This window comes from Drosophila albomicans, chromosome 2L (assembly GCF_009650485.2).
Source record: "Drosophila albomicans strain 15112-1751.03 chromosome 2L, ASM965048v2, whole genome shotgun sequence".
In the NCBI taxonomy this organism is placed as follows: domain Eukaryota; kingdom Metazoa; phylum Arthropoda; class Insecta; order Diptera; family Drosophilidae; genus Drosophila; species Drosophila albomicans.
The window spans coordinates 15,790,668-15,858,256 of NC_047628.2; the positions used below are offsets into that span (position 1 = coordinate 15,790,668).

General features: G+C 33.8%; 6 protein-coding genes across 6 annotated transcripts; 4 read left to right on the forward strand and 2 right to left on the reverse strand.

Annotated features, from left to right (window-relative positions):
* Window positions 1-14,523: 14,523 nt before the first annotated feature.
* Window positions 14,524-15,699, reverse strand: LOC117565124 (fibrinogen C domain-containing protein 1-like). Its single transcript, XM_034244091.2, has 2 exons — window positions 14,850-15,699; window positions 14,524-14,775 (listed from the first exon to the last, which is right to left on the reverse strand). The coding sequence occupies exons 1-2, from the start codon at window positions 15,608-15,610 to the stop codon at window positions 14,607-14,609; spliced, it is 930 nt and encodes a 309-aa protein (XP_034099982.1). The 5' UTR covers window positions 15,611-15,699; the 3' UTR covers window positions 14,524-14,606.
* A 1,058-nt stretch (window positions 15,700-16,757) lies between these two features.
* Window positions 16,758-17,794, reverse strand: LOC117565123 (ficolin-1-like). The gene is made up of 2 exons (XM_034244090.2): window positions 17,023-17,794; window positions 16,758-16,953 (listed from the first exon to the last, which is right to left on the reverse strand). The coding sequence occupies exons 1-2, from the start codon at window positions 17,733-17,735 to the stop codon at window positions 16,842-16,844; spliced, it is 825 nt and encodes a 274-aa protein (XP_034099981.2). The 5' UTR covers window positions 17,736-17,794; the 3' UTR covers window positions 16,758-16,841.
* Window positions 17,795-37,453: 19,659 nt separating this feature from the next.
* On the forward strand, window positions 37,454-38,640 carry LOC117564921 (ficolin-1-A-like). The gene is made up of 4 exons (XM_034243875.2): window positions 37,454-37,541; window positions 37,656-37,697; window positions 37,799-38,465; window positions 38,521-38,640. The coding sequence occupies exons 3-4, from the start codon at window positions 37,930-37,932 to the stop codon at window positions 38,603-38,605; spliced, it is 621 nt and encodes a 206-aa protein (XP_034099766.1). The 5' UTR covers window positions 37,454-37,541; window positions 37,656-37,697; window positions 37,799-37,929; the 3' UTR covers window positions 38,606-38,640.
* Window positions 38,641-39,777: 1,137 nt separating this feature from the next.
* Window positions 39,778-40,914, forward strand: LOC117564922 (uncharacterized). Its single transcript, XM_034243876.2, has 3 exons — window positions 39,778-40,533; window positions 40,590-40,646; window positions 40,703-40,914. The coding sequence occupies exons 1-3, from the start codon at window positions 40,071-40,073 to the stop codon at window positions 40,912-40,914; spliced, it is 732 nt and encodes a 243-aa protein (XP_034099767.1). The 5' UTR covers window positions 39,778-40,070.
* Window positions 40,915-48,679: 7,765 nt separating this feature from the next.
* On the forward strand, window positions 48,680-49,564 carry LOC117565125 (fibrinogen-like protein 1). The gene is made up of 2 exons (XM_034244093.2): window positions 48,680-49,309; window positions 49,367-49,564. Exons 1-2 carry the CDS (start codon window positions 48,918-48,920, stop codon window positions 49,455-49,457), a joined length of 483 nt encoding a protein of 160 aa, XP_034099984.1. The 5' UTR covers window positions 48,680-48,917; the 3' UTR covers window positions 49,458-49,564.
* A 1,751-nt stretch (window positions 49,565-51,315) lies between these two features.
* LOC127565332 (ficolin-1-like) lies at window positions 51,316-52,241 on the forward strand. The gene is made up of 2 exons (XM_052003372.1): window positions 51,316-51,997; window positions 52,059-52,241. Exons 1-2 carry the CDS (start codon window positions 51,318-51,320, stop codon window positions 52,153-52,155), a joined length of 777 nt encoding a protein of 258 aa, XP_051859332.1. The 5' UTR covers window positions 51,316-51,317; the 3' UTR covers window positions 52,156-52,241.
* The last annotated feature ends 15,348 nt before the right edge of the window (window positions 52,242-67,589 follow it).

A 67,589-nucleotide genomic window follows, 5' to 3' on the forward strand; every position in this document is an offset into this window, starting at 1 on the left:
CACACATACACATACTATTGCTGTGGCTGCAAGACACATTTGCGGGGGGTAGTTGCCACAGATAATTAGCGGATGCGCCACGCGTTCCTTGGTTTGCATTTCAAAGTGAAAACGAGAACGAAAATTCAAATTCAAAATGAAAACGAAAACTGAAAACGAAAAGGAAATTCGTAGTGCGGCTACTTTGAGACTTGTTTCCAAATTGATTTATTTATTTGATGTTTTTATTTGTTTGTTTTTGCCTAATTTTATGGCGCTTACGCTTAACCCCAACTGAGGGGGCTCCCCTCGAGTCTCTCGCTCAATCGTCACCTGGCGAATTTGAGATTGATTCAATGTCCAAATGTTTCTATAACAAATGAAGCTCCACCAACGCGATGAAAGATGCGTTTAGGCCGCATCTAACTACAACCAACTATTTTCAGTTGGCCAGGTGAACAGGAATAACATAAAAAAACATGCAATAGCGCTAAAGTTAATTCTGCTCGACTGTGAGATACCCGCTAGTCCTTTTAAATTCAAATTTAGCAGTGCGGAATTATTCTTAAGATATACCAAATTAATATACTGAAAAAAATAGAATATACCGAATACTACATTTGGTATATTAGTGCAAAATATGCCAGATTGTTATAATATACTGTTGCATTCAAAATATACCATAAATACTTTTGCATTCAAAATATACCACATATATCAGTAAATATGTCTGAATTTTATAATATACTATTACGTTCAATATACACCATATATGTATATCAATATATTACTACAATAAAATGATACCATATAGTGAAAAATATATGAGATTGCTTAATACCCTTCTACTCTATAGGTAGCAGGTATAAACAGAGAAAAAACATAGAGAGTTGTGGCAGCTCATGCCAAACAAGTTAAGACGCCCACAACTTGCATCATGCTCCAGACACCTGGCACCTCAGTTTATCTTGTTCCTTTTGGCAAATCCTCAGCTTCCTACATGTCTCCACGACAACCCAACTAATGCCCTGACATGGCCCAAGACTTGGGCTCAAAAAGAAAATATGAAAAACTTGCCAGGATAAATAGCTAAGGGTAAACTATTAAATACCCTGTAAGGCGCTAGTAATTATTTTCTATTAAGATGTTTCATTTGCTTCACGTTTTAAGCAAAAATAGAATAGATATTTCAACACTATAACATGGCAAATAGAACACGAAGCATGGCAATAAGAACTATATATCGTCGACGAATACATGATAAAATACTTAATGATATAATTGGAATAAAAGTACTTTTGTTAAACTAAAAATATTTAGTAATCAAAACTTTAAAGCATGTTAAACTTAAAAATTAAATGGAATGGAACCGTATACAATTTTATATTATTTATTAATAAAAACAACTTTTGTTAATTTAAAATTATATAATAAAATCTTTAAAGTTAAAGACTGTATACAAATTATTAATGAGTTAGAAAAACTATTTAAAAATTCTCGAAGTATTCATTCAATATGAATCTCATTCAATAATAAGTTTCAACTGGCAAACTTTATGCATCCCACTTTCCTATTTCTCCCTAGAGGGTATCAAATGTAGTAAATCCTCATCATCATTATCAGCATCATTATTATTTACTCCCCCGCCAATGGAAGCTGAAAGGAAGCTGCTCACTTTGCAGCTGCTGCTGTGCATTTGATTTGAAGCGTTTCTCGTTCACGTTTAATTGAGTTTATTGATGCATATTTGAAGTCAACCAACAAGCGAATAAACGAGAGAGAGAGAGACAGGGGGAGAGCGGTTGAGAGTCATCTGCATCGATTGTAGGCAGGCAGCTTTTTTTTACAGGGGATTGGTTCGGCACTCGAAAGTGCAAAATTGCAATTAATTAAGCGCATTTATTTGCACACTCAATGGCCCGTGAGGGAATCGAACGCGTGCCATGCAATTCAAGAGTATCTCATGGATACATTTCATAGCTAAACTGAGTGCGTACTGAATTCTTTAATCTCTAGCATATTTCTTGCAAATTTATGTCAGTTATTTATACAATTCTGAGCTCCAATTTGGTTTAATTCATCGTTAATCATTCGTTCGGCACATCTCAACTGTCGCTGAATGGCCATAAAACAATTTCGAAACCAGTTTTGGTTCTTAAGCGTGGCTTAATCGACATCAATAAAATACTACACAACCCGTTTAATGAAAAGAGGCGAACAACTCGTATTTTAGGCTTATAAATGAAGTCAAATGTCATAATTTCAACTTAATTACACGGATTTCGATGCTATCTTTCGCAAAATACATAAAAATAACTATTTAAGTTTTAATTACTGCGAAAAGAAATCGACAGAGTATTTAATGCTTTATCCATCAATTTTACAACTGATGCGAGTTGAGTGCTCAGTTAAGAAACTTGCTTTAAGAGCATAAATTATTTGCTTTAATTGACTATTTTAATTAAAAGAGAAGTGTTTAGTTATTGCAAAGCTTTTGGCTTTATTATTAATGAAATCATGAGATATTTAAGAGAGATTGTAAAAGTTGATTGCACATTTTGATAAAAGATTTTGCCTTATTGGTTCAATTTTCAAATTTTTCCATCCTGAAACTAGAATTTTTGTAGAATTCTGATCATGATTTAGGAATAAACTTCCTTGGTTGACGTCATATAATATTGATGGAAGATTATATTCATGATTTCGGCATAATTTTTACCTACTTTATACTTTATAAAATTTTTGCGCTAATAACATAATTTCATAGTTTATATTTTCGACACATGTTTTATTTGATTTTAAAACCTATTTAATTCAATTTGTAGTAGTAAATATTTTATCCGCCATGCCATAGCTCTGTCAATATAACAAATATTAACAGATAATATACCATTTTTTACTCTTTTAACATTCTTTCAACATTTTCAACAGCTTATGTTATGGTTCTTGAATATCCAAAACTTAATTATGCATATGATGAACGGCTTCAGTGAATGACACCATGTAATCATTCAACTGACCTCATGACTGCTGTCGAGTTGATGACCAACTGGTCAGCCTAAAAACTGTAAAAAAAAAACCGAGAAGAAAAATCTCCGCCTACACACAGACATTGAATACGGCAAACACACACAAACACACACAGAGACTGTTCTTATGGGATGCTGGCTGGGTCACAAAGAGTTCATTAAACGCAGCGCGTCTAATTAACGCGCAATCGAGTTAATTTCTCTTCTAACCGAAGCGGTTAATTAAGAGCGCAGACGGAGAATGTTGCTGAGTATGGGAATTTTGTGGGGAAGCTCTACACTTTGCTTGCTATGCTGGATTGGCAAATTATGCGCTAATGTGTCAGCAATTGGATGACTTTTCAAACTATTTTTCCACATGCAGCTCTTCTCATATTGGCATTCGATGGACGGATGCCATCGAGTCGTGGTCACGGCTGCATTCTCTGGTCAATGGTAATTCAATTAAGTGACGCCAGCGGTTGGTCCATTGTTTAGTTTGTTGAACCCATCGAAGCTGAGCTGAGCTGAGGTCGGCTTATCGCCGATTCATTTGTGAGAGCTGCAGTCGCGGCTGCAGCTATAAACTTGCCGACGACTGACTGATCCGCTTTAATGCTAATGCCCAGTTCTCAGCAGTTGGTGTGAGAGTGAGCGAGACTGAGCATTGGTTAGAGCGAGAGCGAGTTGGAGAGCTTAACCCGCATCTGGAAGTCCAAATGGAGCGCCCGCAGTTTCATCGCGCCATAAACCAGGTGACTTTAGTAGCTCACTAGCGCAGCGGCAGCTACAACGGCAGGTGTGCGGCTGTCCAATTGGTCAGCGGTTCAGCGAGGGGAGCAACAAAAGTTACACAATGTATTGTACAAATGCAATGGGAAATAGTCAAGTTTTTTATAAATTTATATTCCCATTGTATAAAAGGTATACTTTTAAATTTGTTGTAAGCCAATAAAAGATTAAAAAGTTGTGGATAAGAATTTCAACAAATTTGAAAAATTAACGCTGAGTAAGTTTTGGGCGATTGTTAAGTTGTTCTCCACAATATTGTTTTCGAAAAAAAAGGAAATATAATACGAGCTAATAATATTAAATACATTCTAAAATGAATCACTAAATTAAAACTTCGAAAATAACAACTAAGCCCAGAATGAAAACCCAAAATTATATGACATGATGGTCTAATTAGTATTTCATTGTAATCCCAAATTGGCGTAAATTAGACTCTAAATATACACGCTAAATTTCGAGTTACAATATCGTTAGCAAAAGATGTATGCTTGAACAGCGTTTAGACATCAACTTGATAAAAACCGCAACTATTAATATTTTAAATATTTTATAAAAATTCTAAAAATATGTTAGAAAATATTAGATTGCTTACTTAAGTAAACGAATTTTAGGCAGCTTATGGATAAAGTATTTTGAAATGTTTTCAAAATATAAAAAAATATTTGAAAGAAAAGTTAATACATTTTTATTTTTTATGAAATAAATGTATGATGAAATATAATTTAAATACTTCGAAAAAAGTAAAAATATTGATATTTAGTAGGAAATAAATAAAGTATCAAAATATAATTAAATTTTTTTTATTTTTTATTTTAAATTTACTAATTTAACTTTCTAATTAAATAGTTTTCAAATGACCCCCAAAAGCAATTTCACTAGCAACCCTCGCTTGCCACTCAGCCAGTGGCTTAATGTCAACGCCTTCCAGTGCGTCCTGCTTATCAATGGAGCACCATAAAAACGACAAATATGACCAAATGCATTTGCATGCAAAGCGAAAACACTTGAAAAACTTGAAATCAAACTCAAAAACCTCAAAGCACAACTCAAAGCAAAAGTGTGAAAATTATAATAGAATACAATAAAATTGTCGGATCTGTGGCTTTCCTTCTTGACTTGATTGCAGCCTCTTGAGTTGTGTGCATAAAGTAGCAAATCTAACGATTTCAATTAAAGCGTAAAATGTTGTGTGACTTAGACACTCACCACTCGACTATGAGGAACGGCAATCATTCCGTTTCATGCAGCATTAAATTACGTTTTTATTTCGTTTGCCGTAAACCGGAAATTGCGACATACGCACGGAAGTCAAGTCAATAAATGGCCGCCGCCGCTCCACAACATTGCTTCACCCACCATCTACCATCACCACCGCCTCATCACTTCCCCTTACTTCCTGCAACTTACAGAAACTAGTTATACGAATCAACAGAGGAAAAAAGGGGAAAAGAAACATATATCTCAACACATTTATGAAACTTGAAATGTCCGAAAAAGCGCAAGGCAAGTCAAAATGAATTGCCTTTCCCGCTTCCCCGCTGCAATCCCCTCTTCCCTACCATTCACCTGCAGAATAACCCAAAAAAAAAATTGAGCAAGAAATTGCAAAAAATTGTTTTTCAATTAAAAAGTTTTTTGCTGCTGTTGCTGCTGTGTGCAGACAAATTTGCCATTCAATTTGCCCACAGGACAGTTCAGATTGTGTGTGCGTATGCGTGAGTATGTGTGTGTGTGGGTGGGTGCGTGTGTATATGACAGACGAAAAAGAATTTTGAAGCAACAGACAGCGATAACAATTATGTAGCAGTATATTTTTGATAGAGTAGAAGGCTTTCCACATTTTCATTTTTCGTTTTTTAAATACAATTTGCAGTATTTGATTTTATTGCCATCGATAAATTAAAAAATATGAAAAAACATGTTTCAATAATTCTCATATACTCAATTTTTTTTTCTAAAAAAATGATTATTACTTTTAATAATGTGATATGTAATATGTGATAACTTCATCTATTTTTTTATTGGTATTCATTTGAAAATAATATAAGCTTTTCATTATTATTGCAACCGCTGCCCTAAAATATAACAAAGCCCATCTTTTGTATATCGATATAGTAGTACTACATTTTAAATATACAATAGAGTAGAAAATATATCAGATTGACAGACAATTATCTATTTATTCGAGTCACCTTAAACAATTTTCTTTCTTTCTTTATTTTATTTATATCCACTAATAATTCTTTTCAAAAAGGTACAATTGCAAAAGCCTACATATATAATAAAAATTTTAAATTCATATTATAAAATTTGTAAAAGAAAGATATAACTTTAACAGAAATTATATTAATAGCACTGAAAAGACGAAAGTATGACAAAGGTAAAGGTTAATTGTAAACTATAAAATAAAAAATATCTATACATAAAAAAAAGTGATTTACTTTAATAATCTTATCTGTTTGCCATTATTCTCTAACGACCATAAAACGCAATGAAATGTCCCGAACCAATTGTGAGCTCATTCTTAAGCGCTCTTGCACGATCAAAGTAAATCTCCGTTTACCGATTAGCTCGTACAGTTTTATCTACCCAATTCTTGTATTGATGGCCACACGCAACGTTTTTTCAAGGTGTTAAATGCTCTATGCCCAAGAAAAGGAACCTACGATAAGGTTGTCTTGAAGTTTGTATAGCATTTAGCGCTATGCACAAACACACACACGCACACAGCTATAAATTAGGCATAGTGTGAGCATATTTGATGGCCAACAGCACCTGCGCTTGATACCCTCCCCCCACCCACACACGCACACTTCCTGGGCGGGGTCATTAGGCAGTCAAGGAGCATAGCAGCAGCAGAGGAAAACAGGAGTAGAAAATATTTCGGGCATGTCGCTAACCCGCATGCCACACACATTTTGTTGTCATGCCACTCACGTAGTTGCATGATACAAAAACCGCAACCCCAAAAAAAATAAGAAAGCTAAAGTTAATTTTGCTCGACTGAGACATATCCGCTACTAATGAATTAAAGTAATACAATGCGGTGTAAAATATACCAAAATAATATACTGCAAAAATATCAAAATCTGTATTTAGAATATTGATGTAGACATACATTCCAAATATACAAGGTTCTCACAAATAAAAGCAAAAAAATGTAGTATTAAGTATACAAAAAAATATACGGCAAAAATACTGACATTTATATTTAGTATATTGATATAGCCGCTACCCATGAATAAAAGCAACACAGTGCGGTATTAAAACTATATCAAAATAATATACGCAAAAATACTAAAATGTATATGTAATATATTGATATACTACTACATTTAAAATATACCAGCTATCCATGATTAAAACAAACACAGTGCGGTATTAAAAGTATACAAAAATAATCAACCTCAAAAATACTAAAATGTATTAAAAGCATTATTTGGTATATTAAAAAATATACAATAGAGCATTGCTTGGCAAAGCAGCTAAGACCCGATTGCAGTAGACATTTTTTTTTACAATATGAAAGTGTTTCTTAAATTATTTCTACAAATTTGATATACCCTACTACCCTATGTGTAGAGGGTATAATAAAACTCCAAACTTCGAACCCTTGCCAGGTCGATAAGCCGCTTTTGTGGCGGCGTTTTTGGCTATTGCTAATCTTAACACAACATTTAACTTCGATGGTTGGTGGTTTGGCTTGGCCAGTTTTGCTTTTTCGCCCCGGCTATCTTGGTGGAGCAACACCCACCACCACCCACCACCAAAAAAAAGCACAACTCAATGGGATAGTTGCAGGCCACGTGTGCAACATTAGATTCGTCTCATTGCAGCGTCGTGTTGTTGCACGCGCCACTCGGAAAAAGGCAGCAAAAGTGTGGAGCGTCTTGCCAAAATGCAATTGACTTGAACTAATCCAAATATTATCGCAACCGTGCAACAACTACAGCAACAATTCGATGTCATGCGGCAACATCATTAAAAAATTGTGTGCTTTTGATTAATAACAAGAACTTGGCACGCGTTTGCCTCTTCTCCCTTCTCTCTGTTTCCCTTGCATTTTCTCTGGGGACGGCTTTGGGCTTTTGATCAATTTTCCCCCTTTTTCTTCTTTTTGGTAAATATTTGCGAGAAGCGATAGGAAATTTACACTGTCATCTGGCAAAGCGTAAAGAACAAAAAGGGATTTATCAAACCAAATGATATGACAATTTGTAATTGCAACAACTGTAAATTGAAGACAACAAACACACACGCACACACACAAGGGTTTCTTTTTCTTTTCTAGCGTTTACTCGCAAATTGGCGTGGGCAGGTGACAAAAGTGCTGAGGAATTGGGAAATGTTTATCTTGAAAGATACGACGGGCGGAACAAACGAGCCACGAACTGCAACGGCAACAACAATATTCTAATGAACAGCTGAAAGTGGGACACGACGATAAGCAAATAGAATTGTTTATCCAAGCGCATAAATACACATCATCATCATTGTAGGTGCAGCACGGAAAAATTATATTTCTTCTTTAAAGTTGTCGCTTAGGTTAAATTGAATTTTGTTATTTACCATTTTGCTTTTTACTACATATTATGAATTATTTACTATTTGTGTTAATAGCATTTAAGTTCATATTTAATAATTCATTTGAATTTATTGAAATGAATCATTTATAATATTTCTTGCATTTAAATTTATATTAAATTATTAATTTGAATTTTTTGGTACCTTGATTTATTTAAATTTAATGTTGAAAGAATTTAGATTCCCATTTTACTATTCATTTGAATTTGTTTTGTTTTAATGTTTAATATAAATTATGATATATTTTTAAAGTGAAAAGCTAAAAAAAATCGCTTCGATTAAAATTGCATATGTTGGATTAAAGTAAGTTTGAATATTACCGATTTTGCAACATTAATTAATTAACTGTGTTTTGTAAACACTCTCATATACATAGGTAAGTTAAGCTATTATGTTAATATCTGTCATTCCGTTATGTAATCTCGAATTAAAACAAAATTTTGATTTTACTTATAATAATTTTATTCATAATTTATCAACAATTTTTTAATTGAATTCTTTTTTAATATTTCTGATGATTTTCTACAGAATTTAGAAACATAATAAAACAGAAACATTTTAAAATATTTAATTTTTTTAATTTTAAATTTTAATCTTTAATAAAATTCAATGCAAATATCTTATATAAAAATTAAAACTAAAATAAATTTATATAATTGTATAATTGCATACTATGTTTTTAAATTTACTGATTTTGTAATAATATTTGTTCTTTTAATTTTATTAATTTTCCATTTAAATCTTATTATTATTATTATTTTTTTTAAATTTTCCATTTAAATTTTATTCATATGTTTTATTTTTTAATTTTTTGTTTTCTAATTTCTTGTATTCATTACTCACATTTTACTAGAATCATTTCTATTTCAAGCAGTTGAATTAGACAAATCTATTGTTAGATGTTGTAATGTCAATTTCCAGTTGATAAATTGCAGTTTTAGGTTTTGCATTAGAGCTACGCCTCATTGCACATTCCATTCCAATTATAATTTCATACCACGGCCAAAGTTTAGTAGAAGCTCTCTGTTTAGCTGCTTTTGGGTTGTGGCAATGAACGTTGTTGCCAACGCGTTGGCTCATTAGGTATAATTTATGAATGCGACGTCAATAAAATGCAGAGTGCCTTGGTACTGTATTTATTGTCTGTTGTCTGTTCTCTCGATGACGACAACTTTCTAAATATTTGTCAAAAAAAAAAAAAAAAATCGTAGCTACTTAGGCATGCGCACAATTTATAATGCAATAAATCAGATGCAAATGGCTTTTACACAAAAGACGAACAAAACGTCGCGAGCCAATTATTTTAATCGTTTTTCGTCAAGGCAAAAGAATGTGAATGGAACAGAGAAAGAAATAGATAAAGAGAGAGAGAGAGAGAGAGAGAGAGAGAGAGAATGAGAGGGAATTGAGCAATTCGGTGTGAAGTGCTGTGGTTGCGATGCTCTTTAGAGCCAAAGAGCTTTCAACACCCAGTCAAAAAAGAAAAGAAAATGTTTGACAAGCAGCGCACTAAGAGGAATGCAGTCTTAATGGCATCTCTCTAACTGCCTCTCTTTCTTTCTACTTCCTTCCCGCTCTCTTCTTTATACAGCACCGCCTTTCCCTCTCACTCACTCTCCATAAAAATACCAAAAATTACTTTCACTCCACAAAGTGTGGCCCCAAACCATCAGCAACAAAAACAAAATCAAATCGAGTAGCGCGTTTCATTGAGGGGAAGATGGAGAAGGGGGGGAGAGGAGCTCGGGTGGAGGCGCCGCTCGTAACATTCGACCCAGCGATACAAACAAATTATAAAATCCATCTATTTAATGTACCACAACGCCAAACATACAACAGGTGAGCATATCGAGGCGCCGCTTAATCATCAAGTGTTAGATTGGGGCTCCCAAAAGAAATGAACCTTTATAGTTGTGCGATTGAAAGCTGGTTAGCAGAAGGTTAGGTTATACAAAAGGTTGAAATCTATTTCTGGACATGTGAAAAACAACCGTTGAATTTGAAAAGATCGTCATGAAAAATAAAAATCCCAAACAAACTTGGCGCCAGCAATAATCGAAGCATTGTTCAGTGCAAACTGTGATGGTGGGAGGAAAGTTAAAGAGACCTTTTAACGGGTCAATTGGGTGTTAATCATGGGCAAAAAGCGGTGAAATGTATGAAAGAAAAGTAAATAGCTTTAATCAAGGTAAAGTCAATAAATTTATGTGGGAGTTCGTTGAATGCTGAATACTTAAAAATTGAGATGCTTGAGAAGGTAGGAATTAAGATACGAAATATAGAAATTAATAAGTGTAGATTGATAAAACATTAACATTTGCACCGCAGAAATAAAGTAAACTACATTATATTTACATTATATGTAGTCGCGATTAAACAGTCAAAGCAGATAGACATGTTTTATTTACTCTTCCGCCAAGATCTTTCCTCACGTTCCACTTTGTTCAATACTAAAAATACTAATACTAATAAAAGACAAGACTAAAAGGAATTTCAAGATATACTCAGACCAACTTTACAACCGAGCAAAAGAAATTTTCATGTATTTAAACACTCTCTATGTTGAATAGAATGTTAAAGAGAAAGAATGTTAATGTTGAGCTTAATAAATAACAAAAGACATTTGAAAGGAAAAAAGATGAAACTGTAGTATTATAATTTCAGTTAAAGGAAATTAGTTTATGTGAAGTTAAAGCGGTGTAATTTTAATTCAGAATCTAATGCATAAATTTGTGCGGAATACAAGTTAGACTGCTCTTAAAGAAATGTGATTTTCATCTAGAATTTTGAAAATAAATTCTTTATTAAAAATCACATTTATTTCAGAGCAGTTTCAGTTGTATTTGAGCATTTTAACATTAAACATTAAAGGTAAAAAAATATATTGAATAATTGTAATATGAGTTGTAATCTAAATTCAACGAGTTCTTCTTCAAATACACTTCTCTCCCGCCCTTCCATTTCCGTATTTCCCATCACTCTACTCCACATTCCAATGCTGTTAATCTTGCTAACTGCTGCCCTTACTCTTGCTCTCATTATCAATTCATCTACATAGTCGGCTGCTTATCAGAGTCCACATGACAGAGCATCGTTAGATCATTTTGGGTTGAGAGACAAATTGTGAGTGCTCCGGCTTTAATTCTGGCTAAAAGGGCACAGCCTAAAACCCTTTGGCCAACTGTTGATGGCCATTTGAGGGTCGTTGTTGTTACTGTTGTTGTTGTTGTTGTTGGATGGCGACAACAATAATTCAAATGAGCGCCACATTATTCAAAGTCTTGTGACAGTCAGGCGGCGTTAACGAATCGAGTCAGTCACACACAATTCTCTCCCTCTATCTCCGTCTTTCTCTCTCTTTCTCTCTCTCTGCTCAGCTTCTGGTAAACTAAGTTTTGATTCATGGTGGGCACTCATTGAAGTAGTTTTGTGTTGTTACTGTTGCTGCTGATGTTGCTGCCTCTGATGATGGCTGTTGGTTGCCTAATCGCCAAGGCGACACCTATGCTCGCTCGTAGGCCCACGTTATCCACATCATCAAGCGGTGGCAAGGTAAAGCAAGGCGAGAGACTCGACTGTTGCCCACAGTTGCCAGACCGTAACTAAAATGAGATGCCAAACAAAATGCAATTACGTCTTTTGCCTGGCTCGTCGTCATCGTCTACCCTTTTTGGAGAGTAGCTTGGACTTCGAGTCTTTGGGTCGTTGGAGGCCAGCGAATAAAATTCCTTATCGCGCCGATAGTCGAGGAGAAGGGAACGCGAGGTGCGAGGAGAGTGCGAGATAAGTGCCGGCAACAAAAGGCGCTGCTGCAATTAATCTTCGCTTCTCAGTTGCCTTCAAGGTGAATTGTGTGGCATGCGCCCTCGGGCCACAGCACACACACTCGCACACATGCGTGTGCTTCGATGCGAATGCGAGTGTGTGCGTAAGCTACACTGAGAGAAAAACTACTGAGTATATGATTTTAATACTAAATATAATTAAATCGTGCTCATTATTACGGTCACTTTTATTATTTGTATTCATTAATTTGCTTAATATTGTTGCTATAGATCAAAAATATAAAAAATTTTTATACTAAATGCAATTATTATGATCATTTTTATTATTTTTATTCTTTAGTTAACTTATTTATTTATTTAATATGGTTATATGTAATAAAAATGAATACTATCGTATTTATAAAGGCTTTCGACTTTACTTAATTAAAAATTTTTAATAAGCAAGTAAAAAAGTTGCAATTGAGTGTGCCCTACTCGGAGATACCCACTACCCATTTTAAGTAAAAGCAAGACAGAGCTGTATTATTCTTAAAATATACCAAAAATATACCACAAAATACTGAAATATAATGAATGTTACATATTGTGTATTGTTACATTTAAAATATACTTTATATGGTGTATTGATTAATTCAAAATATACTATATTTGGTATATTGATATACATTCAATATATACCATAGAGTACAAAATATAGGCGGAATTTTTTCTGATGAAATCCACCTAATCTAAATTAGACACTATATTTTTAGTTTAATATTTGTATTTGCTATAATTTGCTTGAATACATTTTTTTTCTGCAAGTGCAAGCTGTCTGAAACTCTGGCCATGTCGGACTGCATTCAACTTTAACTCATTGAATTATAAATTATTGTTGTTGTGGCTCCTTTTGGCAAGCGTGTGGTAAACGTGGCCAACAAACTTTGGCATTGGCCATTGACAGCTATTTTCTGGCTGCTAACCCCTCGCTGCCTGAATGCGTGTGTGTGTGTCTGACCCCAATGTAATTTGCCTTATGATTTTTGCCAGCCTAACTGCTGGCAACGTGTGAAAAAATCAGTCAGGCGTAAGTGCGTCCAGAGTTGAGTTTTTGGGTAGAGGAAAGGGATGCGATGGAATGAACGTATGTTCAGGATTTACCTTTTGTGCATATCAATTTTTTGGCCAACGAATGCTGTCGATCGGGTGCAGTCGAGTGTAAGACATGGACACCCAACTAATCACCTGGAAATAATTTCTATCTATGCGATTTATTGATTTCGTCTGACATTGAAAACATTGATAACTTTATTTTCTGCTACAGCTGTCGATTAGCTCTCAGATGAAGTTGTTTGCGCACAAGAAAAATATATGTATGTACATACAATACATATTTTTTTTTTTTAAGTGAAATGCAACTTGACCCACATTTTCGTTTGAATTTCATCTCTTGTGGTTTTTGGCTCCCCACTTTTATCTGAAGTGCACTCTGAAGCATTTTATTTATTGCACGACTTTTTTTCTAGCGCTCTTGTCTTGGTTCTGTTTTGGTTTTTTTCTTTGCTTTGTCGCCCCGAAAGTGTTTCATAACTCAGAGCTGAACTCCCAAGTCTCGGTGCCCGACCCAGCAGCCAATGGACCACACGTTGTCAGCGTCATTGTCAAATGTGGCCGCTTTTAGATATGATGGTACCATCTTCTTTCATCTCATCCACTGAGCAGTGGGCAGGCAGCGTGTGTGGCTTTTATTGTCTGGCCATAAAAAACAACAACAACAACAAAATCGACTACAGAATGAAATGAATTTTTTCTGTCTACTTGTTACATTTTGAGCGCTCTAATTGCATAGACTGTTGCCTCATCTAATGGAATTTGCTGACATCTCTTTGGAAGTAGTATTAGTATACACAAAATCAGTGCTTGCGATAAGAACGCAACGGCCTTGAGCTTGATTCTGTTTTGTTGATTTCCAAATAGACGTGACAAAAACAAAATTCGGCAAAAAACAAAATATTTATTATTGAATGAAAATGTCAAAAATCTAAGCTTTAGCTTGTATCAACATTTCAACAAAAACACAATAAAAACCTTTCATAGAAATGGTATCAGTATCTGGCTTAAGAACCTCTTTCAACGTATGTGGCAAATTTTTGATGTTCAGTGTTGTAAATATCTAACTTATGTTTGTGATTGAATTAACCCTATGTTTTCACATTATAATCCTCCGACTTTGTTGACAATCTCAAAAAATTCTTACGTAAAGCATTTGAGATTGTGTTAAATATTACAAGCCGTATAACCTAATGCAAACACCTCTCAAAGTCGACGTGATGATTCTAGAGCCTTTATCAGCACACACAAAAAAAATGCTTACTGCTTTACTATTGAATGACTCATCGAGGGGATATTCTGATATTTATTCAAAGTAAAAGATATTAATATCGAAACAAATGCTTTTACAATCATTCAAAAATAAAGTTTAAAGCCCAAACCAACCGCGAACTCTTGTCGCAATACTTTGAACTTTCTTTGGTTCTTCCTTCGCTTCACACGAGCGATTGGTTTGCATTATCGGACGTATCATCATCTTCACAGACTTGAAGCCGACTGGCCAAGTGTTCCATTGACTAGAAATAGCATTTAGATTGCTAACAAAACAAAGTGAAAAAGTAATCAATTAAAACTAGATTTCTTGCACTTATTTAATTCGTTAACAGCTCACCTTCCTATGCCATTCAGACCTTCGTCAATCCACCAACCGTTACTAGTTGTCTTTTCCTCTGTCCCCTTATTGGAATCGTAGGCTAAGAACTTGATGCCCAGTGAATTGTGTAATCCATTTCCAGCAGTTCCATCATAATCACCCAAAGATAACAGCTTAAATCTGACATTCTCATTGCCAATTTGAAAGTTATTGTATCTGGCATAACGCGTTCCGTTACTTAAACTTTCAAGAGCTATGAATAGTTCGTGCTGCTGAACTGATAACAATGCATACAAATTGCGAAGTCCAATGAAAAAACTGTTCTCCAAGTTGCCAAATCCATCTTTGTACTCATCCATAGATCGATCAAAATTGACATCATCGTTGATGCGTCGTTGGATTATTATCCATCCAGGTCCGGCAGTTGCCGCTTCACAGATTACTTCAATAGTTTTGTCACTTAACTGAATGCTATGAGTTCCGGCAGATTTTCCATCCGGTAAACAATAAGTTGGGTAGGTTTTCAACATTTCGGGCCTTAAAGCGGCAATCACTGCTATCATTTCTTCAAATGATTTGGTTATGTTTATTTCCTTATCTGTTATAGCGATTTCGTGTTCCAATAATCGTATCTTCGTCTCTATTTCGCTCGGATAGTCTGTGAACCCCGACTTAGAAGTTTCAAAACTTTCTAAGCTACCCTCGTTATTCGAGTTATGGGCATTAAGCTTCGTAGCACACGCCAGCAAAATAATCACAATCGTTGATAGTTGTGGCATTATAACTATAACTTTTGATCGCGCGATTATATAAATAATTTGATGTGTTTACTCCGCAAATCATTAAAAGCAACTGTTGAGACAAGCTTGTGTGACTCAGTTTTTTATGCCATGTCTTAGCATTTCACAATTCGTTCGAAAATATAGATTAACACGACTGAATTATTCGCAGCATATAGTATATGTCGGAGAGTAAGTAATGCAGATGGTTCGATGGCTGAGGCGTAGACAGTAAGACGATCGAGAGGGCAGTGTGCTCTAGAATTCGCCTGTGAAAGCATCGAAACTCGCTTCGCGATAATGAATAAACGGACTTCGGTAGAACAGACTCCGACATATACGATTTTGAACAAAGGCGAGTGATGAGATAAACCAATAGTAAGAATAAAGAGTATAATAATTACGTTAATAATAATACTAATACTAATAATAATAATAATAATAATAATAATAATAATAATAATAATAATAATAATAATAATAATAATAATAATAATAATAATAATAATAATAATAATAATAATAATAATAATAATAATAATAATAATAATAATAATAATAATAATAATAATAATAATAATAATAATAATAATAATAATAATAATAATAATAATAATATAATAATAATAATAATAATAATAATAATAATAATAATAATAATAATATATAATATAATAATAATAATAATAATAATAATAATAAATTCATAGTAATAGTTAAGATTGTATTATATTTGAGTGTCTTTCTCTTAATTTTCTAATAATAATTAACTTGAACTTTTTCAAATTATTATTACTGCTCTTGTGTGGAAAGTAAACAGTAGCAATCTTTCAACACGACATCAAAATAATCACAATATTTGCTCACAAACAGAGCTCCCTATTATATATGCACATATACATATTTGATTATTCCCAGAACTTTAAAGATTGTAAATATTCCACAACGTCTCAATCAGACAGATGCAATGAATAAGCTAATAGATTTGTATACCCTATAAAAAATCATCTCATATTCAACTCGTATCAAATTAAACAGTTTGTTTTAATAAATTCACTTTCGATTACAGGGTAGGCAGGCAGTTGAGCTACAGCTGTGATGAAACGAATAAAGAACAACATATTATAAAATATGTATATAAATTTACGTCATCGAAAGTAAAGCATTTATTAATAATTAAATATAGTGGCAGTTTTTCTTAGAATCATTCCTGAGTACAATTTTTTAATTATTAATGATGATTGTTTTTAGGACGTATCATCATTATGACAGACTTCAATGAGTACTCATAGCCACGCCATTCGTCCCAAAAGATATCCTTTGCGTATTTTCCATTCAAATTGCTAGAATCGTAGAGAAGAAATGTGGTATAATATATGATTTATAGAGATTCACAATTGCATTTTAGGCACCTGAATCCACAATTAGAATACCACCAGCCGCCAGAAAGTAGTTTGGCACAGTTAATCTCGTCGGAGTCATTGTCACGATCATAGGTGCTAAACTGTTGCTCAATGTTCTCCTGCAGACTGTTGCCAGCTGTGCCAGAGTAAGTGCCAATCGATTTCAACACATAATTCTCATCGGCGCCGCCAATTTCAAATTGATCGTAGTGAGCACAGCTTTTCTCATTCGCATAATCTTCGAGCTGAATATAGAGTTCATGTGACTCGGATTTTGTTATTTGATGCAATTTCTCTAATCCCAGAAAGAATTCCTCTTCCACGTTACCGAAACCCATTTGATAATCCGTCCAATTCCGATTGAAATCCTCGTGTCCATCGATGCGTCGCTGAAACACTAACCAACCAGGTTCAGCAATAACGTCATTGCATGACACTTTCATCGGTTCACTGTCTGGAATTCGAATTATATTTGCATTCGTGGAGTTGCCAAAAGTTTGACAACTTTCTGTCTTGCAACACGTGGAATAGAGTGAGAGTTGATTTTCTAAATTTTGCGTTTTTGCCTCAAGTTTAGCGTTCTGTTCTTCCTCAAACTCCTTTTGACTTTTTATAATTTTCAATTCGTCATACTTTTCCTTAATTTTTTGCTCTAAAACGATTTTTGCACGCTTTTCGTTTTCTATTAATTGAGTCTCTGTTTCCTTAATGACATTTTTCATCTCATTCAGTTGGTTTCTTAAATTAGCACATTCGTTTTCTTTAGCCTTTAGCTCTTTACTTTGTTGCTGCTTTTCAATGTCACCTAACTTATCAATCGAGATTTGCGACAGTTGAGAAAGTTTACTGAATTCTTGGCTGATAGTGTTGGGTTGCTTATCGAGTTTTTCGTTCAGTTTCATAAATTCTTGTTCAATTATTTCTGAAATATGAATATTAGTTGTACACTGATGCAGTTCTAACTCGATTTGTTTATTGATTATTAAAGTTCTAGAATGCAACTCTTGTATTGGTCTAATTTTCTCCTCACAATTATCACAAAACCAATTAGCGCCCGATAACGAAATACAACTTATTAAAAATGTTGTAGAAAATAACAAGGATTTTGTACCGCAATTCATTTTGCGATAGTATTGCACATGCACAATCTCAAAGCTATACTGAAAGGATTCAAATACTTCATTTCGTTTTCAATTGAATCGATACTTTCCTGTTACACTCGACAACATGTATCAAGTTTCTTATATGCAAAAAGAGTAACTGATATCTGATAAAATTATGTGATTGTATAATTTTATTTATATACATGCGATGAATATTATTATTTTTTTTCTCATAGAATTCTCGTTTTGATGTACAGTGTCTTCATTAATTCTGATAAGAAAAAATATATAGAAGTTACTACTTATAATTGTGGTTAGTTCTGATGCATGACGTCAGTTAGCTCAAAGTGTGATTAAGTATTCAAACAAGCAAGGCGAGTTGAATCAAGACTTTATTCTTGGAATCTAGTTAAACTATTTTCAATCATAACTTATTATTCAAATTAAAAAGTTTAGAACTTTATTGAAAAATTTAAAATCTCATTTTATTTATTATAATGTTGTAACCCCTTGCTCTTATTTCATGCTTTTAGTTGACCTTTAGCTTACACAATTACAATCATTTTCAACAAGCTCAAAGTAATAAAATTGCAACTTTATCTCGCATATGAAACTCATACACATAACAAGTAAAGTGGCAACAGTCGAATACCAGCAGCCCATTATCAATAAAAATAAAAAACGACGGTATTATTCTAATTGTTATACCCGCTACCCATAGGGTAGAAGGGTATTATAACTTTGTGCCGGCAGGAAATGTATGTAACAGGTAAAAGGAGGCATCTCCGACCCTATAAAGTATATATATTCTTGATCAGCGTCAACAGCCGAGACGATATAGCCATGTCCGTATGTCCGTCTGTGTTTCTATCCGTCCGTCCGTATGAAACACTGGATCTCATAGACATGGAAGATAAAGCTTTAATTTTGTTAAACAGCATTATTATTATGTTTGCACGCAGATCAAGTTTGTTTCAAATTTTTGCCACGCCCACTTCCGCCCCCGCAAATCAAAAAAATCGAATAACAAGCCTAATTTATAAGCTAGAGTTGGTATATACAATAATTTCTATAGTAGTTTTGTTTCCTGAAAATTTGGTTGCGATCAGATAAATATTGTGGAAGTTATTAAAGAAATACTTTTGTATGGGCAAAAACGCCTACTTACTAGGGGTCTTAGTTGCTTTGGATGACAATCTGGTATATTGTGCCGTTTATGGTATATTTTGAATGGTGTACTATATCGGTATACCAAACATACCATTTGGTATGTTTTCAGTATTTTTTATTATTTTCGGTATATTTTGAAAATAATACCGCAATATTTTGCCTTTATTAAAAATGGGTAGCGGGTATCTCACATTCGAGCACACTCGACTGTAACTTTCTTACTTGTATACCAAATTAATATACTGAAAACTACTTATTTGGTATATCGGTATTTACTGTTACTTTTTTCAATAAAATTTAAACAATGCCGTAATATTCTTAAATTATACCAATAATATAATAATAACATACAGAATATTACTAATTTGGTATAACAATTTACTATTATATTCTGCTCCTTTTGCCTGTCACATACATTTCATGGAGCCACAAAGTCATAATACCCTTCTACCCTATTAGTAGCGGGTATAAAAATATTTCAAAACTTTTTTTTACTTTTGTGTGGCCCTTTTTAATGGGCCACTTCAATTGAAATTTGAGCATTGATGTTGCCAGTTTCTCAGACTCTCTCAAATCTCAAGAGACAAGATGCGCTCAATGTATTTTTTTTTATTTTATATATTTTCGTATTCAACAATAAGCAGATAGTGCTTATCGGTTCTGGAAGCGTCATGTGTTGATAACCTTCACGGGTTTTTCATTTTTTTTTTTTGTTCTTAAAAATCGAAATTGAAATTACTTTTATTTAGTGCTGTAAGAAATCGAAGCTGGAATCTGTAGTTTTCAACCCTGCGTGACATTGTTCCCACAATTTGCAAAATGTGTTGAGAGTCTTTCAGATTAAAGAGGGATGAGTTCGTGCGAGGGAGGGAGAGAGGGTCGTATAGAAAGTACTACAATTGATTGATATTCGAGCTGGCCGCTTGGGCGCTTCTACTACTCGTATTTACCAAAGTGATAACGTGGCCCAGATTATGTTGTGATCCGATCACCGTTGCTTATGCTGCTGCTGCTGCTTCTCAATGATTGTGGGTTCAGCGGCGTTGCATCATTTTTCACATCACGTGCCGCACGCGACCAAAACGCAAACGCCAGCAAATTGTGACATTTTGCAACATGCGTCGCGGCCTCTTAAATTTCAACAATTGTCGCATCGAGTGGCACTCTCCCCTTGTCCTTTCTTCCCTTTGTCAGCGGGAGTTTAGAGTCTAGACTCTCTCTATATAGAGGCAACTAATCGTAATATGTTCTCGCTCTTTGGCGGCATTTCAAAGCAGCTGCCGCGTTTGGCAGCCAACAGAAATACTTTTGTCCGCGTTTTGTCTGCGGCTGCCACACTCATAATTCTCCAACTCCAACTCCACCACAAACAAGCAACATACTAAAGAAGTATTCTTCGTTTCTCTCATTTCTTTTTTGGCAACTACTCTGCGCTGTCTATGCGGCAAAAAACGAAATTAAAATTTCAAATTAGCTTGTTGCAGTTGCAAAATAGACAAAGAATAGTGAGCGAAGAGCAACCAAATTATGAATACGACTATGAGATGCCCTAATATTAAACAATTCAACTGCAGAATATAGATGAGGCTCTCTATGTGCGCTAAAAGTTTTGATAAAGATAAAGTTCTCCATCTCTCTCTCCCTCTTTCTTATAAGAAGTAGTAAAGCTACATTACTGTTAAATGCCCATAAACTATTTTTAATAAAAGCAAAACAGTGCGGTATTATTCTTAAAATATAACAAATTAAATTACCGCAAAAATACTAAAATAAATAAATATAATGTATAAAAACAAAGTCGTATTATTCTTACCACAAAAATACTAAAAATATACCAAAGGTTGTATTTGGTATATTGATATAGTACTATATTCAAAATATACCATAGGGTGCAAAATATTCCAGATTGTCAGCCAAATCAAACTAAGTAAGCATTTTTTGCCATACAAAAGTATTTCTTAAATAACTTTGACCACTTTTTCTGATTACATCCAAATCAGGAATCCTTCTTCCTGTAGGCGCAAAGTTATAATACCCTTATACATATAAAAAATATGTCCAAATTATGATGAATTTTAAGACAATAAGACAATGCTATTTATCCATTAAGCAATTATTTTCTAAATAATTGCAATTTTGCAAATTGTTGATAGCAATTGAATCCAGTTGAGAACTTTTATTAATTTTAATGTACATACATTTCTTTGTTTATTATTATAGCTCTATAATATATTTTTATACCTTCAGGGTTTCTAGGTAAATATAATAAATATATTCATACAATTGAAGCTGATGTATAAAATGTGAATAAACCAACAACCCTGAAGTCCGCACACCGCAGCTCAACAACCCTCCCCCTCTTCCCACCCCTCTCTCACTCACTCTTTGTGCAGTTGAACTAAATTTCTTGCGAGGCGGCAATCAGTGACCATTGAATGCGTTCCATTGCCGGATTTATGCGTCATTATTTTGTTTAATCTCTGGTAGCGTTGACCCATGTGAAATAGGGGCAACCCACACGCAATTCTTTTTTGTTTTCCCGAATTTGAGAGTGCGTTCAAGTGCGACAACAACTTCAAAATTGCTAATGGAAAACTGCGAAAAACTCGGAAAACTTCGAGTGGGGTGGAAAATCAAGGTTTGCAATGCGAATTGCTCACATTAGCCGGATATTCGTTATGGTGGTGACCAGCTGCTCTTCTCAAAAATTTGCAAACAATTCGACTTGAATTTGTAAATCGAATTTCGAATTTCAAGTTGTGTGTTCGAATATGCGATGAAGACATTTGACAACTTGATTGGCAAACACATAAAGTAAAACATCATACATAGTTGTTGCGGCGACCACGCCCACATACGCACTAAACGCCCACCGAGAGTGTGTACAAATCACTCAACAAGTTGGCGGCAGCGGAGCATAAATGTCTTGCAGTGAAACTGCATTTTAATTGTCCAACAACAAAGCGAGGCGCTTCGGCAAATGATGTGGCATTGCCAGCGGGCGAATAACACACTTAAAAGCTCACTTAAAGGGGGTATAATAGACAAGCAGATACCTTGCATTTATGCTTAAAGTTGAGCAGAAGTTTGAGCTTAACAAAGTGAAGCTCATAATCATAAATAATAAAAATACAAAAATAATACATTTAAGAAATTTATTTTTCGATTTGTTATAATAAATAATGCAGTTAATAATCAGTAATTGTACAAATTATAAAAACAATTCTAAATAATAAGAAATATAGTTTCAGTTAAAATGAAAATTATAAAATATTATTCACTTTTTAGCTTTATAGTTAACAAAATAAAATACTTACTTGCCAGTGACATCTCCCTCTAGTTGATCGACTAGAACTGCAAAAGAAAATCAAATTAATATAGTAATTAAATTATATATAAAATAAGAAATACTTTTAAGGAAATTATAAGATAATAATAGATTTAAAGTTTAATTATAAGATTATTTATATAAATTAGATAATATTCACGAATTTTGACCAACTTCAATTTATTTATTTTATATTATAAAATTTACACAATTTCACATGGCAATGAAATGAGACAGAGTGACTAAAGCCTTAAGGCTAAAAAAATTTTAAACAAAAATAATTACAAATTGAAAAATTTGAAATGAATTTTTATCTTTTTCATTATTTGCAGTCACAGTTATTAATATTTTCATTTTAAAATAACTTCATTCCTTATAAAAACTCTAGCAAATTATCATTCCAAAAACTTTGATTGATTTGAGTAAGAAATTTAATATTCATATTTATAACTAATAACTAATAAGATTTAAATGCAATTTGAGTAAGAAATTTAAGAAATTTATTATTTCAATTTACAACTAATAAGAATTAAATGTAATTTAAATAAGAAATTAATATTTCAATTAACAACTAATAAGAATTAAATGCAATTTAAATACCTAATGCGATTGCAAGTTTTTCTTTAACATTCTTAACAATTAGAGTGGGGCACCGAGAATTCCATATAATGAATGCAAGTGTAAGCAACTTTCCAACTTTTACTACCAATAATATTTACAGGGTATGAAAGCGGGACTTGGTGCGGCAAGGTCGTAAAACAGCGGCATAGGCCAAAAAGGTTTAGGGTCTTTTCGAAAAATTATGAGGTAAACCAAACAAAAACTTGGAACTTGTCATAGAGTTCATTCGCATAGATCTCCAGCCGCTGCTGTCCAGCAGTTGCCCCCATGTGTTCCAGGAAGAGGAAGATGAAATGGCAACGGGAAATGAGTTTGGGTACGGGTAAGGCTTATGCTTATGGTTATGGGATTGGGATCGAGAGTGGGATTGAGAATGGGAATGAGTATGAGAATGTGCCGCGTGCCGCATGCCGCGTATAACACGTGTGCCATAAATTTTATAGCATGTTGTAGCTTGTTGCATGTTTCTCTTTCCTGGCTTTCTTTTGAAGACGTCCAGTGCGGTCAAAGGTCGTTGCATCATAAAGCCCGCTGACATTAACGACAGTCGCTGTTTAAGCTAAAGATGCCACTATATCGAAGATGTTCTTGTATTCTCATTTGTTTTTGTAGTATTTGTCGCCAACATACATATTTTGTGTCGCCCCCACAAACTTGCAATTACGTTGTTTATTCTAGATGACAAGAGCCAAATGGGAAATGCATACAAACATAGCACTAAGTACTCGCACTCCCATTCATATTTGTGCTGGCACAAAAACCAAGTCACCAGCCAAGTCTGGAATTCATACAACAAACAACATCATCACAATCATCATCATCATCATCATCAGCATCAGCATCAGCAGTAGCAAAACCTGATGATGATTTTGTCCTTTGTCAGCGCATGCAAACATGTAGACATGCTTGAAAAATGGTACGAATCAAACGGCAAATAATGCAGACAACGACAATGCCAAACAATAACACAAGTCCAATGTAAATACGTGTAGAAGCAGAAGCAGAAGCTATCAACTATTGCCGCATAACGTTCAATTGATACCCTCTCTCTCTCTCTCTCTTTTAGCAAATAATTAGCCTTTATGATATGTTCGAACACATAATTAAGTGTGGTAATATAATCTTTGTGTAAGTCAAACGAAAACTAACAAATATAAACAAAAATAAAAAAAAGTGTAACTGAACTATGTGCGAATAAGATAATTTATAAAAAAAGAAAAGAATACAAAAAAAATTTATAAATATATTTGTATTTGAAGAACATACATATAATTTTTTCGTTTCCTTTCCTTTCCTTTTTTTCTTTCCTTTCCTTTACTTTCCTTTCCTTTCCTTTCATTTTTTTTTTGTTTTTCTTTTATTTCTTTCCTTTCTTTTAGTTTTCTTTTCTTTTCATCTATTTTTTTGTACTTTTTATTTTTTTCTATCAATATTTTTAGTCAGCATCTTCTCCTGTGAAAAACCAGACGAAATGTAAAATGGTAAATATAAAAAGCAGAAAAATGTTAATCTATCTGAATAAAGCAATATGTGAGAACAGGTAGATAGAAAAATCTAAATTCACGATTTTTTCAATCTCGAAAAATTTAAAATAAGATTTTTAGGTTAAAAAATCTTGAATCAAGAATATGAAATTTAATATTGAAAAGCATCTAATTAAAATCTTAATTTAAGAACGTTTTACTCTAGATTGAAAAGTAGATTGCACATCTTGACTTAAGATTTTTTCGATCTTAAAAAAAATAATTTTATTCATGTTACTTAAAATGTTGGAATTCCCTTTTCTTAAAGATAAAACCTTATTTCTTGTGTTGTTATAAATATTTTTGCACAAATAAAAAAAGTTGGGGTTTAATAATGTGCAATTTAATTGATCAATTCTTTTTCATAAGGAAATTTTTGTAAAATGTATTTTAATATTTGAACAACCGAGCGAACTTATTGCGATGACGTCAAAGTGTTTGCAGTCTCTTGTGCTAGTTTCTTGTCCTTTTTTTGTGCTCTGTTAGTTGTAAAATGAAGAAATAATTTGAACACATACTGGGACACACAGACACACACAAATAGACAAATTTTTGCAGTCGTGGTGTCAACACAATGGCCCCAAATTATTTAATACTTTTGCAAGTTGTGTCTACAATCTGTAGCTGTATCTTTGCATCTGTATCTGTAGCTGTCGCCGCTTTGACTGTGGTCCACATTCTTTTTTCTTTGCTTTCTATGTTAGCCATTGCAATTGCAAAAATTGTAAAATTCTCTGTCTGTCTGTCTGTCTGTCTGTCTGTTGTGTTGAATAAGTAGAGGATGGTAGTCCAAATACTTGTTATACTCAGTGTCGTAAGGATTGTTGTCTCAGTCCCCAATTCCTGCTGGCTTTTGGGTTTATTTTTTTATTCTGTTGCGAGTGCAATCTGCAATTGCTTTTAGTTTGAATTTCATATTTAATGAAGCTGCATTTCTATTGTTGTGGTCCGAAAAATTTGACATCAAATTGATTGTGTACGACTTGGTTTTTTGCCTATGCAACAAATGAGAAAGTTAAGCTTTTACAGAGGATACGAATTGCAAATGCTCTTTCAATTGTTTCAAAGTAACTACTTAAATTGTTTAAGTTCTTTTGTTAGAGCAACAAATTTTCGCTAAGCATTTGCAATTGTGATGTTCTCTTTATTCATATTTTCTATCTCAATTATGAGCTTGTATTGCAAGCCTTTTTGAAATTGTAATATTTATCTCATTCAGCTGGGAAAGTGCATTTTAATTAGAGAAAATGCCCGAAAATGCACACAATGCATCGTCACACTTGCATATTAAACTGAGACTAGAAACTCAGCCTAAAGCTAGCAATTTGTGCATTCAAAATGAAGCCAGGACAACCAATCTGCATTGTTGTTGTGATTGAAGCTGCTTGCTGGCAAGTCAAACTACTCGATTTTCGAATTCCCCTTTGTGTCCAGTGCAGTGCAGTTCAGTCACTTTAGAGGCGATTGCAAGTCAGCACATTCCTGGATCATTAACTCAACGTGCAACGGGCTGCACAATTCGCCTTTAACAAGCAATTAAATCGAAACAAAAAAGACCCAAAGCACTTTCCGAGGGTTGAGATTGTGCAGTTGAACAATGGCAATGCAGTTTGGGAAAAGCGCCGTGACATTGATTTATTCAACAATTACAACAAAACAAACGTAAATTTTATAATTATTGCGCATGTAAACACGCATTGTTGTTGAGAGGGATGCAAGACAGAGATAGAGACAGAGACACAGAGAGAGAGAGAGAGAGAGAGTGAGAGCAGATAAAGAGTGAGCGAGTTAATGTCTGGCAAAATGTCAAAGTGAAGTGACAGCTGCAACAAAAGCAGCATCGAGTTATTGTGCCACAAAGATACAACAAAAAAAAACCCCTGGCGCCGCGTCGTCTTTTGCTTGAAATAATTACTTTTTGAGAGCACGCAAACCCCCCCTCTCTAAGCAACACCCCTTGGCAATAACTGACGCCCCTGCTCCTCCTCCTCCTCTTGCTACTCCTTCATCTCATTCCTTCTCACCCGCTCGCATATGTCGCCGTTGCGATTTTAATTTTGAAATTTATGCTAACAGCAGTTTGAGAAACTGCAAAGGAATAACACAGCAGCAAAATGTCAGTTACATTCAATATACGGCAAGAAAATTGAGAATGCTCAACAGCTAAATACCCTGTTCTTAAACAGTTACCAACAAAACAAAAAAGTAATATTTTCATCGAATTAAAAAGTTGTCAAACTAATAACAAAATAATAATATTGTTTGAGACTTTCTATAGTTTGTAATACTTAAGTATTTAAGACAAATAGTAACAAAACTGTTTCTTTACAACTATGCCAAAATATGAAAAATCCCGCAACATAACATAGATTAATATACAAGCTTTATAATAAATAAGTTAAAAACAAGTGTTTTGCTATTTCCCTTAAACTCCTAAAATTAGCTTCTTTAAATATTGTACAAACTTCTGTTACATTTTAAACAATCATTTTCATTGCCTGATAATATTGAAAAGATAAAAAAAATTATCATTATAATTTCATATTTTTGTTTAGAGAGAAACTCACAATTTGTAGAAACTTGTGACAAATTTTTGAAAAGAATATTTATTGCTGAATAAATTTCCAAAAAAAAAAAACAATTCAAATTTCAAATTTTCAAATGCTTTATATATAAAAATTAAATATCATGCAAAATTCCTAAAATAAGAATCTTTTTTTAAAATATAAATTAGGTACAATTTGTAGAAATTTCTATTGCATATTTGACAATAATGTTTTAGGATACATAAATTTTAAATATAATAAAAATGTTTAATAATCCTATATTTAAAACTCTTCAAGTAAAAACAAAAATGTTTATGCACAACATTCTAAAATGTAAAAAGCGTAGTCTTATATGATTTATTCGACTACTTGAACTTCTTGGACCAAACAAATACTCCTTTAGCTCAGTTGTTTGCTTAAAGGGTACAATAAAAAAAATGGAACTCAGAAAGAAATGCAGTCAGCAGGTTGCCAAGGGGTTGCCAACGGGCAGCTGCAGGTTGACTGCGAGATGTGAGAGATTTGCCATGTGTAAAATGTAGAGGGCGAGATGGCAAATAAGAAGATATCATATGGGGAGGGGGAAGAGGGGCAGTTGGGGGTTAGTTGGCAAAGCAAATGAGGCAACCGTATGACATTATTTGTGCAGCACTTTTTGCGTTTTTACCCCCTTTGTGCCGAGTGGCTTCATCAATGGACACATTGCCACAAATGGCAACAACGGCAACAACGGCATCGGCAACGGCATCGTCATCGTCATCGGCTGCGACTATGACTGCGGCGTCCTGTTCATCAGCCTCATCAACGCAAAGTAAATATTTGCATAATCTGCAGCTGTGTGTGTGCGTGTCTCTCTTTCACTCAATGTCTATCTGTGTCCGTGTGTAATTTGTGGGTGGCAATGGGCGACAGCAGCACTTGGCATGTTTACTTTACAAAATGCAATAACAGCAGCAGCAGCAGCAATAGCAACAGCAACAGGAGTCTAACAGCAACAGACCATAAAAGAGTGTCTGAGAGAATGGAGGAGGGAAGAAGGGGGGGCGGAGAACGGAACTCTCTGAAAGATGCGAAACAAAACAATATTCGGGTTACCCACACAAATTAATTGAAAACTCATTCGAAAAACCATTGAACAACAGTCCAACAATACGTTCAATAATTACTTATGAAACCAAGATTTTCAAATACAACACGAAAAACACAAAAAAAAAAAAAAACAAATCCAAGACGAGGGAACAAACTCGAACACTCATCGCATGGAACTTGAGGCTATGACAGCCTAATCCTTTGAGCACCTTTGCGTACAACAAAAGTACAAATAAACAATGATGAAATGTACGTTGAGCGATGCGATGAATCATCTGCAGAAGTGAGTGAAGTGTAGACCCATAAAATTATATTTTAAATACCCTAACTTAAAGTTAAGTTTAATAAATAAATGAGTAATATTAATGAGGAAGTGAAAAAAGGAAATATAAAAAAAGAAAATAGTGAAAAACCCAATTTAAATTTGATTTTAGTTGTATTGTATTTATAGCACAATTATTTTATTAACCGCAAATGCTAAATAGCTTTAGTACAAAACTTTCTGCCAATGTCAATCTGTTTAATCAATTCGACATGCTCTCTTAGCAAGTGTAGCGAGTGAAACCCAAAGAGTTGTTGTTAACATCATCAGCCGCTTCCTGTGAGTCTTCAGTCTTTTGTATTTGAGATTCCGATTGAGAGTGTGCCTTCGTGTGCTCTTCAGTTATCGCTCAGTTCCATTGGCTTCGCATTTATCAAATGCAGTTCACAGCTGTCCCAAAAGAAACCCTTCAGGGATGGAAGAGTCACAACATCGTCAACAGATATGATAAACCATATCCATAGCTAAGTGTCTTTCACTGTCTCCAAGTGTGTGCGTGTGTGTTTGCGTGTGGCCACGCCCCAAAATGAGAAAGAGAGGCGATGAGTAAGTGAAATTGAAACTCGAATTGTGGCACTTCAGATTCGTCACATGTCATTTGGACTTATGTAAATAGCATTTTTGCTGAAGGGTGTCCAAGTGAAATTGATAGTTTGTGAATGCCATCGACACGCTGCTGCTGCTGCTGTTGCTGCTAATTAAAACAGATGATCGATGGACTTATAGAGGCTATAAAAAAGAAGCAGAAATAATAGTAACAAACAACCCTTGAGAACTAGAGGCAAGAGGGATGCAGCGGGCGTTGGGTTTGACTCGTGTTGCACTAAAGCCAGCTTAGCCACACTTCCATCTTTGAGCCAAGCTCAATCTCCAGAAACTGGTTCATAAAATACTAAAAAAAGAACAGAAAGGAAAACAAACGCAAATCTTTTGTGACAACATAAATAGAAACATGATTTAAGATCGATCCGCGGCATATTTACAGCTGGGATTACAACCCGTCGCACAGCACGATATACGTTCGAATCAAAACGAAACGAAACGAAGCGAAATGAGATGAGATGAGTGAGGAGGATGTGAAGAGTCCTCTCTCCGGGTGGTTCAGTTCATCAACGCAACTCTCGGGGTTCGAAATGTTGATTAGCCTTCTGCGCAACGGAAATGGGCTGGCATATCCCATTTGTAGTTGGGTTTCTTTTTTGTTCCTCCTTTTTTTGTGCATCTATTTTTTTTTTTGCTGCCATAAATTATAGCTAAACTTGGTGAGGACCTTTTGTTGGCTGCCATGTAATTTGGTTTGGCACGGCGGTGCCAAAAAGGTGCAAAAGGCGCGGGGATCGTTCATATAATCAAAAAATAACAAACTGCGCAGGATAATTGCAACGATGCGAGTTGTGTAAATTGTGTTTAGCTAAACAATAGAAATTGGAACACTTTCGAAAACGAACGAACATTGTGTTTTGTATGAATTTTGGTGACCTCTGCTATGCTTTGGTTGCATTATGAACTGAATTCGCTTTGGCTTCAAATATCGAAAAAATAAAAGGTATTAACAATCGAAATGAAGTTTATGAAATATGAAGTTAAACAAGTAAGAAAGCTACAGTCGAGACTGTTATGTGTGTGGTATTATTCCCAAAATATACCAAATAAATCTACCGCAATATACTAAAATTATACCAAATACGATTTTTGGTATATTAATATAGTACTAAATTCAAACTATAACATTTTATAAAAAATACCAGATTTCCAGACAAAGCTACTAAGACCCCCAAAACTGCTAACCCTTCCTTTCCATACAACAGCATTTCTGTAATTGTTTAACAAGTTTGTCTGATACGATTTTATTAGGCAAGACTTAATTAAAATTAATCATTAAATTTTTCATTTAGGTAAGGAAGTATTCAATTTGGAGGCAAAGCCATTTTAGTCTTTTACTATTGAAAATTTTTAAATAACTTCATTTTCAAAATGGTATTTTCATTTGTAATTTCATTTTATAAATTTCCATCATATTTTCCTTTTGAAAATAAGTTGCATTAAAATTCTAAAATCTCGTAAATCTAATTTGGTAACAACGTTGCCCCCAAAATGTAAAAGCTTTTCTTAGCAATTTTATTGTCATGTTCAATTGAAAACTAACACGAAAATCAAAGCAAAATGAGGAATCTACGACAAGTCTTGTTGAACTTAACCCGATGCCAAGCTTTTCGAGTAGTTTTAATGCTATTTTGTTTTCATTAACAATGTCAATGCGTGGCAACAATTTGGACGCGAAACTCGTAAATTTGAGTGCACAAACAGCTGGCAATGCAGTTGAAGTTGCATTTGGAGTTGCTGTTCGACTTTTCTCTTCCCCCATTAACTGCAGAGGGTTGTGTCAAAGGAGCGTTACATTTCGGAGGGCGAAGGCGACACAAATATGAATTATGTAAATACGGTAGAGAGAGAGAGAGAGGGAGAGTGAGAGAGTGGGACTATAAAATTAGCACGAAGTGCGCCCTAAACTAATTGCATTAATATGTCAACATGCTGCGCTGTCTCTTGGTAAATGTGAATGTAAATGTGAATATGAATATGAGTGTGCGTGTGAGTGCTGGTTGAGTGCATGGCGCACTACTTAAGATTACACAACGGCCAACAGCAATTTCGAAAAGTACTTAAAGTTTATTTATTTTGCGTCTGCTCGACACGCAAACATTAAAAGCAACAACAACGATGACGACGACGACGACGATGAAAAGAAGAAAGAAGAAAATTGATGAAACGCAGAAAGTTAGAGCCGGGGGAAGAGCGCTTTAAGAGGCCGCAAATTAATTCAGTTGCCACCCACTTGGCAAAATGTTGTCGAGTCCAAATATTTTCTTTACTTTTCGATTTCAAATTTCAAATTTTTGTATTTTTTTTCCTGTTTTTCGTGTTTGCTTTAAGTGTGCTGAGCGCGCCCCTTTTTGGTATTTATGATTTATGCTATGGGCGATCACCCAAATATCAAGCACATTAGCAAACACACAGCAGCCTTTGAAGTGCCTTCCGTTGCGTTCGTCTCAGGATAAATGAAGTGATAATTGGGCAAAATATTAAAACAACAATTAAAAATGCATTCGAGTGTCAATTGCAAATGCCTTTTTTTAAGTCAGTCCAACTCTTGGCTCTTTTTTTTTTTTGAATACCCTGCAAATATGCATGTGACTAAAGGGTGTAATAAACCAAACATCTAATATTAATACTAAGAAAAATTACCTTAAAATACTTTAAAAATAACAACCCTTAACATATATAGTTTGAGACTGAAAAATATGACTAAAAGTTTTTAAAAACAAAAACATTTTCTTTCTTTTCTATGCTTAACGTATTAAATAATCAAATATTATATAAATATATATTTTAGGTATGATCGTGAGAATGCAAATCTACTAAAAAATTTTCACGAAATAAATTGTCTGTCTGAAAACAGGGTATCAGCACGTTTGGCAGTCTAAACTTTTTGATTATTTTCTGTTTTCGGCTGGTGTCTCTGACACATAAAACAACATAAGCATGAAAAATGAAATTTATGCATTTTGTTGAAAGGGTTAATGGGGCGTATGCGTTACGCGTTTCGTTGCGCTGCATTTTTAGTTGCGCAATCGATCATGATTTTTATGTAATTCTAACTTCGGATACATTTAATTGAGAACAATTATTTATCGACAAGTTTGAAAAACAAATGAAGACAGTTTGAGGAGAAACGAATAGAAAATTTGTAATGAATTTACAACAACTTTAACTTATTGTTTATTTATTCAAATGAAACAAGTATGTTAAATAATTTATCTGCTGGGAATCTAGTACTTTTTTCTTTTTAATTTATAATGCATTTCTTCACAAGATGCAAAAGAATTATTGCTGAACCAGGCTGCAGTTTGAACTTTAACACTCTATCTGGAAGTAAATTTGTAACTTAATAAATCAGACGAGTTTACAAATTCTGTCTGCAAATCGAAATGAAAATAAACGATCTTTAGCGGCTGCCCACAATGAGGAAACTGAGCAAACTGGGCGCTGAAAGTTAATAATACAAATTGTAGCGGGAGCAACAATAAGCAAAGTGCATAAATAGGCTGGCATCGAAAAATTTGGCTAATTAAAGTTAATATTGACAAATGATGCGTTTGGACAGTGTCAAGATGATGTCGCTTCGGGTTTCCGCGTATTTTACCCCAAAACAAAACTAAAACTGATGCTCAAACTGAAACTGAAACTGAAACTCAGTGTTGACAGATCTGTGTGGAGATCCGTCTGCCGCATGTGTCGTTGTTGCCGCCTCCGCTGCCGCAGCCGCTGTTGTTGTAGCTGCCACAACGTCTGTAAATGATGCATGTTTAATTGCCGTCGCATAAATTAAATTTCGGCTGAGCGTGCTGTATCTCTGTGTGTGTGTGTGCTCGTGTTCGTATGTGTGTGTACTCATTTGCATGCACACATTGGGACCACACAGACATTGTTTTTGTTGTTGTCGCTGTTTTGATACCGATATGCCCAATAAGTCTGTCAATGCTAAAATTATCAATTGACTTGACAAGAACTTTGGCGTTTTTCGTTTGAAACAGTTTTTTTTTTTTCTTCGGCTACAAAATCTGTTTTGAATTGAAAGTTTGTTGGTGGAAAAGTGTGAAATACAAAACGACAGATGAGTAGATACAATTTGATAAGCAAATAAACATTGAAAATAGTGTCAGATAAAATTTGATGGCTTCATAAAAGGTGAAACTTGTGTTTGCAATGAAACAATCAAGTCAATTCAGAGTATAGGGAAATTCAAATTGAAATTTTTTAAAAAAATGTTAAATTTACAATCTGGTATATTTTGCACTCTACGATATATTTCTAATGTACTACTAATACAGCTTTCGGTATATTTTTACTATTTTTGTGGTATATTAATTTGGTTTCATTTATAATAAATACCACACTGTTTTGTTTTTATTGTGGTACTATATCAATATACCAAATATAGCCCTTGGTACATTTTTAGTATTTTTGATGTATATTAATTTGGTATATTCAAGTTGCTTTGGCTGACCATATGGTTTATTTTACACTCTGTAGTATATTTTGAATGTATTACTCTATTGATATACCAAATATGGAAATCGGTATACTTTAGTATTTTTGTGGTATATATAATTTAGTATATTTTAAGATACTTTGGCTTACCATCTGGTACATTCCGCACCCATTTATATAAACTTTTGTGTATTGTTAGTATTTTTGTGGTATATTAATTTGGTATATTTAAAATGGCTTTTTGGTTGTCAATCTGATATATTTCGGCCTCTATGAAACATTTTGAATATTTTTAGTATTTTCACAGAATATTAATTTGGTATATTTAAACATTAATACCGTACTGTTTTGTTTTATTCACAATGTATAGCGTGTATCTCACACACGAGCACACTTGACTGTAGCTTTCCTAATTGCTCGCAATAAATACTATACATTGATGTTTCTGGGCAAAGCTTTCTCTAAAAATATGTTTAATTAAAGCTTTACAAGCAATAGAATGTCTCATTAGTCTGCCAATGAGAATACCTTTAAGTCAACACAACTACATTCAAATTCATTTCAATCAGCGAATGCTAATAATAAAGAGATTTTGCAGCATCATGAGCGCAAACTTGAAGTCGGTATTCGTGTGAAATGCAGTTTACTTGTTGGACATGGTCAACCGATCGAAGCTCAGAAGTTTTGAGTGGGGGGAGTGGAGACGATTGGGGATTTTTTTTGGGATTTGGCCAGAGCGAAAGCAAATCAGATGAGACAACTGGCGTGAACGGGAATGAGAGCATGCGAAAGCTCAAATGAATTGGTAATTTATTATGCGTTGTCATGGCGTGGGCTAATTAATGGGCCAACGGATCGGATCTGCGGTGCCATGTCAGCGCGTATCGGACGCGTCCGTTCATCGACAGCATTTCGCCAAATTAATGCAAATCATGCGACCAGCAAAAGATGCTACCGCTGACAATGATAATGACGATGATAGTGATGACGATGATGATGTTGATGATGAAGTTGATGTTGATGCTGGCCATATCAATGCTTGCCTAATGAGTCAAGTGGCCGAAAAGGATTTTGTGGGTGCGTTGAGTCTCGAGTCTGGACACAAGTCTGGCTAATCCCAACATTCAGATAAATTGTACATACAAAATTCTATACCACACGAAATGAATCACAGGCCAAGCACGCAGACGGACGCCACAGCAACAACAATAACAATAACATTGTTAATGTCGTCTTAGGTTGGAGACGGGGCGGCGATAAGACGAACGGCAGAGATGATTGTACATTTTGAAGCCATTTGCCATATGCTTTGCGGCTGCTCGTATCAATTATTCATGCAGTCATTCATTTATTCATACAAGGCGTGGCACATTCAAGGTGTCTGCTGCGCATTATTTGCTTAATTAATCATCCGACAATTGCGCTGATAGCCCAGCCAAGATACAATTGTATCTACGACGAGTATGTGGCGATTAAAAGGAGATTTATCCAAAGGTTAATCACCAAGTATTGTCAGCGACTGCATTGTTGATATCAGTTTCAATATGATATGAGTTTCAATATTTCTATATATTTTCTCTGCAATTTAGTGTGCTCGACTGTGAGATATATATAACAAATTATCATAATATTACTAAATTCCAAACATACCATAGATGGCGATTTAGCAGATTGTCAATCATTGCCATTTTTTGTCGTACAAACGTATTTCTTAAACAACTATTTATCTCTCTTATAGTCTCTGAGATCTATGTGTTTAGACGGACGGACAGACTGACATGGCTACTTTGTATCGGCTGTTGACGCTGATCAAGAAAATATATATACTTTGTTGGATCGAAGACGCCTCCTTCTGCCTGCTACATACATTTTCTGCAGGCAAAAAGTTATAAATATTTAACTTATGTTAAACTACCCTAAATAATTATACAAATATTTCGTCAAGTCACCAACTAACGCATATGTGCAAAAATTATTATGAATATGGACGGAAAGCGTATTATCATATTCTGCAAAACAAAAAAATGTTATATATAAACAAAATCCAATCATACTATTTGGTTCACTAAACACTGATAACACTTGGTTGCTTACTTCACACAATTTTATTTCATCTCGACTATAAGTTATTCACAAAATTTAGTAATTTTTTGTCTCAAGTGGTAAACGGATGTGCATTTTAGTTTCTTCTTAAGGAAATGATTATAGAAAAGTGTCTCAAGTTATTCGCGTTGTTTTTCATAATTGTGCCATGGACTGTGTGCTTACAATCAAATGATAATGGAGATTTGTGGAAATTTATACAATCCACTAATTTCTCTGACGAGTATAAAAAAAAATTGATGAACGAAATGGAAGGGAGACCAAAATGGATTAAACCTGTTAGTGAAAACCCCAATTCGGATGATCAATTAAAGCAATGTCGATCACAAATTCAGTCGTATAAAGATAATGAACTTATATTAAAACAAAATTATGAGATTATTTCTATTCAAAGAGTTTCGATAGCAGATAAAACAAGTCTCTTGGAAATTCAAAAAAATGAAACCGTTAAAGCTCATCAAGAAATTGACGATTACAAAGACAAACTAAAAGAAAAAGAACTTGAAATAAAGATATTGCAAGAAACTATATCATCTTACAATAATACTATCAATAACAACAACGCTCAGATATCGAATTTGCAATCAATTATCGGATCTCAGAATAATACTATTGTTAAAAACATTGCTCAAATATTAAAGTTGGAGTCGAATATAACGATTTGCAAAGAAAGTGTCAAGAAGAAAAATGCTGAAATATCATGGTTGAAGGCAAATCTAGAATCTAAATACTATACAGTTAACAAGAATAATGCTGATATATCAAACTTGGAATCAACTATAACAGCTTTCAAAACAATCGTCAATAAGAACAATAAAACAATTGCAAATTTGGAGTTAACTATCAATAAGAATAATGCTGAAATATCAAAATTAAGTCGGAGAAGAGTAAGTTTAGAATATAATATATTGAATGCAATTCAATAATAAAAATACTTTACAAACTAGTTAATCCGAGAGCTACAACCCCACAACTACGATTAACTTGCCCGTCTTACAATAACAAATCACAGCAGGAAATCACACAGCTGAAATCAGAAGCGAATAAACAAACTAACGAAATAAAAGAGCTTAAAATTCAACTAAGTAAGTTCTGTACAACAAAAAATAGAACGGGCTTCTTAACTTCACTTAATTTCCAGATAAATCCCTATCGAATAACAAGAATTTAGCCAATTCAACGGATGAAAACTATAAAAAATATCAAAACGCTCAAATAAGATTAGGTAAGAAGATCATTTCTAGATGACAATTTCCATATTATATCTTCTTTTAAAGAATCGTGTCAAGGGAATTTGGAATCAATAAAAAATGAGTCTATTAAAAACATTATGACTATTCAAGAGTTGATATTGAAAGCTGAAAATAATCAGAAATTGTTGGGTAGGTAATATTTGAAGCATATTAAATTCAATGAAGTGTTATTAGTTCTATGAGCTTTGCTAGATCAACGCCAAAAGAACATCCTGGACGTTCAAAAGGTGGAACAAGAAAGGAAATCAATTCAGGAGCAGCTAAGTACGACATACAATATTATTAATATTAATAAACCTATCCAAAAAAAAACTTTTGTCTTATATACAAAAAGCGGATTGCTCTAACAAAGATTCAACTATTAAGGAATGGCGGAAAGAAGCTGAAGAGGAGAGGAATTCACTCAAAGTGGAGCTAAGTATGCATCATTAAATAATGAATTTGAATAAATCAATCATAAAATTCTTCTTTACTTAAGTATGTGTTTATATTTCTTTAATTAACTCATACTTTTATTTTATATCTTTACTAGACCAATGCCAAATAAAAGTGAACTTTACTCAAGATGATCTAGGTATGCAACTAAAAATAACGAATATTTTTTACCCTTTACGAAATATGAATTAAACAATACAAATTTATTCATGATAAAATCTACACTTTTCTCAACTATAGATCATTATAAAATCAGCTATGAATACTTTTACAAGAGATCAAAAGCACTACAAACGAATCTGACTGATTCACAACACGAGTTGTCTAAATGTATTTCTTTAAAAGATGCAATTATAAAGAAACTAAATTCTATGGAAGATGAATTAAATGAATGTAAACCTCAATCAACTACGCCCTCAAGAAATCTTCCAACTTCTTGTATAGGCTTGAAAGCTGGCCTTCAAGAGATACAACTTTCTAATGGAAATCCTTTAAATGTGCTATGCGATAATGATGGTTGGATAATCATACAGCGACGAATTAATGGAAAACTAGATTTTAACAGAAACTGGACGGAATATGTGAATGGATTTGAAGACCCAAGCAGGCAAGGAGAGTTTTTTATTGGATTGGAAAATCTGCATCTTATTACCAACTCAAAAAGACACGAGGCACTTTTTTCTGTCACAGTGCCAAAGCGTACATTGGGGACAAAATATGATAACTTCAGGGTTGGAAATGCTGAATCTCTCTATGAATTGAAATCAATAGGAAACCATGATGGCGTCTATAATGGTTTATTTTGGAATGAAAATCAGAAATTTTCAACATACGATAGAAACAATAGGGATAATTGCAGCGGAAATGGTATGGGAGGCTGGTGGTATCCAGAAAATTGTGGATATAGGTGAGTTTGTTTTCACGTTAAATTAATTAAAAAATTAAATTTAATTATCTTTTAGTAATTTAAATGCTCTATATGGTTATCTACGCTGGAGTGACAATCCTGCAACCACCTCAATTATAAGGATTCGGCCATATGAATAAGCCTCAACTAAATACTAGACAAATATATTATCTTATTTGTTATCTTTTTTTCGAAAATGTCTTTTCCTGAATAAGAAATCAATAAAAGAAACAATAAATCAATTAAAATCCATGAATTTGTTTCTTTTCCACTTGAATCAAACATATTTACATTAATTCATTTGTGAAGATCACTGCTTGTAACTCATTCCAACACATTGGATATCGAATTGTATTCTCATTGAATATACATATACCATATAAAAAATACTAATACCAACATATAAATTCTTGTTATAATCATACGACTGATTTCAAAGATTTTGCGTATCATTAAAATATTGCTGATAGCTATTAGTTGATCAGGTACTTAGCAAAAAAACATTTGGTTGATTCTATATGTGAAAATGTGATTCAATTTCGCTTCAACTTGGCTATCACAAAATTTAGTTGGAATTGATGTTATGCAACTTTCTGTTGTGAGTCTTGGATTAACTTTGAGAAAATGAATAAACACACATATGTACATATGTAAGTGTCCCAAATTATTCGTTGAATTTGTTAAAATTGTGTGCTTAACTTTCCACCTGTATTCAATATGCAATTATATTTTAAATATTGCTGCCTTCTCTACTATTTGTGCATCCTCTTAGATACAGCCGAATGGAAGCAAGACAAACAAGACCATTAATACGGCAATCGATAGCAAATTAATTAATGTATAATCTTCTTGGCGGTGGAACATAATCCTAATACTCTGTCTGCATTCAATGCAAATTTCGCGCTCGATGAATCATAATGTCCGCTGTTCATTCGAAACCGCCAATATTTTTCTTAACATTGAGCCAAAAGCCAACAGCAATTAGAGGCCAATAAGTGGCTCAAAATGTGCAACTCGGGAGTAACTGTGGGTGAAAATAGATAAATAGAAAATTAATACGTCAGAATAATGTTGTTGGGGTCACGTAAGTAAAACAAAAATAAAACTGAAATATATTACATCGATTTCCAAATTTACATCTTAAACAATCATTCTGAAGACATTTATTAAGCATTTTCAGAAATTACCCATATAAACAAAATTATGTATCAAAAATTATTAAGTTGATTCTTACATTCATTTTATTCCTTCGATTTGATGTTGCTTATTGTCAAAGCGTTTGCTTTGCTTTCTAGATTCCCAACTAAAAGGCATATGAATGAATTTCCAAGGTTTTTTTTATTTCTAGAAACATTTGTTTCTGCTCTGAAGCTTAAATTTTAAAGCACGTTTAATGATTAGCTACCGGAACTTGTGGATTCGTTTAGCTAAAAATATGTTATTTATATTATAGCTGATTGTTACAAGTCATAAAATTCGTTCTGATAGCTAAAGGCAGCCTCTATATACATGGATTTAAATTAGCTTCAACTTGGCGGCGAACTATGCACAAAGTTTAGTTGTTATTAGGCACGACTGGCAGACGCTTGTCAACTTTGGATCATTATGGAAAAGAGAATACAATTATTTGTTGTATTCCTTACAATTGTCGAGATATCGACAGTGTGCTCACAACCAACAGAAAGCGAATTTAATTCAACAACTAATGCACTTTCAGTGATATCAAATTTGGAATATCAATTAGCACAGTGTCGAGGAGAGAATAAAACTCAAACCATTTCAACCATATTACGTGGTATCCAAAAACTTCAAACGCATAGCGAAAATAATAACAATATCGAAATCAAACTGAAACAAAAAGATGAGATAATCGCATGCCAAGAAGCTCAGTTAGCAGATAAATCAAATCTTCTGGATATACAAGTATATAAAACCAGCAAAGCTAAGCAGGATATATTCGATTACAAAGAGAAAATCAAAAGCTTGCAATCAACCATAATATCCCAGAATACTATTATCAACAAAACTAAAGTCGAAATAATAGAATGGAAGTCGAAAAATAAAAATAGTAAGTTGCAACTGCAGTTAATGGAAGTCAATAATTGAATTTTATTTACAAACTAGAAAACAGAGATATTCAGAATGAAAAGAAGGAGACGGAATTAACTCAAGGCGAGCTAAGTATGCAATATTGAGCAACGAATTTGAATAGAAATTAAAATTTTTTCCAACTACAGGTAACTGTGAAAAACGATGTATTAACAGGAGTAACCAGCTGAATAAATCACTGCAAAAATGGAAGCATTGTATTAACTTAGAAGACACATTTAAGAAAGATCTTCAGACCAAGGAACTTGACTTAAAGGAATGCCAGAAGCAGACAATTTCTCTGCCCACCTCGTGTTTGAACATTACGAGACAGGGTACTTATGAGATAGAACTAAACTAATGTGAAATGCGATTGCATTGGTCATTCAGCGATGATTCGAAGAAGAAGACTTTAATAAGAGCTTTTGGTTGTGTTCGATGGTTCGGCAGTGACATCCATGATGTTAGAAACATGGGTTTTCTGATGATGAGTTCTTTTGCTGGAGCGATTCATCGGTGTTCTCTCATGAATTAAGGATAATCCATACAAGTTCAACGTTTTTGCGTAAAATCGCATAGCGTCCATTCAGGACATGTTCCCACGGCTGTTAACCTGCCGACGTACTCTCCAGAAATACAACTCCAGAATGTTTAGCAGAGTCCAAGATATGGTTTCCATGGACCTGAGTTTCTTGTTGGAAATCGAGATGAATGGTCCTCACAGCGCTGCTTAGAGGTATCAACGTTGGAAATGCGTGGGAAGGTCATGATTGCCACGTCTCCTTATGATGTTATCACTCTACGGTGCAAGTAATTTAACACATTTGTCTCAATGCAGCGCGTATATGCATTTGTGTTTAAACTTGGCAATCGTATAAAGCATCCAGGCCTTATCGTGGTAGATATCAACAAAGGAGCATGGCTGCTACTGCCGAATGATACTGTTGTCAAATTTATGGGGTGATGTGAAGAAAGATTTTGCTCGAAAGGCTTCGTCAAGAAATCGAGTTCAATCGCTTCTTTGTTGCCTTTCATCGACCAATTTGGACTTCTGCATTTTGGCGGTCGGCTAGCCAATTCAACTCTTCCCTACGATGCCCGTCGTCCTATTATATTGCCTCGACGGCATCTCATTACGTTGGCACTCATCGCTTACCATCATAAAAACAATCTCCACATTGGAGCTATAGCATTATTAGCAAAAATTCGCTTACAATATTGGCCGATTAATGAACTGCGAACTGTGTCACGGGTTGTTCGCGATTGCATTGAATGCTTCAGGGCCAAGCCCACTGTGCTCGAACCGATTATGGCCAGCCTTCCAAAGGATCGTCTTCTAAATTCTCGTGCCTTTGCAATAATCGGATTGGACTACTGCGGGCTGTTTTACTATATATCTGTAGTTCGGAATAGACCCCCAATCGAATGCTACATCAGCGTATTCAACTCACTTCACCAAGAAGGACTTAATAACTGCCGCCTTTCTGGGAGCGCTAAAATAAATTTGTGTATCACTTCGTATGAGGTCCAATCAGAATTGTCAGATAATGCGACTAACTTTGTCGGGGCCAAAATTAATCTTCAGCATGTCAAGAAACTTCTCCTCAGCAATCCTCATAAGGAGTCAGTTCATCGTGTTTGCCTGATGAATAACATCGAGTGGAAGTTAATTCCTCCTAGTCAGCAGTCAAGAGTGCAAAGCACTATGTGTATCGCACTGTTGGCCGCTCCAATTTCAATTTCGATGAGCTTCGCACACTGATTTTGCCAAATAGCGGCCATAATTAATAGTCGTCCGTCAATTTCAGAATATCCCTGACGATTTAGATGTGCTGACTTTCGCTCATCTACTCTTTGGTCCCTCCAACCGTGATTCTCGAGCCCGACCTAACTATAATCAGTTGGATAGTTGGCAACGTGTCACTCAGCTGCAACAGGTCTTCTGGACTAGATGGCGAGAGGAGTCTCTGACTCTTCTCCAGCAAAGATGCAAGTGACGCACTCCTTATAGTCGTCTCCAAGGAAACGACGTGGTCTTGGTCAAAGACGAAAATTTGCCTCAGCTTCGTTGGCCGCTAGCCCGGAGAGCCATAAACAAACTATTTCTACTGCCCCTGAAGCATGATGTTGAAAGACAGGCTTTCAACGGCGGGAGTATGTCGGGAGCAGCAGACAGCTTATGTTAATGCCATTCTCTGACGGCGTCTGCCAGTAGCGCTGCTTCTGCCGACTAATTGCTTACTCACATGCATTGTTACTCTTTTTTGATATAGTGTAGGTGGCGAAGTTAAATACTTTCTCAAGTCACAGCCAAAAATATTAAGTGGTTATATATTTGTACATATATGTACATATGTACCACATCAATAAACCATTAAATTTGAATTCGCGTGTTTTATTTATAAACAATATTCTTGCACTAAAAAAGCTTAGTAGCTCAACGCAAGTATTTATCTCTCTCATAGTCTATGAGATCTATGTGTTTAGACGGACGGACACACTGACATGGCTACAACGTATCGGCTTTTGATGCTGATCAACAAAAATATATACTTTATAGGATCGAAGACACCTGCTTCTGAATCCTACATACATTTTCTACTGGCACAAAGTTATAATATCCTTCTACCCTATGGGTAAAGGGTATAAATATTTAACTTATGTTGAACTACCCTGAATTAATACAAATATTTTGTCAAGTCACCAACTAACGCACATAACATACATATATGCAAAGCTTAAATATAGTATAGTCGCAAAGCGAATTATCATATTGTGCAAAACAAAAAAATTTTATATAAAAAAAAACCCAATCATACTATTTGGTTTACTAAACGCTGATAACACTTGGTTGCTTACTTCAAACAATTTTATTTCATCTCGACTACAAGCTATTCACAAAATTTAGTAATTTTTGTTCCCAAGTGGCAAACGGATATGCATTTGAGTTTCTTCTTAAGGAAATGATTGTAGAAAAGTATCTCAAGTTATTCGCTTTGCTTCTAATAATTGTGCCATGGACTGTGTGCTTACAATCAAATGATGGTGGAGATTTGTGGAAATTTATACAATCCACTAATTACTCTGACGAGTATAAAAAAAATTGATGAACGAAATGGAAGGGAGACCAAAATGGATTAAAACTGTTAGTGAAAATCCCAATTTGGAGGATCAATTAAAGCAATGTCGATCACAAATTCAGTCATATAAAGATAATGAACTTAGATTAAAACAAAATTATGAGATTATTTCTATTCAAAGAGATTTGATAGCAGATAAAACAAGTCTCTTGGAAATTCAAAAAAAATGAAACCGTTAAAGCTTATCAACAAATAGACGATTACAAAGAGCAATTAAGAGAAAAAGAATTTGAAATAAAGAAATTGCAAAGAACTATATCATTTCACAATAATACCATCAATAACAACAACGCTCAGATATCGAATATGCTATCAATTATCGGATCTCAGAATAATAATATTTTGAAAAACAGTGCTCAAATATTAAAATTGGAGTCAACTTTAACATTTTGCAAAGAAACTGTCAATAAAGAATATGCTGAAATATCAAGGTTGAAGACAAACTATAGAATCTAATAACTCTACAATAAACAAGAATAATGCTGATATATCGAATTTGAAATCAACTCTAACAGCTTTCAAAACAATCGTTAATAAGAACAATGAAACAATTGCAAATTTGGAGTCAACTATAAAATCTTCCATCTCTACCATCAATAAGAATAATGCTGAAATATCAAAATTAAAGTCGGAGAAGAGTAAGTTTGGAATATTATATGATAGTGAATGTAATTCAATAATAAAAATAATATACAATCTAGTTAATTCGAGAGCCGCAACACCACAACCACGAATAACTTGCCCGTCTTACAATAACAATTCACAGCAGGAAATCACACAGCTGAAATCAGAAGCGAATAAACAAATTAACGAAATAAAAGAGCTGAAAATTAAACTAAGTAAGTTCAGTACAATAAAAACTAGAACGGCTTCTTAAATTCACTTAATTTCCAGATAAAATCCCTATCGAATAACACAAATTTAGCCAATTCAAGGGAAGAAAATTATAAAAAATATCAAAAAGCTCAAATAAGTTTAGGTAAGAAGATCATTTCTAGATGACATTTTCCATATTATATTTTCTTTTAAAGAATCGTGTCAAGGGAATTTGGAATCACTAAAAAATGAGTCTATTAAACACATTGTGAATATCCAAAATTTGATATTGAAAGCTGAAAATAATCAGAAATTGTTGGGTAGGTTAATATTTGAAGCATATTAATTTTTAAAGAAGTGTTATTAGTTATATGAACTTGCTAGATCAATGCCAAGAGAACATCCTGGATATTCAAAAGGTGGAACAAGAAAGCAATCAATCCAACAGCAGCTAAGTATGACACACAATATTATTAATATTAATAAACCTATAAAAAAATACCTTTTGTCTTGGATATATGTCAAAATGGCTTGGAAGTACAAAAAGCGGATTGCTCTAACAAAGGATTCAACTATTAGAGAATGGCGGCAAAAAGCTTATATTAATCAAAACGCGGAACTGGAGAGGAATTCAGTAAAATCAGAGCTAGGCATGCAGCATTGAATTATTATTTTTTAAACGTACCGGGAAATTTATTTTCTTTTAGAGAAATGGCAATTTAATTATACAATTTTTCTGAAAACTACAAGAAAAAGAACAGCAAAGTTTAATATGTGAGAAAATCACTTAAAAATTAATTCTTCACTTAAATTTTGTCTCTTTAAGAAAAATGTAACAACGACATGGGAAAATATATAGATGGTTGTTCTATGAAGGATTCAACTATTCGAGATTGGCGGAAAAAAGCTGCAGATGATCAAAAGGCGGAAGAGGAGAGGAATTCATTTCAGGTGAGCTAAGTATGCAACATTAAATAATGAATTTGAATAAATCAATCATAAAATTCTTCTTTATTTAGGTATGTGTTCATATTCCTTTGATTAACTTATACTTTTATTTTATATCTTTACTAGACCAATGCCAAATAAAACTGAACTCTACACAAGACGATCTAGGTATGCAAGCCAAAATAACGAATATTTTTTTAACCATTTAGAAAATATTAATTAAACAACACAAATTTATGATAAATTTAACACTCTTCTCAACTATAGATAGTTATAAAAACCACTATGAATACTTTCACGAGAGATCAATCACACTACAACTTGAAGTGTCTAAATGTATTTCTTTAAAAGATACAATTATGAAGAAACTCAAGTCTAAGGAAGATGAATTAAATGAATGCAAATCTCAATCAACTACGCCCTCAAGTAGTCTTCCAACTTCTTGTATAGGCTTGAACGCTGGCTTTCAAGAAATACAACTTTTCAATGGAAATCCTTTATATGTGCTATGCGATGGTGATGGTTGGATTATCATACAGCAACGAATTAATGGAAAACTAGATTTTAACAAAAACTGGACGGAATATGTGAATGGATTTGAAGACCCAAGCAGGCAAGGAGAGTTTTTTATTGGATTGGAAAATCTGCATCTTATTACCAACTCAAAAAGACACGAGGCACTTTTTTCTGTCACAGTGTCATGGGGGTACATCGAGGACAAAATATGATAACTTCAGGGTTGGAAATGCAGAATCTTTCTATGAATTGGAATCAATAGGAAACCATGATGGCGACTATAATGGTTTATTTTGGAATGAACGTCAGAAATTTTCAACATACGATAGAAACAATAGGGATAATTGCAGCGCAAATGGTATGGGAGGCTGGTGGTATCCAAAACATTGTGGAGATACGTGAGTTTATTTTCACGGTTAATTAATTAAAAAAATTAAATTTAATCATCTTTCAGTAATTTAAACGCTCCATATGGTTACCTACGCTGGAGTGACGAAACTGTAACCACCTCAATTATAAAGATTCGGCCATATGAAGAAATCTCAACTAAATACTAGACAAATATATTGTCTTATTTTGTTATCTTTTTTCGAAAATATATTTTCTGAATAAAATATCAATAAAGGAAAAAATAAATCAATTAAAATCCATGAATTTGTCTCTTTTCCACTTGAATCAAACACTTTTACAATAATTCGTTTGTGAAGATCACTTCTTGTAACTCATTCCAACACATTGGATATGGAATTGTATTCTCATTGAATATACATATACCATATAACAAATACTAATACCAACATATAAATTCTTGTTATAATCATAAAACTGATTTCAAAGATTTTGCGTATCATTAAAATATGCTGATAGCTATTAGTTGATCAGGTACTTAACAAAAACTTTTGGTTGATTCTATATGTGAAAATGTGATTCAAAATTTAACTTGGTATCACAAATTTAGTTTGTTTGATGTTATGCAACTTTCGGTTATGAGTCTTGGATTGACTTTTAGAGAAAATAAATATACACACATATGTAAATGTAAGTGTCCCAATTATTCGTTGAATTGTTAAAATTGTGTGCTTAACTTTCCACCTTATTCAATATGCAATTCTATTTAAAATATTGCTGCCTTCTCTACTATTTGTGCATCCTCTTAGATACAGCCGAAATGGAAGCAAGACAATGTGAGCATTAATACTGCAATCAATAGCAAATTAATTAATATATAATCTTATTGGCGAAGGAACATAATCCTAATACTCTGTCTGCATTCAATGCGAATTTCGCGCGCTCGGTGAATCGTAATGTCCGCTGTTCATTGGAAGCCGCCAATATTTTGCTTAACATTAAGCCAAAAGCCAACAGCAATAAATGGCTCAAAATGTGCAACTAGGGAGCAAATGAATGTGAAAATAGATAAATAGACAAATAGAAAATGAAAGCATTTTAAATAGACAAATAATGCAATATAGTAATATATTAAAATAGCCTTTTGCAAAAGTTCAGAATAATGTTGTTGGGTTCACGTAAGTAAAACAAAAATAAAGTACATATATTACATCGATTTCCAAATGTATATCTTAAACAATCATTCTGAAGGCATTTATTAAGCATTTTACGCATATAAAAATAATTATGTATCAAAAATTATTAAGTTGATTCTTACGTACATTTTTTATTTTATTCCTTCGATTTGATGTGGCTTATTGTCAAAGCATTCTTTGATTTCTAGATACCCAACTAAAGAGCATTTAATGTACGATATGAATTTCCAAGTTTTTTTTTATCTTTAGAAACATTCGAAATTTGTTCTGCTGCTCTAAAACTTAAATTTTAAAGCACGTTTAATGATTAGCTACCGGAACTTGTGGATTCTTTTATTTAAAAATATGTTATTTTTATTATAGCTGATTGTTAAAAGTCACAAAAGTCGTTCTGATAACTAAAGGCAGCCTCTATATGCATGGATTTAAATTAGCTTCAACTTGGTGGCGAACTATGTACAAAGTTTAGTTGTTATTAGGCACGACTGGCAGACGCTTGTCAACTTTGGATCATTATGGAAAAGAGAATACAAATATTTGTTGTATTCCTTACAATTGTCGAGATATCGACAGTGTGCTTACAACCAACAGAAAGCGAATTTAATTCAACAACTAATGCACTTTCAGTGATATCAAATTTGGAATATCAATTAGCACAGTGTCGAGGAGAGAATAAAACTCAAACCATTTCAACCATATTACGTGGTATCCAAAAACTTCAAACGCATAGCGAAAATAATAACAATATCGAAATCAAACTGAAACAAAAAGATGAGATAATCGCATGCCAAGAAGCTCAGTTAGCAGATAAATCAAATCTTCTGGATATACAAGTATATAAAACCAGCAAAGCTAAGCAGGATACATTCGATTACAAAGAGCAAATCAAAAGCTTGCAATCAACCATAATATCCCAGAATACTATTATCAACAAAACTAAAGTCGAAATAATAGAATGGAAGTCGAAAAATAAAAATAGTAAGTGCTAATTGCGTTTAATAGAAGTCAATAATTGAAATTTTATTTACAAACTAGAAAACAGAGATATTCAGAATGAAAAGAAGGAGACGGAATTAACTCAAGGCGAGCTAAGTATGCAATATTGAGCAACGAATTTGAATAGAAATTAAAATTTTTTTCAACTACAGGTAAACTGTGAAAAACGATGTATTTACAGGAGTAACCAGCTGAATAAATCACTGCAAAAATGGAAGCATTGTATTAACTTAGAAGACACATTTAAGAAAGATCTTCAGACCAAGGAACTTGACTTAAAGGAATGCCAGAAGCAGACAATTTCTCTGCCCACCTCGTGTTTAAACATTACGAGACAGGGAATTTATGAGATAGAACTTCCAAATGGAGATCCTCTTAAAGTGAAATGCGATGGCATTGGTTGGATGGTCATTCAGCGACGATTCGAAGGGCAAGAAGACTTTAATAAGAACTGGGAGGAATACCGCAATGGATTTGGTGACTTGAGAGGGGAGTTTTTCATAGGATTGGAAAATCTTCATCTTATTACGAACTCAACAAGACACGAGCTGGATATTTATGTGTTTAACAGAGGCGTTTATTATGGAACATATGATAACTTTAGGATCGGAAATGAAGATTCCCTCTACGAGTTGGAATCAATTGGGAATTTTACCGGCATCGAGCCAAATAATTTAGAAGCCAACGTTAAGCAGAAATTTTCAACATACGATAGAAATAATATTCCAAATGCTTATCAACATTGTGCCGAGCATCCCATGGGCGGTTGGTGGTATCCAGCAAATTGTGGTGAGAGGTGAGTTTAGTTTCACGACAAATTAATTCAAATAATAGAAGCTTGTTTGTCTTTCAGTAATCTAAACGCAGCATATAGATATGGCAAAGGGATCATTTGGCACTCGGGTGGTGCAACCTCCACGGAGATGAAGATTCGCCCACTTTAAAAACGTGGAAAGTCTCGCCTAATTAAATTACTTTTCGAGTACTAATTTCTTCAATCATAAAAAAAATGGATTTTCTTTTGTCAATAAATTCAAATCAAATAATTTTGTAATCTGTCAAATCAAACCAATACATTGAATTGTTATAAATTAAGTAACTTAACATCAGATATAAATTTAATTAACAGGCAGAATTTTTGAATTGAATTTGATCAATTTATTGCAGTTGAATAAAGTACCTATATTTTGGTTTTGCAAAAAAAAAAAAAAACACTTTTTAAACTTTAAATGTTTGAAACACTTGCTTCTGTTTAAGGCTTTGAGAATATGTTAAAATTTTAAGTATAAATTTAAAAATATATATTACTAGCATTACAAATAAATGAAAGAAGAGTGATCTTATTTATTTATTTTTTTTTAATGAAGTATATACGAAAGTATGAGTGTCGAAAATATATTTTTTATATATTTTAATAACCATTAAAAGGCAGGGAATATTTCTGAATAAAGTTAAATGTTTTTTGTCGTTTCATATGGTTACGTTTATTTTGACCAAAACAATTTTAGTTCTTCAAACTAATAAAACGAAGTAGACCCAAATTCAGGCATCGAAAACTCGTATTCTGCAATTAAACATTTCAATATGGTCATGGTACTTTATATTAGAAAATTTGCTTCGTGAAAACTTAAAATTAAATTAAACTTTACGTTATGTATTTGGCTCCTTTACTGCTGAGAAATATTGATTCCCACCTAAAGAGCACATTTAGTTAATTATTAATATTATTATTTTATTGAAATAACTAATTGCAATGATATGAACTAAGGCCTTCAGACTTTTTAGTTAATTTACTACATTAATATCAAAGTTATTTTATTCCTAAAAGCGTTCTCAATTTAATTTTGCAATTTTAAATGTCAGTTTAAGACTTCTAAATTTCAAAGCTCGTTTTGAGATTAGCCACCGGAACTTGTTGGCGCTTTTTATCGAAAACTATGTTAATTTTGTTTTTTTTGTTTGCAAAGTTGATTACTCCGCATACTTCTGATAGCATTATGTTGCTTAAATCCAAAAGCATGGCTTCAACTTGGCGGCGAGATATGTGTAAAATTTAGTAGTTATTAGAGTCAAGTGGCAAACGGATGTGAATTTGGGATACCGAAAATGAAAAAGCGATTTGAACTCTTTTCTATATTCCTTATAATTGTGGAAATATGGACAGTGTGCTCGCAACCAAGAGAAGCCGAATTTATTTCAACTACGAGTTTACCAAACGAGGAGAATAAAACTACATTCAATTATGATGCAGTTATATTTAATTTAAAAGATCAATTGGCACAGTGTCGAGCAGAGAATAAAACTCAAACAGATACTGATCTTTTAGCCATATTACGTCGTATCCAAAAACTTGAAACGAATAATAATAATAATAATAACGATATCGAATTCGAGTTGAAATTAAAAGAAAAGGTTGAGATAATAGCTGCTCAAAAAACTCAGTTGAAGAATAAACTAAAACTTTTGGATGACGAAATAAATGAAACTATTAAAGCTAGGCAGGAAGCATCCGATTATATGGAGCAAATCAAGAAATTGCAATCAACTATAGAATTTCAGAATGCTACCATCAATCAAAATAATGCTGAAATCGTAGAATTAAAGTCCGAGCTCAATAAAAGTAAGTTTAAAGTTTTTAAGTGACTACTAACAACATTTAATGGTATGAAACAATTTTATTTATTCTCAAACTAGAAAACAATGATATTCAGAAAGAGAAAGAGAAGAAAAAATCAATTCAAAGTCAACAATGTATGTACAAAATTTTGAATGAACTACGAATTAAATATAACATAAATTTAATTATGTTTCAATTCTACACTTTAGTTTCGTGTGAGGCACGCGAAATTAACCTGGCCACCAAACATCGAGGTTCAGAACATCAGCTGATGCATTGCGAATTTGACAAAAATAGTACTGAATATTATCTGCGGCGTAATGAACATAAATTAAACGAATGCCTTAAACTGGCTGCTACACTACCTAAACGCTTTCCCACCTCGTGTTTGAACTTGACGAGTGGTATCCATGAGATACAAATTCGAAAGGGAAATCCTTTTCAAGTGCTATGCGATGGTGATGGTTGGATAATCATTCAGCGACGATTCAATGGAAGCCAAGATTTCAATAAGAGCTGGGAGGAATACGTTAATGGATTTGGCGACTTGAATGGAGAGTTCTTCATGGGTTTAGAAAAACAGCATCTTGTAACCAGTTTAAAAAAACACGATATGCACTTTAAATTAACATCTATAAGGGGCGTATCTATGGGAAAATATGATAACTTTAGGATTGGAAATGCAGCATCTCTCTACACATTGCAATCAATAGGAAAATTTTATGGCTTTCAGTATGAAAATAATTTGGAAAGGCATGTCAATCAGAAATTTACAACATATGATAGAAATAATATTCCAAATGATTATAAAAATTGCGCTGCAAACGGAATGGGCGGATGGTGGTATCCAGAATACTGTGGCGATAGGTGAGTGAAGACATACGATGAATTACTTGAAATCATTTAACATAATCTGATCATTTTGCAGTAATCTAAATGCACCATTCGGAAAGGATAGTGGTATAGTTTGGCCCTGGAGAGGTGGAACCTCTTCAATCATGAAAATTCGACAACATGGATATTGAAAAGTCTTATCTTATTTTCTTACTCTTTTCTTGATTAACAACGAATTAAATTGTTTTATGCTTAGTGCAGTTTAATATTTCCCCTATTTCTATTGCTTTTTTATTTTGTTTTTTCATTGCAGCAAAATGTATATTATATTGATATCAACTTGAAATTGCGCAAATAAAAATTGTATGAAATTGTATTTTTGTACTATTGACTTTATGGTATATTTTGAATGAATCAAATATAGCCATTGGTATATTTCAAGAATATGGTTTTATTGAAAATGGGAAGCGATTATGAATGTATTACATTATCACATACCAAATGTAGCAATTTTTTTGAATTTTTGTGGTATATTTTTGGTATATTTAAAAAATATATTTTTTAATGTAGCACAATATCTTATATAACAAATATAACCTTCGGTATATTATAGTATTTTTGCGGTATATTTTTGGTATATTTCAAGAATATTGTTTATTGAAAATGGATAGCGATTATGAATGTATAGTAATATAATATCATATATCAAGTACATTCAGTATATTTGTTTAGTAATTTTGTGGTATATTTCAATAATATGGTCTTATTGAAAATATATAGTGGGTATATCTCAGTCGAGCACACTCGACTGTAGTTTTGTTACTTGTTTTGTAAATGTAAATTTCTTCGCAGGTAAACGCCTTATATTTTATATTCAGAAATTGAAAGCAAAATATATTTTTAAAGAGCTATTTTTTGCTATTCCATCAGTACAGAAAAATCTTAAATTTAATTGTATCTTTAATCTTAATATGTGAACTTCCTTAAACGGAGTTAGCTTTACCTGACCACGTATCTTTAGGTGACAGTGCCAGAGATCAATGTACCGATCGTCCAATTTGAAAATGCGCAAATAAAAATTGTATGAAATTGTATTTTATTATTACTTTGTGGTATATTTTGAGTGTAGCACAATGTCATATATCAAATATAACCATCGGTATATTTCAAGAATATGGTTTTATTGAAAATGGGTACCGATTATGAATGTATTACATTATCACATACCAAATGTAGCAATCGATATATTTTAGAATTTTCGTGGTATATTTTTGGTATATTTAAAAAATATAATTTTTTTTAATGTAGCACAATATCATATACCAAATATAACCTTCGGTATATATTAGTATTTTTGTGGGATATGTTTGGTATATTTTAAGAATATTGTTTATTGAAAATGGATAGCGTGTATGAATGTAATATAATATCATACATCAATTATTACATTCAGTACATTTGTCTGGTAATTTTGTGGTATCTTTTTGGTATATTTGAATAATATGGTCTTATTGAAAATAGATAGTGGGTATATCTCAGTCGAGCACACTCAACTGTAGTTTTGTTACTTGTTTTTTATTTTATTAAATTACTCCCGAAATGTGAATTTATTCGCAGGTAAACGCCAACGCCTTATATTTTATATTCAGAAATTTAAAGCAAAATATATTTTTAAAGAGCTCTTTTTCGCTTTTCCAACAGTACAGAAAAATCTTAAATTTAATTGTATCTTTGATCTTAATATGTTGACTTCCTTAAACGGAGTTAGCTATACCTGAACACGCATTTTTAGGTGACACTGCCAGAGATCAATATACCGATCGTCCAGTTGCAGATTCACTGGGCGAACTCTCGTTTACCTTTTGTAAGATTGCACATAAATCAATAAGGTAAAATAACAGTTAAGTTAAAAAAAAGAAAAAGGGATGCACAAGGCAATAAACTGGCGAGTCAACTGAAATGCAACAGCTAAAAGCGTGATAAGAGAACTGCAGGCTAGACAGAACTGCAGATAGATAAAAAGACTTTCGATTCGCTCAGGGTCTTTAGGCAATGGGATGTTTTGTTGTGCAACGAATTGTCAATGTTAACGATGGATGGATGGACGCAGGTACCAGAAACTCATTCATGAAATGCTGACACTGCGATTGCAAAAGAAAGAGACAGCGAGAGAGAATAAGGGAGAGAGGAGGCGAGACAAAGGAAGAGCACGTAGCTGCCTCTCCTGTGAAAGTGTGAAACGTGTCCGAGGAATGCCAATGAATTTCTTGCTTTCGTTCGCTTTGGTGAAATGCTCTGACACTTGACGTTGCCAAACATGAGACCATCTCGAACGATGGAGTCACCAGAGAAGAAAGAGGAGGAGTTGAGTTACGCGCATGCAATGTCCATAAATAAATGCGAAATGCATTAAACGCAGCGAAGCAACAACAATAACAACAACAACAAGAACAACAGCAACGCACGTCGACGTAATTAATTAAAGCATTAAGTGCTAATTTTACGACAACTCGATTTGTGCATCCCAATGACTCTGCACCACCTGCCGCCGTCTCAACGAGAATCTTTCAATCTTTTGCACTCGTGGCCGCTCTGTGGCAATGCAATTTGCATCGCCATCGGAATTTCCAGTCAGCGTAGATTCACTGGCGAAACGTCTCGACGGCTATCAGCGGCGACAGGCGACAGTCAGACCCCAAAAAAAAAAAAAAAAAACTGAAACAAGTTGCCTCCACAAGGCTCTTCCCTCCAAGAACATTTGTTCAACTTTTCAACTGTCGCCAAGATTTTCATCTGAGTTCTGTTCTATTGGGTACATCGTCGCAGTTTGCACTTCATATTTTTCAGTGGCCCTTTGTTTGCTTTGATGTTATTTTTGGGGTCGGTTCCAAAGCCTTAAAGAATGCTCGTTTGTTGCTGCTGCTGCTGCTGTCACACTTAGAACTCAACCAGCAATTAATCATATGCATTGCTTTCTTCGCCTGTCCAGACAAACGACAGAGACAGCGAGTAGAGCATATTGATGGGAGAGAGGAGGCGAGACAAAGAAATTACAAATAAAACGTAGCTACCTATCCTGGTGGAAAAAATTACAATTGTCCGAGTAATGTGAATGAATTGATTGCTATTCGTTTCGCTTTTTTCCTGAGAATGCATCTGAAACTTCGACGTTGTATGATGTTTGAGAAACATCTCGAAAGATGGATTCACCAGAGAAGAAAGAATTTTTTTCAGTTGAGTTACGCGCATAAGATGTCCATAAATAAATTCTTGTGGAGATGCATCTTAAACGTTGCGAAGAAAATTATACGTTTTTTTTAAAGAAAGAACAACAGCAACGCACGTCGCCGTAATTTCATTAAAGCATTATCCTTTAATTGGGCCAAACACTAATTATATTATTTAAATGACTCATGAATCTTACGTCTTTTCTCAGCATTTTATTTATTTTTCTCATCGTCGCATTCCCCATTCAAATGTCAGCTCAACAGCCCGCACATTCTTGCCTATAAAAAATTGTTTGCGCTTTTCTAGCCTCATTGACATTTTCTGCAACTGCAACAATAACGGCTATCAGCGGCGACAACAACATCAACAATGGGCCAAAAAGAAAAGAAAAGATTGGAAATTTATCAGTTGCATTGTTTGATTTTATGCCTTTTGGACGCCTATTAAAGGATTATAAATGGATGGGACCATCGCCTTTAAAGAGATTCCCCCCATTGAGCTGAAGCTTAAGGAATTTTATTATGATTGTTCCCTCGACACATTGCGTTGGAATTTATGGTAGGGATTTGTGCTTTAAAGCACACAGACTGACTGAAGACATTTATATATATATTTTGTGCTGTTATTGCGAAATTCTGATAGATGACCACAAAATGGATATATATTTCCATTATATTCGTAGCATTTTTGCTGTGTGCATATTTCAGCAATTAAAATGAGAGAGATTTCGCTGGCTCAGGTAGAGGGAACCATTAAATTGTTCGTAACACAATAGTTGCGAAAATGTCTATAATTACATGAAATGTGAGGGGTTGTCTTCTTCGTACATTGCATTCGACTGCATTTCCGATTTTCACATTTTCCGATTTGTGCAGGATGTCGATGATGATGACGACGACGACGAGTGTTGGTAAATAATTGGTTATGGGTCTGCCAATCCCATGGCTGATGAGCAAGATACTGACGCAGAGGGGGTGAAAATCAAACACACATTGAAATTGCCACTCGACTTTTCCCACCGTTTTTCGCCTGCCTGCCTGACTGTCTGTCCGTCTGTCTGTCTGTCTCTCTCTGTTTTGTCTGTGATTTCTACGTTTTTATGCACGCATTTCGAGTTTTGACGTCGTGTCAGTTGCAGCTACAGATTTTATGTCGCCTCTATGCATGTGTCACTTTTATTTCATTATTGCTGTAAATTCGTTCAGCAATAACATAAATTTCCCACTGACACACATAACAAATTTCTTTTGCTGGCCGCCGTTTATTTAAGATGTGCCAAAGAAAAACAGTTTTTCCTCAAAAGAAAAACCACATACATTTCTCAGAGCTGTAGACTTGAAAGTATTTTTGTAGAAGGCGTGCCACAAAGGCTATAAACCGCTAAAGTATTTTTTATTTTTAAGAACTATGCTAATAACAATTTGTACAGTTTATCAAATTAAAATTCAATTTGTTGGATACTTTTATTGCAGAAAGATTTATGAAAGTAGGAAGTACTTTTTCGTCAAAAAAATTATTTGACTCTGAGATATTTTGTACGTTATGGTATATTTGAAATGAAGAGTGTGTCAATATACCACATTGCGCTTCTGGTATATTTTCTACTTTATTTTACATTTTATGTATCAGTATATCAAAATAAGCACACAGACTGACTGAAGACATTTATATATATTGTAGTGCTGTTATTAATACGACTAATTCTGATAGATGACCACAAAATGGATATATATATTCCATTATATTTCGTAGCATTTTTGCTGTGTATATGCATATTTCAGCAATTAAAATGAGAGAGATTTCGCTGGCTCAGGTACGTTCGGAACCATTAAATTAAAAAATTGTTCGTAACACAATAGTTGCGAAAATGTCTCTATATTTACATGAAATGATGAGGGGTTGTCTTCTTCGTACATTGCATTCGACTGCATTTCCGATTTTCACATTTTCCGATTGTGCAGGATGTCGATGATGATGACGACGACGACGAGTGTTGGTAAATAATTGGTTATGGGTCTGCCAATCTGCGAATTGGCTGATGTAGCAAAGAAATATACTGACGCAGAGCGTTGAAAAGTCAACACACATTGAAATTATCCACTCGACTTTTTAACCGTTTTTCGTTCCGCCTGCCTGACTGTCTGTCCGTCTGTCTGTCTGTCTCTCTCTGTTTTGTCTTATTAATTTTACGTTTTTTATGCACGCATTTCGAGTTTTGACTTCGTATTGTCAGTAAAAGCTACAGATTTAATGTCGCCTCTATGCATGTGTCACTTTTATTTCATTATTGCTGTAAATTCGTTCATAGCAATAACATAAAATTAATAACTGACACACAATAACAACAAGTAATAAGTGCTGGCCGCCGTTTATTTAAGATGTGCCAAAGAAAAACAGTTTTTCCTCAAATCCAGAAAAACCTACATACATATGCTCAGAGCTGTAGACTTGAACGCTACTTTGTAGAAGGCGTGCCACAAAGGCTATGAAACCGCTAAAGATTTTTTTATATTTAAAATAACTATGCTAATAAACACGCGAAGTTTTCAATTTGCTTGCAGTTTATCAAATTTAAATTCAATAAAATGTTGGATACTTTTCGGTCGCAGAAACGATTTGAACATAGATAAGAAGCTTTTAAAATAAACGTTAATTGAACATTTTTTGCTCACTTTGCTGAGATATTTTGATTGCTATTTAGAGATTTGGTAGATACCAAGCAAAGCTATCATATGTTTTATTTTGTAAAATAATAAAACATAAAAATGTGCATATATCAAATAAGGAGCTAAATCTTTTGAAAAAATTACATTTTCTCAGTTTGCAGGCAAATGTAGTTTGTAAAAACATACGGAGATATGCTACGGATCCATTGTACATAAAAATTTGAATATTTCTTTATGACATTATACAAAAAAATACGATGAAATGTGAAGATTTTTTTTTTTTAGGTCGTGGTTTACCTTTTTTTGGGAATTGCCATATTTTAAATAACTACTAAAAACCTTTGGTATATTTTGAACTTAATAGTATATTTTAAATGTAGTATTGTATATCGATATACCAAATAAATAATTTCGGTATATAGATTTGGTATATTTACAAACTATTACCAAACCCGTTTTGAAAATGTGAAAAAATCTCAAAATTCTTACATATTTCAAGCAGCTGTTTCAAATTGATTTGAGCACTTATTTGAAATCTTCTGTTGAAGATTTTCATCCTGTTTGCATCTTCAACCCACACAAATGATGACTTCCTTTTGCAAAACATGCAACATAACATCGGCAACATGCATTTATATTCATTCCATGTACTCCGAAATTGAATGTTTGCGGAACATTCTGTGACATACGTATGGCGACTTTAATGATCCTCTGTTGTATTCCTTTGGGTATGATCTTGTAGAGTGGATTAAGTGCAATACAATAAACGAGCGCGCAAAGTAGCTGCCACTTAAGCTGTTGTGTTTGTGCAACACCCGCCACACAAGCGTAGCAACAACAAGTGAGAAATGAGGAATGTTAATGCGCCACAGCCCCCGAAAAGCTACAAAACGTCGCCGAGTCATTAAGTGCCGAGGGGAAGGTGAAGTAAATGAGTAAGAGGAAGACGGCAGCATATTTGAGGATGGGGCTGGGGGCAGGGGCAGACTCGTGTCTCGCTCTCTGTCACTGCGGAAGGTGGCAGAAGGTGCGCATCAATTTTGAAACATTTTTGAAACATTTTCAGCCTCCAAAAACTCAATGGCACGCCCCCGCGCATTAGCTGTTCATCTCCCCTTCCACCCGGATGATTGTAGAGCGGGGAAAGTCTGAAAACATGGACAGATTTTAGCTGTGGCCACACAATTATCTGCGGCAGATCCTCGCTATAGACAGCTGAAAGATGCGAGTGAAAAAAAGTGTTAAGTAATGAGTTAATCTGCGGAGCCTTCGCATGATTAAGTGCTTCAAGCAGCGGTTGCTGTTGCTGATGATGATGATGATGATGATGATGTGGCCTCTAAATAGAATCATTTCGCCTATGCTTTCTTGTCTTGCTGGCTGATGAATTATGATGGAAGCTGCCTGAAAATGTCTGCACATTTGTTTTGACTTTATCTCTCGTTCCCCATGTCTGCAGTAGTATTTATCGCATAGATTAACGTGAATGTGGCCAAGATTAAAAGCAGCGGCACAACTTGAAGTGCAGCAAACTGCAAAAGAGCAGCTGGAATTGCTGCAACTATTTTGGAACTGCAACTGAAACTGGAATCGTTTCTTATCTGGAAATGAAGTAAAAGCAATGAGGAGACCGGTAGCTAGTCAAGGCTGTAGGCGGGGCATAAGTAAATCAAAAGCCGCTTTGACATCACAACATTTACCTTATCAATATGATAAATTACGATACAGATATCAATGTGCCGGCGGTTGCAACTCTTGCTCCATCTCCCCATTAGACGCCTAGTATCTAAGTAGGTGAAAGTGAAAACGGTAGCCATTGGCTCTGATTGACATAATTGGGCTTAACGCAAAAGCCGCAAACATATGTCGAAAACAATTACGAATGCCTTGGTTCCGAGTACGAGACTCTAGAGATACTCTAGAATATAGTTTGTTAAAGAAAGAATAAATTTCCAGAAAAATGAATTGCAGTAAATATATTATTCACTATTATTTATTTTTGGTTTATTTGGTTTCTGTTTTATTTATTAAATTTATGTAATTCTAAATATTTCAACAAAATATTTGTTAAAGATACAATAAAATCTTTCTTAATAAAATCGTTTTCCTTCACACAAAATCTGCATACCCAATTCTTCTTGCAACAAAATTCTACAGGGTATGCACATGAAAGATATCGCACTCGTTTATAGTTTATGATCATACAGACAATGATCAATGACAATGAGCAATCTGTATCATAAATATTGTCAGTTTGACATTATGAACAACAGCGACATCCACTCACAAAGTGATGCGTATTATTTTTTGCCTTGTTCCTGACCAAAAACCCCAATTAAAATTGTGATTATAAAGCACAAACACAAACACAGAAAAAAGAGATCAAGAGAATACTAAACACATTTGAAATGAAGTCCATCTATAAAGCAAAGTCGTACTTGTGTTGTGTTTTCTTTTTGAGGTAGGTGAACACACAACGAGCCATAAATTATAATTATCGACGAGATTAACTCTTTGCCGTGGCACTTAACGTCGATGACACATGCGGCGAGAGTGCTATGCATGTCCAGAAACTCCACAACAACCCCTTTCCCCTGCTACACTTCGACTCCAAAATGTACCCAAAAACCCAAAAAACCAAAAAAAAAAGAGTCCAAATGAAGAGTTGCCGTTTGTTGCTGGTGAAAGAAAGCAAACCGCAGATAAGCAGCAAAGACGACACTAAATCGTATGCGATAGCAGCGACATCAACAACAACAACAACATCAGCAGAATCAAGAAAATTAAAATCAAAAGACAAATGCTACAGACAACGAAGTGATGTGCTTAAAGATACCCTGTATGCAGAACTTATTGGTATGAAATAAAGAGAAAAATGTGACACTTACGAACTAAAGGAAGCTATGCAAGTATTATCTGAAAGAGAAGGTAAAAATTGTTAGTTTTATGAAATAAATAAATACAAAACAAATTACTTTTAATTTTACTATTATAACAACCAAATGTTTTTGCTAATGAAATAAGTATAGAATAAAGCTGAGAGAGATGAATATAAAACAGATTTAATTTAACTTTATATCAAAAATATAGGAACTTAATCTCTTAACATCTCTTCTTAACTTCTTCTATTTTTGCCATTGTTTGATCAACATTCTAAAATAGTCTTCAATCTCCCCTAAGAACTGCATTCCTTTGATTTACCCTGTAAAACAATTTCCTGATAATTTCATATGGCATAAAAACATGACACATGCTCGCTTCACAAAAAAAAAAAACAGAGAAAAAATGTAAAAGAAATCAGAGAGAAAAAACAAACTAAGTAAATAATGCATTCAAAATGTTGCAGGGCCTGAAACAAGGTACAAAAAAGCTGTCTCATACATTGCATGTTTTTTTTTGTTGTTGTTATTATTATTGTTGTGCCAGTTATTGCTGTTGTTGTTGCTGTAGTCGTTTTTTATTTTTGGCGATAACTTAAGGGGAGACAATGTGGCAAGACGTTGCGACGTTGTCGGCTTTTCATTGATATCTCGCGGTGGCAAACAAAACGCAAGAAGCTCAAGAATTTATGACCCCCTGTGGCTTTATCGACGCCTCTGACAGCGACAACCCTTGGCTGACTGTGCGTCTCTCGCTGGCTGCGATTGAAAAGCGGTTGAAAGATTTCAGAAGCGAACTGAACCGAACAGAACAGAACAGAAATGTTGAATGTTGTCACAGGAAGAGAGCAAAGTCAAGGGTTTCTGTTTTTTTTTTCGATATTCCATTCCCATACCGAATCGCTATATAGTACGTACATAAGTAAGTCTCATACATTGTTTGTAGTAATACACACTGTACCCACTTCATTCAGCAGTTGGATTTCATTCATCGAATCTGTTGTCTGTGATTTGAGACGCCTTCGCTTCGTTGTCTCCGTTCGTCGCATTTGGTAATTTTCAATTTTTTTATTGTCGCCAAGGGTCGTCGACGCTCTTGACCCCCGACCAAAGACCGAAGCCGGAGCTGGCAGTATCTGTGCATCGCTTTGGCTTATCAGGCACAGCAAATGTGTGATTTGTGCTAAGTTTTTGGTTTCGCCTGAAGGCACAACAACCGTAAAGTCACTTGCGATTTATGAAGCGTCAGATTTGCCTCTTTCCCTCGAGTCTAATGCTTAATTATTGCAAATTGCATATTGACAGAGAGATACAGTCGGAGGGAGGCCTCAACTCTCAATAAAAAATTAACACGAATTTCGTTGAATGCATTTCTGCTTAATATTTTAATTAGTGCAGCGGTCATAAAACTCTCTCGTGTTGCGTGTAAAAATAAACCCAAAGATGTGGCAACTTAACGACCTGCCAGTAGCAGGTCTCTCTCTCTTTCTCTCTCTCTCTGTCTATATGCCTCTCATTCCATCTTTCTCTCTTGTGCTTAAGTACCTCAATCGGGCCATAGAGCAGCAAGCCTGACTGAAAATAAAATGTTTAAATGCGCGTAAAAAATCGTCTTTAAAAATGCGCATTAACTTTGAGAAACATAAAAAACAATCGTGTGGGCCAAGACTGTTAAGCATTTCTTTGCTTTACTTGCAACGCTGCTGCCCCCAAACTCTTCACATTTATGTTCTCAAAACACCAAATGACACTAGTTGAATGCCAGATTTGTTCTAGCGATTATTCCATTCCAAGTTAGTGACTAACTTAGCTATCAAAGTTCAGATGGAATTTAGAAACCACTAGCCCACTATGAAAATGAAAGTAAAGTCAAAATGTTATAAAATAAAGCTTCTAAAAATTAAATTTTTATTTAACTAACGAATTTCCTATTAAAGAAATACTTCAGTAAGAAATACTTCAGTATAGGGAAAAACGCCTACTTGCTACGGTTCTTAGTTGTTTATGCTGACATCTGGTATATTTTGCACTTTATGGTATATCTTTAATGTAATAGTGCATCAATATACCTAAAATAGCTTTTATTTTTAGTATTTTTGTTGTGTATTAGTATGATATATTTTAAAATTAAAACCGCACTGTTTTGCTTTTGCTCAAAATGGGTAGTGTGTATTTCACAGTCGAGTGTACTCGATTATATTCGAATCTTATGTGTTTCTTTTGGATATGACTTCAAACTATTTTCGTTTTATAACATTTTATTATTACTCTTATTTTTATTCTTTTCATTATTTTATTCCATTAACATTAACATTATGATTACAATTTTTCATTTATTTACTTTCTAACTTAAATGACTTAATTTTTGTGGAATTTGAGTATATTAATAATTTTATATTGAAGTGCTTAAGTTTGAGGTTATAGTAATTTTATTTTTTTATTTTTTTCATTTTAAATTATTGAATTTCATTTAACTACATCAAATATTAATGATCATAAAAAAATGTTGTGTAAAATTGCCGGCAACACTTTTCAGCCAATATCATTGCGCAATCCTTCACAAATCACCTTCAATCCTGAAACATTAGAAGCGCTTTTATGGCACAATGCTCTGGCTTCTTGGAAGGCGCAATAGTTTGACTGACTGACTGCAGAACTGAGACTTTTGCGCTCTTCTGTTCACTCCGCTAAGTCTCACCCATCGTCATCATCATCACCATCATCATTACTAACATCAGAGCTTCCTGTCTGCCAATCGACTCGATTGACTTCGATCGGTGGCTTGTCTTCGTCTGAATGTCTGTTCGTCTGTTTGTCTTCTAGTCCCCTAATATAATGCCATGTCTGCGTTTTAAGTTTATAAATTCTCAAATTATCAGTTTATGGCTGCTTTTAGTTTTATGAACCGATCACGTACCGACCATCAACCAATGCCGATCCTGATCTTTTCTTGCTCGCTGCGTGCGAATCTTTTTCGCCAGTTCATTTTCTCTTTCTGTTTGCTCTTTCTTTCATAGTTGTTTTTTTCGGTATACTTTATTGTTTCTTTTGTTTCGTTTCGCTTCGGTTCGACTCACTTCAGTTTCAGCGCATTTTTTATCGACTGCACAACTAATTAAAAAACGCTTCAGACTCAACAACACTCACACTTGGCAAACCGATAACCAACCATTCTTTTGCTATTCACTGCGTTCGGGGATCAACGCCTAGAGGGTCGATCGCTTTTTTTTTTTGTGGCGCTTTTAGTTTTTTGAAAATTTAACAAATTATTTAATGATAGATGGTTGTTAAATTGTTCGCTACGCTTCCACCACGACCGCAGCAACAACAACTTGGGCCATCATTAGAGATCTCTACACGGGGGTATTAAGTGATTATTATAGGACTTTGCCAGATCATCATCATCGCAACTGCATTTAATGTAATGAATTGAGTTCAAGCGGGCTTGCCTCTAGCATATCAGTAGCCGGTTTCAACTTTTCCCATCATTTAATATAAAAAAGTATATATATTTTTGGTAGAAAAAGAAACGCCAACTGCAATCGTTTCTTAGTTGATTTGACTGGCAATCTAGTATATTTTGTACTCTATGGTAAATCCTGAAAGTGGTACTGTATCGATATTTGAGCGGGTATTAATTTGGTATATTTTTATAATATAGTAATTACTTAACTTTATGGTATATCTTGTACGTTCTACTTTATTGATATACCAAATATGTCTTTCAATATCATTTAGTATTTTCTTGGTATATTAATTCGGTATATTTTTAGAATAAGCTTTTAGTGAGATTTGGTATAGTTTTGTATTTTGTTGGTAGAATAATTTGGTATATTTTTAGAATATTATATGTATTTTACTTTATATCTTAAATCTAGTAGTTTATCAATATACCAAATATAACTTTTGGTATAACTTAGCATTGTGTTGGTATATACGCTTGGTATATTTTCAGTATGGTGTTTTATAAAGACTTGGAAGTCAGTATAATTTAGTATTTTATTGGTATGTTAAAAAGGAGTATTTTTAATATACGGTTTTATCAAGATTGGTATACCAAATATCATCTTCGGTATATTTTAGTATTTTCTTGGTATATTTTTTAGAATATGATTTTATTGAGATTGTGTATCTCATAGTCGAATACTCCCGACTGTAGCTTTCTTAATTGTTTTTATTAAATTTAATAGCAAAATTCTCACAGCGTGTGGTTAATCTATATGCGAGACTTTTATCATTCTTTCTGGTTCTGACTAATTCCCAATTGCCTATAAACATTGAAATGAGCCATAAAAATAAATCCAATATGCAATTCAACTAATTAACATACTCACAGGGCAAATAAAAATAATGAAATTAAAAGTCAACTAAATGTTTGTGAGAGCTCAGCATTTCAATAAGGCATTTAGTTCATTTATAACTCGCATTATGTTGCATAATTAAACATTAATATTTACATGGGATCAAAAAGCAAATAGAAAAACCGATTGCGTATTAGAATACAACTAAAGATACCCTGTAAAAATATTTGGTTGATTAATTTCTTTTAAGCTTAAACAAAATATTTTGTATAATTGAAATATAAAAATATGTATGTGTATGTATATTTCAAAATATGTTTTTAAACACTTTATCATACCCATTTACAGCAGATTTCTCAGTTTGCAGGGTATACTCGGCATTAGTGAAAAATAGGCCATAAATTATTTGAATGGCTTGTAACAATTTCGTGAGCTTTAAATTCAATACAAATGTTGATAACTATTTATCAATGCGTATTTGGCGTTTTATGGCTTTTAATTAATATTTTCGGTAGTCAACCGACCACCGGCGGCGTTTGATAACATGGCGCATTCATTCATTTATTCAATGCATCGCGTGGGCGAGTGTCTCATTTAAATACGCATATACTCAAATAGAAATAGAAAAAAAACAACAACAAATGTTTCGAAATCTAGATAATCATAGAGTGTGGATTCATTAAAAACGAAATATGAGCAACGGCAGCAACAACAAAACAAAAGACCGCCAACTTTTTATGGAGCTTTCAGCTGCTGGCGGTCCAGCCCAGTTTTGGCCCCCTCACCATGCAACACATCGCCTGCCTCATCCACGCTTCTGTGTGGCAAATAGTTTTGTAGATTCCTATCGAAGCGAAGCTAGGCGAGCTGAAAAAAAAACACACACCAAACAGCAGGCGGGCAAAATGAAGCCAATATCTAGATATACGACTCTAGTCTCTGTTTGTATATTGTAAATTGTATTTTTCAGTATAATTAATTACATATTTCAATTGTGTGACATTTGGATTACGAAATTCACATTTTTCCCTTCTATGTCTCGTTTGTGTTTTGTTTTTTTTTTTACATATTTATTTATTTACGCTTTGTTTGTTGTCACTTTTTGTGGGCAACATTGCGTATTGCGCAGCGGGTCGAATTATGTCGCGTATTGGATTTCAGTTCACACAATTCAATTTGAAATCAACTTTTTTCTTGTATATAATTAACAAAGTACACAGATCATTGCATTGTTTATTGTAGAATTTTGTATGTAAATAATGACGGACTGAAAACTTAGAAATATTTTCATTTATTTTGTGTTAAATTATAATAAAAACATATAAGAAAGCTACTGTCGAGTGTGTAAGCTACCCATTTAGTAAAAAAGCAAAAATGGGCTTTATTAATTTTTAAATATACCAAATTAATATACCATAAAATACTAAAATATACCATATGTTACATTTGGTATATTAATAAAGTATTACATTCGAGTTATATCATATAAATTATAATACTCTATGGGTAGCAACTATTTGCGCTCTTAAATGTTGTCTTCTTTTACAATTGACTTAAAACACAGATACAACTTTCGTATTCGAAGATGTAAGATTCTTATTTTAAAAAGCAAGAAGAAAATTCGAGAGCTCTTCGATATTAAAAGTAAATTTTTTAATCTCAAAACGATGATTGAAACCTTGTTTAAAGAATTTTGCAAACTAAATGTCTTGTTTCTTTTATTTTAAGTTTGTAAAGTTCCTTAATCAAGATTTGCAATTTACTTTTCCATATAAACTTTTCTCCCTGTGTATATTTTATTTTTATTTTATTATATTAGGAACATTTGTGGCCAAGAAGCTTCTGTTTACTTTTATTTTAATATACATACAAAATACGTTTCTATTTCACAATAAGCAGTAAATAATAAATCAATTATTTTATAAGTAAAATGCTTATTAAATCAACTAAAAATTTCTCTTTCAATTTTACTCAAATTATGATTGTTTTTTTTTAAATAAAGACTGATTAAAATTCCTTTCGCACAGCTTAAGTGTCATACCGTGTTTAATCTCAATTTATTTGCCTTGTTAACTCTTTTTTCTTGTGTTGTGCTGTGCTGATTGAGTTATGTTCTTTGGCTGTCTTGTGGTTTTTGACTTCGACAAGTAACTAGCCATTGTCTTGCTCAATCGAAACACGATTTGTTGTGTCATATATCAATGGAGTACATAATTTACGCATAATTCATTTTCCCAACAACAGGCAACAGCACGCACACACCAAATTTTAATTATAGCCATCACTCATGTTGGCTAACTAGCAAGGGGCCCAAAAGGAGCGATAGAGAAGAACACTCCTGTACATAAATTTCACACTCAACTCATTTCCTGCTCATTATCATATGTATCCCTATACACACACACACACATTATACAATCTGTGTTGTTGGAGTTAGATGAGCATGCGCTCCATACGCATATCCCCCAAAAAAAAACACAGAGATTGTTGCCTCTACTCCATTCTCCTCTTTCTCCTTCTCCACAACGGAAAAAAGAAACCCACTCACTTT

Excerpts from the sequence above, each read along its gene's own strand:
- LOC117565123 (XM_034244090.2), bottom strand. The coding sequence starts at position 17,735 with ATGAAAAATGTCATTAAGGAAACAGAGACTCAATTAATAGAAAACGAA. Across the intron at positions 16,954-17,022 it reads TATTCTAATTGTGGATTCAG|CAATTTGAATGGAAAATACG; the intron begins GTGCCTAAAATG and ends CTACGATTCTAG.
- LOC117564922 (XM_034243876.2), top strand. The coding sequence starts at position 40,071 with ATGGAAAAGAGAATACAATTATTTGTTGTATTCCTTACAATTGTCGAG. Across the intron at positions 40,534-40,589 it reads GAAGTCGAAAAATAAAAATA|AAAACAGAGATATTCAGAAT; the intron begins GTAAGTTGCAAC and ends TTTACAAACTAG. Across the intron at positions 40,647-40,702 it reads ATTAACTCAAGGCGAGCTAA|GTAACTGTGAAAAACGATGT; the intron begins GTATGCAATATT and ends TTCCAACTACAG.
- LOC127565332 (XM_052003372.1), top strand. The coding sequence starts at position 51,318 with ATGTTTCAATTCTACACTTTAGTTTCGTGTGAGGCACGCGAAATTAAC. Across the intron at positions 51,998-52,058 it reads CCAGAATACTGTGGCGATAG|TAATCTAAATGCACCATTCG; the intron begins GTGAGTGAAGAC and ends ATCATTTTGCAG.
- LOC117565124 (XM_034244091.2), bottom strand. The coding sequence starts at position 15,610 with ATGCCACAACTATCAACGATTGTGATTATTTTGCTGGCGTGTGCTACG. Across the intron at positions 14,776-14,849 it reads GGTCTGAATGGCATAGGAAG|CAATCTAAATGCTATTTCTA; the intron begins GTGAGCTGTTAA and ends TTGTTTTGTTAG.
- LOC117564921 (XM_034243875.2), top strand. The coding sequence starts at position 37,930 with ATGGAAGATGAATTAAATGAATGTAAACCTCAATCAACTACGCCCTCA. Across the intron at positions 38,466-38,520 it reads CCAGAAAATTGTGGATATAG|TAATTTAAATGCTCTATATG; the intron begins GTGAGTTTGTTT and ends ATTATCTTTTAG.
- LOC117565125 (XM_034244093.2), top strand. The coding sequence starts at position 48,918 with ATGGTCATTCAGCGACGATTCGAAGGGCAAGAAGACTTTAATAAGAAC. Across the intron at positions 49,310-49,366 it reads CCAGCAAATTGTGGTGAGAG|TAATCTAAACGCAGCATATA; the intron begins GTGAGTTTAGTT and ends TTTGTCTTTCAG.